At 45.6% G+C, this 72,089-nt stretch overlaps 1 protein-coding gene across 1 annotated transcript; it reads right to left on the bottom strand.

Annotated features, from left to right (window-relative positions):
• Positions 1–21,472: 21,472 nt before the first annotated feature.
• Positions 21,473–60,923, bottom strand: nlk1 (nemo-like kinase, type 1). Its single transcript, XM_084326415.1, has 11 exons — positions 59,947–60,923; positions 56,028–56,157; positions 54,032–54,087; positions 45,721–45,827; positions 39,869–39,954; positions 31,177–31,386; positions 30,080–30,181; positions 27,880–27,966; positions 23,922–24,120; positions 22,533–22,626; positions 21,473–21,600 (listed from the first exon to the last, which is right to left on the bottom strand). The coding sequence occupies exons 1-11, from the start codon at positions 60,255–60,257 to the stop codon at positions 21,552–21,554; spliced, it is 1,431 nt and encodes a 476-aa protein (XP_084182541.1). The 5' UTR covers positions 60,258–60,923; the 3' UTR covers positions 21,473–21,551.
• Between the last annotated feature and the right edge of the window lie 11,166 nt (positions 60,924–72,089).

The following is a 72,089-nucleotide window of genomic DNA, read 5'->3' as shown; positions in this document are numbered from 1 at the left end:
CTTATTGTCGCTGTTTTTATGTCATCTGTATGCACGATTTAAATGTGATCCGATTCTACCTTGGACTAACTGCTGATATGCCTTAATTTTGTTTTGAATTTTCTTTGATCCATTTATGCTATAACGTTGCGACATTAATAAGCAGACTCCAAGGTAGATGGTTACAGGGTTGATGTTGAGTAATTATATAATAATGGCAAATTTTTCCATTATAGCTGTCATGTTAGGGCCAAGGCTCACGTTGGCTCTCGACCGAATATACATAAAATATGTGATAACAGGCTGGGTCAGGTTTAGCTTTGCTTGCACTTGAGCCATAACCCTCTTTTCCTTTTCCTATTATTGTCGCTGTTTTAATGGCATTTGAATGAGCAATTTAACTGTGATTCGATCCTACCTTAGACTAACTGCTGATATGCTTTGATTTTGTTTTGAATTTTCCTTTATCCATTTATACTATAACGTTGCGACATTAATATGCAGACTACGAGGTAGATGGTTACAGGGTTGATGTTGAGTAATTATATAATAATGGCTAATTTTTCCATTATAGTTGTCATGTTAGGGCCAAGGTTCACGTTGGCTCTCGACCGAATATACATAAAATATGTGATAACAGGCTGGGTCAGGTTTAGCTTTGCTTGCACTTTAGCCATAACCCTCTTTTTCCTTTTCCTATTATTGTCGCTGTTTTAATGGCATTTGAATGAGCAATTTAACTGTGATTCGATCCTACCTTAGACTAACTGCTGATATGCTTTGATTTTGTTTTGAATTTTCCTTTATCCATTTTTATGCTATAACGTTGCGACATTGATACAGACTCGGAAGAGGATGGTTACAGGGTTGATGTTGAGTTGTTATATAATAATGGCTATTTCTTCCATTATAGTTGCCTCATGTTAGGGCCAAGGCTCACGGTGGTTTTCGACCGATATCTTTATCTTTATTGAATTTAATTTTAATTTGTGTTTATTGGACTAGTGGGGGTTTAATTAGGGGTTTATCTAGAGGGGGGTCGGAGTGGAGAACGTCTTATTGGATCCATGACTCCAGTGGGTAATGAGAGGAAGATGACCATCCTTAATGGATGGGGCATAGGGAGGGGATTGGAGAGTGGGTATAGGGGTATTAATAATAGGACGGGTGGGTTAGTGTTTAGAGTAGAAGGAGGGGGGGTTGTAACTGGGGTGGTATTGTTCTGTGTTTTATGTACTGTTGTCTTATATGTGTGTGATTGTTCCTCCTCTGAACTCCTGAGATTGACAGTCTGGGCCCGCCTGGATCAGCGCCTCGAGCAGTCTAGCTACACTGGTATGTTCTCTACGCATTTAGACAAGCTCGACCATGGCTAAATTGAATATTTTAATTTGGAACGCAGGAGGGCTTAACGCCCCACACAAGCGTGCCAGTGTCCTTTGGTTGTTGAAGAGAAATATTGACCTTGCTCTCCTTAGTGAGACGCATTTATTGGTAGGTGATGTGTCAAGACTGGCAAATCGGCAATATCACGTTATCTCCTCATCCTCAGCCGATGATAAGACGAAAGGAGTCGTCATAGTTACAACACGTAACCTTGATATCAAAGTCCTGGACGTATGGTCGGACACGGAGGGAAGGATTACTATAGCAAAAGTTTAGTTCTCGCATAGGAAGATGGCTATAATAGCATTGTATGCTCCTAACACATTTGATTCAGCGTTCTATAATACAATCACGAAGAATATGTTGGAACTTAATGGATACGCTCTCATTGTGGGTGGCGATTTTAATGCGTGCTGGGATGCGGAGATGGATAGGTCCGGGCCCTCTGAAACGAGCGACCAAAAACGGGCCTCTAAGGCCCTCAGGATGTGGGCCCAGGACACGGGGCTCACAGACCTTTGGCGCTTATCCAATCCCACCCTCAAGGATTACTCTCACCTGTCAGCCAGACACAAAAGCTTCTCTCGAATTGACTATGCATTCGCGTCCCCTAATATGTTTGATCGTTTCGATGTCTCATTGGTTCCCTTGGCTCTCTCAGACCACAAGGGGATTTTCCTTACGGCAACCTTTGGCAGGCTCTCCGCAAGAGCTCCCAGATGGCGTTTTAATTCAACCTTGCTAAAGAACGATGACTTCTGTTCTGAGTTCAGGAGTAAACTAGCTGAATTTTTGCAGATCAACGTTGGCACAGTAGAAGACCCTAGGGTCCTGTGGAACGCATTGAAATGATTTATCAGGGGTCATGTCACACTATTTGCCTCCAATTTGCGAAAATCCCGGTCAAAAAAGCTAGAAGGACTGGAAACATTATATGCGGACCTATACGCATCCTTGCAAACTAACTATAGTGAACGACTAAACACACAACGTAAGATAGTCAAAAAAGAAATAAACTCCATACTTAAACAACAGTCTGAGTTCTTGATACATAGGACAAGACAAAATTACTACTTTCACGGCTCCAGACCTAGCCATCTATTGGCAATGAAAATACGCTCAAATGATCATTTCTCGGATATCCCCTCGATCAGGACGAGCCAGGGTGCAGTCACTACTGATTCGAAAAAGATCAATGACACTTTTAAAGAGTTTTACTCACAGTTATATAGTTCAGAGGGTAATCTTGATGACTCTAAATTTGAATCGTTCATTGGCGGGCTTGAGATACCCCACATTTCTGAGGAAGAGGCCAAGGAACTGGGGAGACCGATTACTCTCGTGGAATTGAGGGAGACGATTGTTGAAATGCAGAGGGGTAAGGCACCAGGCTGGGATGGTATTCCACCCGAAGTGTATTTAGCTTTCTGGGACCAACTGGGTCCATTGATGCTCGATATGATCAATTACGCTATCGAACAAGGGGAGTTCTCAAGAGATGTCAATATGGCGTTGATTTCTTTACTTCTCAAGAAGGACAAAGATCCCAATGATTGTGGTAGCTATAGACCCTTGAGTCTTCTCGGGGCCGATTTAAAAGTGTTTGCCAAGGTGCTGGCCCGTCGCCTGCAGAGATTTATGTCTGTATTGGTACACTGCGATCAAACTGGTTTTATCCCGGGGCGTCTGGCTGCAGATAATCTTAGGAGGCTGTTGCATGTAATCAATAACAGTAAAGACAATACAACTCCATCCACAGTTCTGTCTTTGGATGCCATGAAGGCATTTGACAGACTTGAGTGGTCATACCTGTGGAAGGTACTTGAGGTCATGGGTCTTGGGAAGAGTTTTATTCATATGATTAAAGTCCTGTATGCCTCGCCGTCTGCGATGATACTGACAGGCAAAAACTGTTCCACACTCTTTCCAGTCTCCAGATCTTCTAGACAGGGTTGTCCTCTGAGCCCAGGACTGTTCGCACTTTCCCTCGAACCTTTGGCCCAATTTATTAGGCAATCGGAGGACATCGTTCCCATAATGGTCAATAATACTCCACACAAAATTGCTCTCTATGCGGATGACCTGCTGATTTTCATGGACGACCCCTCCCGGTCGGCCACAAAATTATTGAGGATAATCGACGACTTTGGTAAATTGTCAGGTTTTAAGATTAACTGGAACAAATCAGCCTGCCTACCTCTTAATGAGCTGGCCAAGGCGGTACGACTACCAGCTGATATCCCCATAGTAGAACATTTTAAATACTTGGGCATAGAGATATTCCCCACGCTGAACCAAACTACTAAGTACAACTTCACGGGTACTTATGATAAAATACGCCAGGATCTAGACAGGTGGTCGTCCCTTCCTAACTCTTTACAAGCCCGGGCTTCCATAATCAAAATGAACGTCCTGCCTAGGATAAATTTTGTTAGCTCAATGCTCCCCCTGCCCCCTCCAATAGACCACTGGCGCAAGGTACAATCGATGGTATCTAAGTTTATCTGGAATAACAAACGCCTGAGAATCAAAAGAGCTACTACTCAACGTAGGAAACAAGATGGGGGCCTCGCAATCCCTGATTTTAAGCTTTATTTCTGGTCCTTTTCACTGAGACATCTGATGTGCTGGCTAGACCCTGTAGATGCTGTATCTTGGCGCTCCTTAGAAGCGGCGGCGGTCTCACCGCTAAGATTGCAGGATGTGGTGTACTCCACTGTCCCTATTTCGAAATGCCGACTGAGGTATGGACCGATCATATCTCACGTGATCCAGACGTGGCATAATGTACAGAAGTCGTGTGGGGTTAAATGCCCATGGCACCTGGACTCTCCAATTTTTAATAACCAGCAATTACTTATTGGGCACAAGCCGGTTAATATTCCTCAATGGCAAAGGAGGGGAGTTCACACTCTCGAGGATATTTATGATAAGAACGGCCTCCGTGCGTTTCAGGACTTAGGAGAATTTTATGATCTACCCGGCGAGTCCTTCTTTCTTTACCTTCAACTAAGGTCAGCGCTGAGGGCGCATGGCGTGCCGTGGGCTCAAGCTCTGCAACCACACCCCTTTCTCAGGCTCATAGTGGACAGGATGACCTCCAGATGGTTTGTCTCAGACTTTTATACGCTCTTAATTCAATCCACGTATAAAAACTTATCATTGGATACAATCTGGCGTGTGGATATCCCGGAGTTGGACCCCGAGTTTGATTGGGATGATGTTTGGGCAAATGTGGCATTGTCTTCCCGCAACCCCAATCACCAGCAGATTAATTTTTATTATATTCATAGGACCTATCTTACACCTAGGAAGTTATTTGCTATGGGACTGATAGCCGACTCTCTGTGCACTTTGTGCTCTCAAAAGGCCACTGGCACTTATATGCATATGTATTGGGATTGCCCACCAGTGGCCCGTTTCTGGAGGTCAATAACGGACAAACTTTCAGATCTGTGTGGCTTAACTATCCCATTCACAGCTGTTACGCTACTCCTGAACGATATAACGACACTACCCGCGTCCGTACAACTGAAAAGGGTTGTCCTAGCGGGCGTCACAGCAGCGAAGAAGCTAATAGCAATGAGATGGAAGGAGCCTGAGAAGCTTACAGTGATTAACTGGTCCCTAACTCTATTGGATGTGATTTATCTTGAGATATCCACGGCGTGGGTGATTGGGGTAGGACAGGCTGGCATTGACCTGTGGTTCGCAGCAGCTGAGAAGGTAAGGACCGCCGTGTGCGGCTGAGCGGGGTTGGGGTGCTTGATCGGGGGGGTCCGGCGGTCTCATGGGAGGAAATGTCTTGTCTGTCTTGTTTTTTGTCTTGTCCTTCTTAACTTTGACTGGGGGGATTTTAGGGGGGGGTTGATATTTAGCTATTCTGCGCCATTTGTCAATTCACATGCCATCTCCCCAAGGGACTAATATTGGCAGACTGATTGACCTGTCAACCAACTTGGAGGAAGATCCTCTTTCTTCTTACACTTTACCTTCTGCGAGTTTAAATCTGCGGCAATACTCTCGTAAACAATCTTTTCAGTCACTCCACTTTGTAAAGGTGGGGAAAGGTTGGCATGTTTGAAGACATTTTTGTTATTGAAATTGCCATCTGTATTTGATAGGTTGAACGCTGTTTCTTTTTCTTTTTTGTCTTTATAATTTGTTATTCTGTATTATTATTGTTTGTTATTTTCCTGTGGAGTTATGTTTTTTGTTACTGTGGTTATTGTGATGTCTTGTTTCATGTAATTAATAATAAAAAAATTTGATCAAAAAAAAAGAAAACACACTCTCAGGGGAAAGCATGTCGAAAAAGGTAATAGTCAAGGTTAACAACAGAATAAAATTCCCTGCTAGAAATTCTAAATACCTGGTCAGGAAAGCTCTTAGAGCACTTGCAGGGGCGCTGGTTCAGTGTCATTTTGACTATGCTTGTTGTCCTGGTATGACAGTGCCCCCAGCAACTTGAGAACTAGACTTCAAACTGCCCGGAACAAGCTAGTTAGGATAGTACTGCAGCTCCCCACTCATACTCACCTAGACCAGCCCCACTTCAACAGCCTGGGGTGGCTCAGGGTGGAAACAAGAGTATCAATGATAAAATGATGCCTAGTCTATAGGATTTATAAAGGGGAGGTGCCAAGTGACCTATACAATTACTTCAAATATGTCAAAAGATTATCACAGCCATGAAACCAGAGGTAGAGACACAAACATAGTCCCTTTTAGATTAAAATGTATTTCGTACGGCCAGCAGACCTCCCTTTATTCAGCTGTGGAACAGCCTGCCCAGCAGCATTAACTCTTTCCCTGCCAACGATTATATACGTTATTGCGCGCCATCCTTTGAACGCCAACCACGTATATATGTTATTTGATCGTTATTTTTTTTATTCGCTATTTCCATTCATTATCCATCCAGGGAGCCTGGTGTTATCATAGGGAATGAGTCTGAGATCGCAATAGTCCAATACCGCCGCCTGGTGGGATGTGGTCAGTATTACACTTCCTTTGAAACTCTCTGTATTGGGCTGTGCGTCGATTATATTGGTCCGGGCGCCTATTGCTTATTAACAGCGAAGGAGTGCTGCCGAATGCTTCCGCGTTTTCCCTGATTGGCTGCGACACGCCCCGCGGCAGGCGCGGCAACCGGAGCGGAGCGGCAGAGCTTGCGGCATTATTTAGCCGTAAACCGCCATGATTCTTATTTGAAGCTTAGCTCACCTGGCAGCGCGGCGGTCCTGCGGTCTGTTGGTTTCAAGTTCAAATCCCATCAATTTATTTTTTTTATTTTTTTTTAACGTGTATTCTTTCGCCGGTTAAGGTTAGGCATGGTTAAGGTTAAGGTTAAGGTTAGGCATTGTTTCGGAGTTGGTTAAGGTTAGAAAGGTTAAGTTTAGGCGCTGTTAAGGAGCTGGTTAAGGTTAGCGTTTGTCTTAGAGAATGGCAATAGACAGCCTATTTCCGCACTGCCGCTCTCTCGCGCTGCCGCGGTCACATGGTCACATTGTCACATTCTTGCACTCCTCCGCTGTTAAAAAGCAACACGCGGTCCGGGCGGACTTTTCTAATAATGTGAACCTAGGGCTTCACCCGATCGCATTGAATCGTTTTCGGGGCCCCCGATTCATTATGCTGTGGTCGGTTATGTCGTGGGCCAAATGGACATACAATCTACCAGATGGCAATCAAATAATTGGAATATTCTTTTTGGAATCCCACCGGCCGCAGGTAAGAGTAATTTAACGTCAATTTCAGCTTGATTGTGCATTGTTTTCATAGCCATTGTCCTGATCAGCATATGTTGTTGTACTAACGAATGCCATTATTGACAATCAATTAATCAGAAACGACCCCCCCCCCCCTTTCATGCATTCATGATGGAACACAATACCGATCATATGCATTAGAATTTTTAAGTGTAGCGTGTGTAGGGACGAAATGCCAATGGATTTAATAGGAATTACCCTAAACCGCTCTAAAACCATACTTATATTCACCACTGTATAAAAAGGGAATGTATGGATGGAAACAATTTTTCTTTCTCACATCTTGAACGATAGACACTGGATGTCAAATGGGCCATAGTATTGCATCCATAGCTATAATATAGAATATTATAAAACAAACAAACATCTCAAAACAAACTGGTCAGACTACTGCTTGACCTTACTCCTAGAACCCACCTCACCCCTGCCCACTTTGACAACCTAGGATGGCTTAGAGTAGACGACAGAGTACAGCAACTTGCAATGGGCCTGGTCTACAAGATACACTACACGACCAAGGTACCCATGTACATGTCAAAATACTTCCCAAAGGTCAGTGAATACCACGACCACAACACCAGAGGGAGCTCCACAAATCATGTTAAACCCAGATTCGGCTCAAATAAGGGACTAAACACGTTTCACAATTATGCCACATCAATGTGGAACGCCCTACCCAAAGCTGTAAAGGAATGTGAATCACTACTCACTTTCAAAACCACTCTCAAAGAACACCTACGGGAGACTGCAATTCTAAACTGGCCCCTGTAAATGTCCTAACCCAACCCCCTCCAATGTATGTACAGTAAATTACCAAGTATGGTTGTCAATATTCCAATGTACAGTTTTGCTTGTACAGTTGTAGTGTCCCCCCCCCCCCTCCTACCCCCCCCCCCCCCCCCCCCAACAACCTCCAATGTACAGCCCACCCCCCACCCTCCTCCAATGTACAGTTTGTATATACATTTGTATAAATGTATATACGCTCTTTTCTGGATTATTTTTGTATCACAAACAGTACTGTATTTGCAAATCTGGTATGTCATAAATCATATAGATGTAGCAGTACTGTCTATCTGTATGTCATGCATGTTATGATGAATTGAAAATGGGGGACCCTGATGTGAACAAGACGAAAGTCTTTCTCTGGTCTGCATCCCCTTAACAATTGTGTGTATTGAGCCGTACTGTATTGTACCCATTCTGCAATCTGTTAATAAAGTTTTCAATCAATCAATTCAATCAATCTAGTTATAGCCCTGCAGACAAGGTGACCGCCCCCATTGGTTTAATGCGTGGCACACCATATTGGTTTAATGCGTGGCACACCATATTGGTTTAATGCGTGGCACACCATATTGCGTTCCCAGCGTGGCAGAGAAAGAGTTAAACAGACCCCTAGGTTAACTGTACGAACATGGCTATCGGTATAGGAAGGAGAGGGCAGCATATTTATTATTCTTTTATCTTCTATACTGTGTGTGATGTTTTATGTTGATGTATGTCCCGTCTCTTAACACCAGGGGCCATGATGGAAATAAGTGCTTGCATTTTATCATGTTTTTATCCCTCGGATCTCTGATCCACAATCAAATCAATCAATCAATCAACGAGGACCACCAGGTTGTTGTTTGGGGCCTAGAGGACGGCAGGACCTCATGAGGGGCCACAAGGGGGGGGGGACAGGGTCCATGCAGGGTGGAGGGGAGGGGGGGGGGGCAGGGTCCATGCAGGGTGGAGGGGAGGGGGGGACAGGGTCCATGCAGGGTGGAGAGGAGGGGGGGGGACAGGGTCCATGCAGGGTGGAGGGGAGGGGGGGGGGGCAGGGTCCATGCAGGGTGGAGGGGAGGGGGGGGACAGGGTCCATGCAGGGTGGAGGGGAGGGGGGGGGGCAGGGTCCATGCAGGGTGGAGGGGAGGGGGGGGGACAGGGTCCATGCAGGGTGGAGGGGAGGGGGGGACAGGGTCCATGCAGGGTGGAGAGGAGGGGGGGGACAGGGTCCATGCAGGGTGGAGGGGAGGGGGGGACAGGGTCCATGCAGGGTGGAGGGGAGGGGGGGGACAGGGTCCATGCAGGGTGGAGAGGAGGGGGGGGGGGGGCAGGGTCCATGCAGGGTGGAGGGGAGGGGGGGGACAGGGTCCATGCAGGGTGGAGAGGAGGGGGGGGACAGGGTCCATGCAGGGTGGAGGGGAGGGGGGGGGGACAGGGTCCATGCAGGGTGGAGGGGAGGGGGGGGACAGGGTCCATGCAGGGTGGAGGGGAGGGGGGGGACAGGGTCCATGCAGGGTGGAGAGGAGGGGGGGGGGGGGACAGGGTCCATGCAGGGTGGAGGGGAGGGGGGGGGCAGGGTCCATGCAGGGTGGAGGGGAGGGGGGGACAGGGTCCATGCAGGGTGGAGAGGAGGGGGGGGACAGGGTCCATGCAGGGTGGAGGGGAGGGGGGGGGACAGGGTCCATGCAGGGTGGAGGGGAGGGGGGGGACAGGGTCCATGCAGGGTGGAGGGGAGGGGGGGACAGGGTCCATGCAGGGTGGAGAGGAGGGGGGGGGGACAGGGTCCATGCAGGGTGGAGAGGAGGGGGGGGGGGGACAGGGTCCATGCAGGGTGGAGAGGAGGGGGGGGACAGGGTCCATGCAGGGTGGAGAGGAGGGGGGGGGGGGGACAGGGTCCATGCAGGGTGGAGAGGAGGGGGGGGGACAGGGTCCATGCAGGGTGGAGGGGAGGGGGGGGGCAGGGTCCATGCAGGGTGGAGGGGAGGGGGGGGACAGGGTCCATGCAGGGTGGAGGGGAGGGGGGGGACAGGGTCCATGCAGGGTGGAGGGGAGGGGGGGGGACAGGGTCCATGCAGGGTGGAGAGGAGGGGGGGGGACAGGGTCCATGCAGGGTGGAGAGGAGGGGGGGGACAGGGTCCATGCAGGGTGGAGGGGAGGGGGGGGACAGGGTCCATGCAGGGTGGAGAGGAGGGGGGGGGGGACAGGGTCCATGCAGGGTGGAGAGGAGGGGGGGGACAGGGTCCATGCAGGGTGGAGGGGAGGGGGGGGGGACAGGGTCCATGCAGGGTGGAGAGGAGGGGGGGGACAGGGTCCATGCAGGGTGGAGGGGAGGGGGGGGGGGACAGGGTCCATGCAGGGTGGAGAGGAGGGGGGGGACAGGGTCCATGCAGGGTGGAGGGGAGGGGGGGGGGACAGGGTCCATGCAGGGTGGAGGGGGGGGGGGACAGGGTCCATGCAGGGTGGAGAGGAGGGGGGGACAGGGTCCATGCAGGGTGGAGGGGAGGAGGGGGGGCAGGGTCCATGCAGGGTGGAGAGGAGGGGGGGGGGGCAGGGTCCATGCAGGGTGGAGGGAGGGGGGGGGGGACAGGGTCCATGCAGGGTGGAGAGGAGGGGGGGGGGACAGGGTCCATGCAGGGTGGAGGGGAGGGGGGGGGCAGGGTCCATGCAGGGTGGAGGGGAGGGGGGGGGGACAGGGTCCATGCAGGGTGGAGGGGAGGGGGGGGGCAGGGTCCATGCAGGGTGGAGAGGAGGGGGGGGACAGGGTCCATGCAGGGTGGAGAGGAGGGGGGGGGGCAGGGTCCATGCAGGGTGGAGAGGAGGGGGGGGGGGGCAGGATCCATGCAGGGTGGAGGGGAGGGGGGGACAGGGTCCATGCAGGGTGGAGAGGAGGGGGGGGGGGGACAGGGTCCATGCAGGGTGGAGGGGAGGGGGGGGGGACAGGGTCCATGCAGGGTGGAGAGGAGGAGGGGGGGGGCAGGGTCCATGCAGGGTGGAGAGGAGGGGGGGGGGGCAGGATCCATGCAGGGTGGAGGGGAGGGGGGGGACAGGGTCCATGCAGGGTGGAGAGGAGGGGGGGGGGGGGACAGGGTCCATGCAGGGTGGAGGGGAGGGGGGGGGGGGGACAGGGTCCATGCAGGGTGGAGAGGAGGGGGGGCAGGGTCCATGCAGGGTGGAGGGGAGGGGGGGGACAGGGTCCATGCAGGGTGGAGAGGAGGGGGGGGACAGGGTCCATGCAGGGTGGAGGGGAGGGGGGGGGGACAGGGTCCATGCAGGGTGGAGGGGAGGGGGGGGGGGACAGGGTCCATGCAGGGTGGAGGGGAGGGGGGGGGGGACAGGGTCCATGCAGGGTGGAGAGGAGGGGGGGGACAGGGTCCATGCAGGGTGGAGGGGAGGGGGGGGGGACAGGGTCCATGCAGGGTGGAGAGGAGGGGGGGGGGACAGGGTCCATGCAGGGTGGAGGGGAGGGGGGGGGCAGGGTCCATGCAGGGTGGAGGGGAGGGGGGGGGGGACAGGGTCCATGCAGGGTGGAGAGGAGGGGGGGGGACAGGGTCCATGCAGGGTGGAGGGGAGGGGGGGGGACAGGGTCCATGCAGGGTGGAGGGGAGGGGGGGGGGGGACAGGGTCCATGCAGGGTGGAGAGGAGGGGGGGGGGACAGGGTCCATGCAGGGTGGAGGGGAGGGGGGGGGGGCAGGGTCCATGCAGGGTGGAGGGGAGGGGGGGACAGGGTCCATGCAGGGTGGAGGGGAGGGGGGGGGCAGGGTCCATGCAGGGTGGAGGGGAGGGGGGGGCAGGGTCCATGCAGGGTGGAGGGGGGGGGGGGACAGGGTCCATGCAGGGTGGAGGGGAGGGGGGGGGGGACAGGGTCCATGCAGGGTGGAGAGGAGGGGGGGGGGACAGGGTCCATGCAGGGTGGAGGGGAGGGGGGGGGGGACAGGGTCCATGCAGGGTGGAGAGGAGGGGGGGGGGGACAGGGTCCATGCAGGGTGGAGAGGAGGGGGGGGGACAGGGTCCATGCAGGGTGGAGAGGAGGAGCTTGGTGTCGTCTTGAAGACCAACCTGGATTAGGATCAGCTTGGTGTCGTCTTGAAGACCAACCTGGATTAGGATCAGCTTGGTGTCGCCTTGAAGACCAACCTGGATTAGGATCAGCTTGGTGTCGTCTTGAAGACCAACCTGGATTAGGATCAGTTTGGTGTCGTCTTGAAGACCAACCTGGATTAGGATCAGCTTGGTGTCGTCTTGAAGACCAACCTGGATTAGGATCACCTTGGTGTCGTCTTGAAGACCAACCTGGATTAGGATCAGCTTGGTGTCGCCTTGAAGACCAACCTGGATTAGGATCAGCTTGGTGTCGTCTTGAAGACCAACCTGGATTAGGATCAGCTTGGTGTCGCCTTGAAGACCAACCTGGATTAGGATCAGCTTGGTGTCGCCTTGAAGACCAACCTGGATTAGGATCAGCTTGGTGTCGTCTTGAAGACCAACCTGGATTAGGATCAGTTTGGTGTCGTCTTGAAGACCAACCTGGATTAGGATCAGTTTGGTGTCGTCTTGCAGTTAAAAGTAAATGAGTCACATGTTAAAGATTATGTTTGAATCGTTTCTTCATTTCACGGCTGATTCTGTCATCGAATGCTTCCCGCTCATTAATATGAAAAATAAATGACAGCTGGCACCAAATCCATCCACATATCAAGCAGGTACAGGTAAGCCTGCATCATTAGTAGTGAAAGCTTATTATCTTATTGAGGGGTTGGAAAATCAAGATTAGCCACCTGCAGACGGCAGGGAGAGGCGGGGTGTGACGTATTATTTTAGTTGATGAAATATTAAACTTTTTTTATTTCAGTTCTCAGTATCACCTCGATCGCGGAAATAAAAAATGTAAATAGCCGTTATTTATTTCCATATTATTATTTTTCAAACTATACATGGAGCCACTGCAGAGTGGCTAAAGAGTCGCGGGTTGCTGACCCCTGGCTTAATTCAACCCAGATTCGGTCCATCCTCATGCGCACTAGTGCATGGTAAGCTGTATGCCCAACAAGCTGCAGGTCCCTCAAGCCCCGCCCAACAAGCTGCAGGTCCCTCAAGCCCCGCCCAACAAGCTGTAGGTCCATCAAGCCCCCCCCAACAAGATGTAGGTCCCTCAAGCCCCGCCCAACAATCTGTAGGTCCCTCAAGCCCCAACCAACACAATAGGGGGTATCTGCAGAGCCGCAGAGCCAGGCTGGACGGGTTGGAGGCGGGGCTTCGTGGTCTGGACAAGTATTTGCACTACTGCGCACCATTTTCAACTTCACTTTCGTCTCAAAGTGTTGAGTGCTACAGTGTAGGTTAGTTTATTAGGACAAGTGCATGACAGTAAGGTTAGTTAGGGTTAGATTTATTTTTATTTATTTTTTATTCAGATAATGGTTGAAGAAGTGAGTCTTTAAGTGCATGACAGTAAGGTTAGTTAGGGTTAGATTTTTTTAATTTAGATAATGGTTGAAGTAGTGAGTCTTTAGTCGACGCCGAAAGATTGGACGTGATTCGGCTGTCCTAACTGGGGTGGGTAGTTCATTCCACCATTGTGGGGCAAGGACTGAGAATAGGCGACTTCTCTTTGATGACCCGACTTCTCTTTGATGAATGAATGAATGAATGAAAACTTTATTTAACAGATTGCAGAATGGGTACAATACAGTATGGCTCAATACAATTGTTAAGGGGATGCAGACCTGAGAAAGACGTTTGTCTTGTTTCCATCAGGGTCCCCCATTTTCAATTCATATAGACATTTATGACATACACCCCATACATGACATTTATGGCATAGGGACATATAGGTATTTAGTACTGATACATTTGTGACATAAACGGTATTCAAATATACAGTACTGTTACCCATATATCCTGACAGAGTATATACATATGATGGGGAGGGGACTGTACATTAGGAGGGGGTGGGTGGGTGGGAGAGAAATATACATATGGCGGGGAGGGAATATATACATGCGGTGGGGAGGAGACTGTACATTAGGAGGGGGTGGGTGGGTGGGAGAGAAATATACATACGGCGGGGAGGGAATATATACATGCGGTGGGGAGGAGACTGTCTATTAGGAGGTGGTGGGGGTTTTGGGCATTTACGGTGGCCAGTTTCGAATTGCAGCCTCCCGTAGGTGCTCTTTAAGAGCGGTTTTGAATGTGGGCAGGGATTCACATTCCTTTACAGCTTTGGGTAGGGCGTTCCACATTGTTGTGGCATAATTGCGAAACGTGTTTAGTCCCTTGTTCGAGCCGAATCTGGGTTTAACATGATTTGTGGAGCTTCCTCTGGTGTAGTGGTTGTGGTATTCACTGACCTTTGGGAAGTATTTTGACATGTACATGGGCACCCCGGTCGTATAGTGTATCTTGTAGACCAGGCCCATTGAAAGTTGCTGTACTCTTGCAGTTGCAGACTCTGATGACCCTCCCGGAGCTTGGATAGGAGTAGGAATAAACTGTACATATACAGCACTGTTTGAACCTGGCACACAACATACTTCACATGTCATTTTTCTTTTTGTGGAGACGAAGATGATGAGTACCGGTCTTCTCCTCAGACATATAAAATCAGTTTTTCAATACAAGTACGACTCAAGACACAGAACATTAGTATGCAAAATAAAAAATTAACACCGATTTTGAGGGTCAGTTTCGCTTTTCAGAACGCAACGTAATGGCAGGCAAGTTAGGCCCAGTCCACACGAGCGCTGGATTTAATATAACCATGATTGTATGTGCGCAGTTTGAAAACCGGAGTCCAGAGTGACGTTTTACGGTTGTGTGTGGGCATAGCAACCAAGGTTATTCCCAGTGTTTACAGCAGAGCTGTCGCAATTATTTCCCATGTTCACGGCAGACAATAGCAAGTTAGCAACCGAGCGTGGGGTAAAGAGATTAGTGTCTCGTTTACATCAGGGTCATATCGACCCTGTACCTGTTGCTCTTGAAGGGTTCATCTATTAGACAAGTACAGTACAATGAGAGAGGCCTCTGGCTGGCCTCTTCGTATCGTTATGTGGTCCTGGAAAAAAGAGAATATAATTACTTTCAAAATATGAATAAAAGGTTGTGCCTCTAATCACCACATCACTTGCCCACTTGGAGATGGCTTACTACTACACCATGTACTTGCAAGTTTATATTTAGTAAAGATAGCAGAGAGAGCAGAGAGAGAAATAGAGAGCCAGTTAGCTAATTAAATTCGATTGCACAGCTGGTCTGGTTTTTACTGAAAGACATCTTGTTCTGCCGGCGCAGTGCGCGCACACACACCACTGTGAAAGAGTTCTTCTTCTTCTTCTTGTGATGTGAGAAAGAGTTAGGAAAAAATTGACTCTTTATACTCTCACGTGCTCCAGTCCACACGCATGCGCATACACATTGCGCACTCCAACACATAGCGAGAGCCCCCCCCCTCATCCGCAATACTTGTCCAGACCACTAATACTTGTCCAGACCACGAAGCCCCGCCTCCAACCCGTCCAGCCTGGCTCTGCGGCTCTGCAGATACCCCCTACTCAACCAACAAGCTGTAAGGAATTTAAAAGGTGATATTATAGATAACATTCAGCCACTAGATGTCACAATAGAGCACCAGTCACAAAACCCATGTATGCAGATTATAAAAACAAGAACAAAACAATATTATCCAGTGTCTGTTTATTCATCATTCACTACCTTAACTCTAAACATTTTATAAGAAATTCAAGTATTTGTTGGGAACAAGTCAAAAAACCTTTTAGCTAAAACGATGACAAAAACATAATTTTTTTCCTTCTTCAAAACAGCAGTGTTCAACATTGGTTTCATATTCATAATAAACACAAATATCAAGTTCTCTTTTCATATGAAAAATGTCTAAACATACTAGATGTCCGTCCAAACCGCCCTGCTCTATACAGCCTCCGTCAACACCTACCGTCAAAAACGCAACAAAGAGGGAGAATGAAATAAAGAAAAGATACTAAATACACTTAACTAATGTCTTGAATCGGTGCAAAGGAGTCATGTCGACGAGTCTAGAAACGTCCGGGCCCAACAGGCTCTCTACCAACACAACAGCACAAAAAGTAAAATGTTTGTTTTTAATGAAGGGAAAATCTAAAATGGGATCACATAAAACATAAAAAAACCTCAAGAATAAGATAATTTCCTTAAGATGAATTGAATAAGAATTACCACAAAACTGTTCACGTTTTTTTTGTCAATGTCGACTATTCAAAACCATTGCACAGCATTCAAAGCCAAATGCTCTCCCCTTCAAATAATAAATACTCTCATGCAGATATACAAAGTGTTCCGGCAGCGACCATGACGCCAGCAGAGGTGCAACCAAACACGAGAGAGAAGCGGCCTTTTCACCCATACCAGTCTTTACATCACCTCTAGTATTGATACCAGTCTTTACATCACCTCTAGTATTGATACCAGTCTTTACATCACCTCTAGTATTGATACCAGTCTTTACATCATCACCTCTAGTATTGATACCAGTCTTTACATCATCACCTCTAGTATTGATACCAGTCTTTTCATCACCTCTAGTATTGATACCAGTCTTTTAATCACCTCTAGTATTGATACCAGTCTTTACATCACCTCTAGTATTGATACCAGTCTTTACATCACTTCTAGTATTGATACCAGTCTTTACATCACCTCTAGTATTGATACCAGTCTTTACATCACCTCTAGTATTGATACCAGTCTTTTCATCATCACCTCTAGTATTGATACCATTCTTTTCATCACCTCTAGTATTGATACCAGTCTTTACATCACCTCTAGTATTGATACCAGTCTTTTCATCACCTCTAGTATTGATACCAGTCTTTACATCACTTCTAGTATTGATACCAGTCTTTACATCACTTCTAGTATTGATACCAGTCTTTACATCACCTCTAGTATTGATACCAGTCTTTTCATCATCACCTCTAGTATTGATACCAGTCTTTACATCACTTCTAGTATTGATACCATTCTTTTCATCACCTCTAGTATTGATACCAGTCTTTACATCACCTCTAGTATTGATACCAGTCTTTACATCACCTCTAGTATTGATACCAGTCTTTACATCACTTCTAGTATTGATACCATTCTTTTCATCACCTCTAGTATTGATACCAGTCTTTACATCACCTCTAGTATTGATACCAGTCTTTACATCACCTCTAGTATTGATACCAGTCTTTACATCACTTCTAGTATTGATACCAGTCTTTACATCACTTCTAGTATTGATACCAGTCTTTACATCACTTCTAGTATTGATACCAGTCTTTACATCACCTCTAGTATCGATACCAGTGTTTACATCACCTCTAGTATCGATACCAGTGTTTACATCACCTCTAGTATTGATACCAGTCTTTACATCACTTCTAGTATTGATACCAGTCTTTACATCACTTCTAGTATTGATACCAGTCTTTACATCACTTCTAGTATTGATACCAGTCTTTACATCACTTCTAGTATTGATACCAGTCTTTACATCACTTCTAGTATTGATACCAGTCTTTACATCACTTCTAGTATTGATACCAGTCTTTACATCACCTCTAGTATCGATACCAGTGTTTACATCACCTCTAGTATTGATACCAGTGTTTACATCACTTCTAGTATTGATACCAGTCTTTACATCACTTCTAGTATTGATACCAGTCTTTACATCACCTCTAGTATCGATACCAGTGTTTACATCACCTCTAGTATCGATACCAGTGTTTACATCATTTCTAGGATTTTGAAAACGAAACCTTGGGAGGCGTTTACTTGGCTGATGATACCAAATACTGACCTCAGACCAGTGGTTTTGCTGAACAACATGGGCTATTAGTTTGGACCTCACTGGACAGAAATTATTCACTCAATTATAATAATAATGTCTCTACTTAACAAGTCTTAACATCGTTCTGTGTTTTGAGAGCAAGACAGACAAATAAATCATGATTTCTGATGCGTTTAACCGACACGTTACTCTCTGTATATGATTTTATGATTTCTCCCATGCCGATATATAACTAATCTTGACCGATAATAGTCCCTGATACCTAAATATACATGTAACTGTAAATGATACCAGAATATACATGTAACTGTAAATGATACCAGAATATACATGTAACTGTAAATGATACCTCCCCTGCAGTCAGCGCTGGTATCTGTGCATTCCAACCTTGGGAAATGAACAATAAAAGAAATAAAAATAATAAAATGAACTCCACACGCCGCTCCGTCTGCAGCAGGAGGTCAGGGAGGTGCAGGAGGAGAGGCCATGCGGAGTCCAAACAGAGGAATGACAGAGACGTTTGCAGTACATAGTAGATACTGATTCAGTCTGTGTGTATATATATTAGTGCCGTCAATAGATTAATTTTTTTTTTACTAATTAATCTCACAATTTTCTGTAATTAATCTAGATAAAAAAAACGCATTTTTCTACTTAAGACCGAAGCTTGTAACAGATATTTACTTGAGTAAAATCACGGAATTAATGTAAAATCAACACAAAGAAAGTATATTTAGATTCAAAGACTATTTTAATAGCTTTCTTTGAATACAGTTTCTCTCCTGTGAAATACAAATGTTCAACAAAACAATCAACATTGCCTCAGCTAGACCTCTTTCTTATATCCGCAGCGCTAAAATTTAAGATTTTTCACTCCATAGATTAATCTAGATTTTTTTTTTTTAATGCTTTAAATAATTTTAAATAATCTCCAGAGTTAAAGCATTCATTTTGACAGCCCTAATATATAAATACACACACACACTCAGACCCCCTCCCTCCTCACTCCATCCCTTAATGTTTTTTTTAGGTAATGACAAAATGATAAATCACACCAGCAGGGGGCTGCATTATTCTACTTCTAAAACACACTCAATAAATTAGGAAAAGCATGATCAACACAACACTGCTTCTAGAATCTCCATGGCGACCACACCCCCCATAAATGTAGTTGTTGATTTGTGGGGTTTGGTAGAGGGCTCAGGTAAAGGTAAAGGGTTTGTCAGGTAAAGGGTTACGGTAAGGGCTTATATAAGGTGGGTTATGGTTAACTCATTGATTGCCAAAAACAAGTATATTCGTTTGATGTTTTTTATTATGATAATAGACAGTCCCCTGGTCCTTCTGTACGGATTTTGTAACACTGATGACGATCGAATCCCGAGAGGCGACGGTCTCGCTTACCTTTTGAGTACATTATTGAGCTGGGATGGCGGCGCTTGATCAAGCAGCGGCATTTTGTCTCACCAGGAACGGCAAATCAACTGTTTGCATACTCATGTTCAGTCTATTCGCCCAGTATATTCACGCTGACCCTTTGTACACAGGACAAGAGCTACTGGACATTGGTTCACATGTCGGATTACTGGATATTTACATCTCTTCCCACGGGCAGAGCGCCATCGTCAGGGCGGCGCAGGGATGGAAAGCAGCAGAGCTCTGGCTCCTCATAGCGCCGCTCCTCCCAGCCTCCTCCTTGCAAATTCACTGGCGCACAAAATGGACGAGGTACGTTTATGGATTACAAATACATGGGGGGGGGGGGGGGGGGGGGGTCTTGTCCAACTCCAAATCTCACCGCTGGGCCAAATGAGCCATAGTATGTCTCCATAGCTATAATATAGAATATACGATGGGTCTACAAACATCGTTAAGACGGTCTGAAACACTGGCGCCAGGGATTAGAGATGGGAAAACAGCGTGGCAGTCAATGAGTTAAGGTGGGTGGGGCAGTGAAAGGGTTAAGGTAGGGGCTTATAAGGTGGGTTAAGGTAGGGGCCCCCTGGCCTGGGTGGGTGTCAGCCACTAGAGGGCTGAAGGTGGCCCCGCAAACCTGACCAGGGACGTAGAGGGGTCACCGCTGGAGAACAAACAAACACACAGAGGAACCAGGTCCAGGTCACATCCTTCAAACCACTGGAGAGAGACCGTGTCCGACAGGCAAGCTGTCTGAGCCAGACACAGAAAAAAGAAAATGTTGGCAAACGCAGTCCCAAGCTGCACACGGTGAGTGGTGTGGTGGGACGAGCGGAGCCGCAGACACCATGGTCCAAGCTGCACACGGTGAGTGGTGTGGTGGGACGAGCGGAGCCGCAGACACCATGGTCCAAGCTGCTCACGGTGAGTGGTGTGGTGGGACGAGCGGAGCCGCAGATACCGTGGTCCAAGCTGCACATGGTGAGTGGTGTGGTGGGACGAGCGGAGCCGCAGACACCATGGTCCAAGCTGCACACGGCGAGTGGTGTGGTGGGACGAGCGGAGCTGCAGACACCATGGTCCAAGCTGCACACGGTGAGCGGTGTGGTGGGACGAGCGGAGCCGCAGACATCATGGTCCAAGCTGCACACGGTGAGTGGTGTGGTGGGACGAGCGGAGCCGCAGACACCATGGTCCAAGCTGCTCACGGTGAGTGGTGTGGTGGGACGAGCGGAGCCGCAGACATCATGGTCCAAGCTGCACACGGTGAGTGGTGTGGTGGGACGAGCGGAGCCGCAGACATCATGGTCCAAGCTGCACACGGTGAGTGGTGTGGTGGGACGAGCGGAGCCGCAGATACCGTGGTCCAAGCTGCTCACGGTGAGTGGTGTGGTGGGACGAGCGGAGCCGCAGACATCATGGTCCAAGCTGCACCACACGGTGAGTGGTGTGGTGGGACGAGCGGAGCCGCAGACACCATGGTCCAAGCTGCACACGGTGAGCGGTGTGGTGGGACGAGCGGAGCCGCAGACACCATGGTCCAAGCTGCACACGGTGAGTGGTGTGGTGGGACGAGCGGAGCCGCAGACACCATGGTCCAAGCTGCACACGGTGAGTGGTGTGGTGGGACGAGCGGAGCCGCAGACATCATGGTCCAAGCTGTGAGGTTAATATGAGGTGGTTTTGTCGTGCGACGCCGATCGTCTGAAAACCGCTTCTGCAAGGAGCTTCAAAGCCTTCAAAGCCTATGGAAACACTCTAGTGTGTGTATCGCTTGTTACATTGATATAGATATATATATATATATATATATATATATATATATATATATATATATATACCATATTGCACAAGGCTGGAATGACTTTTAAAAAAAAAGATCTGCACTATAATTCTTAAAACAATTAAAATCACTACTCCTTATTAATATCTCTAATATCCATGTCGGCCAAAAAAACAACAAATATATATATATAAAAAGAAAAGCACCATGTTCAATATTCTTCCAACACAATAGTTTTTTTTCTCCTTTTCTTTCTCCTTCTAAACCAACGTGTTCCTCAGCACCAGAAACGCCCCTCGGTGGTTTACGTCTCGTTAAGTCGAAGCAGTCGTCTCTTCATACTCTGTGGGCGGGGCGGGCGGGCGGGGATTGGAGTATTTTCAAACGGGTGGGGTGCGAGTCGGGGGTACAGCGGGGGCCGCTTTCATTCTCTCCCCTCCCTCCTCCCATCGGCTGGGTACCGTTTTTAAAAGTCCACACCTCTCCTCCCGTTTCCAAAAACACCAGAGCCCCCCCCCCCCCCCCTGTACTGTCAATCAAGATGCCACGGCCACTGAGAGGAGTCCTTTAAACCGCCGTGGCTTCAGTCCTCTGCAGAGCGTCCGTCCTTCACCGCTCCTCCTTCCGGGACACCTTGGACGAGTGCCAGGCGGTGGACCTGAGGAGGAGAAGGATTCCCGCTCAACAAGAGGAACAAAACAACTCTTAAACTAGCACAGCACTAGCCTAGCTTAAAACTCTTAACCTGTTAAGCGCCAGCCCTATTTTCTGAAAATCCGCCTAAAAATATATACCAAAGTAAATCCATTTGCATGTTCTTGGTATCTAGGGACATCTATGGAACTCAGTGAATGAATTCCCAGTGTCAGAACGACTGTGTCTGTTACTAGGCTTGAGTAAATTGTGATGAAACAAATGAGAATACATTATGATTTTTCTTTGCATCTTTGACAGTGAATAACACCATGTTAAACATGACCAGACATGAAAAACTGCCACTGAGCTCGTTCAGCACCATCACTTGTACAAAGAATCTAAGGAAATTAATAAAGGGCAGTGGGAATACATTCCCTGAGAACGGACCTTGTAGAAGTGGAGCAATCTTCCATTTACTTAGGTATGTATTTTTAGGTGAATTTTCTGAAAATATGGCTCAAGAGGTTAAAGGAACACACTCCAGGAACTGGTCCATTGATTTCATTTGCCTTTAATGTCCTTCACACACACAAAAAAAAACCACACTATGTAACAACTACTCCTGTTAAGGCCCGCCCACCCGAGTGCTCCTCTCTTAAGCACCGCCCACCTGAGCCCTCCTCTGTTAAGCCCCACCCACCGAGCCCTCCTCTGTTAAGCACCGCCCACCTGAGCCCTCCTCTGTTAAGCACCGCCCACCTGAGCCCTCCTCTGTTAAGCCCCGCCCACCGAGCCCTCCTCTGTTAAGCCCCACCCACCGAGCCCTCCTCTGTTAAGCACCGCCCACCTGAGCCCTCCTCTGTTAAGCCCCACCCACCGAGCCCTCCTCTGTTAAGCCCCACCCACCGATCCCTCCTCTGTTAAGCCCCGCCCACGCGGCCCTCCTCCTCTCACCTGATGAAGGTCTTGAAGGCAGCACTCTGTGGGTTGATGCACAGCGGGACCCTCTTGCCCTGCTGATGCTCTGTGATGAAGCGGTGGATGAGCTCTGACACAGGGACGCAAAGAACAAGGGGCCGTTACTTCCTGTTACACTTACAACCAGAGGAGCAGGATGCCCTCAACCCTAACCCCTCCACCTTAACCCCTCAACCCTAACCCCTCCACCTCAACCCTCCACCCTAACCCCTCCACCTTAACCCCTCAACCTCAACCCTCCACCTCCAGCCTCCACCTCCAGCCTCCACCTCCACCCTCCACCTCCACCCTCCACCTCCAGCCTCCACCTCAACCCTCCACCTCCAGCCTCCACCTCAACCCTCCACCTCAACCCTCCACCTCAACCCTCCACCTCAACCCTCCACCTCAACCCTCCACCTCAACCCTCCACCTCAACCCTCCACCTCAACCCTCCACCTCAACCCTCCACCTCCAGCCTCCACCTCAACCCTCCACCTCAACACTCCACCTCAACCCTCCACCTCCAGCCTCCACCTCAACCCTCCACCTCCAGCCTCCACCTCAACCCTCCACCTCCAGCCTCCACCTCCAGCCTCCACCTCAACCCTCCACCTCCAGCCTCCACCTCAACCCTCCACCTCCAGCCTCCACCTCAACCCTCCACCCTCCACCTCCAGCCTCCACCTCAACCCTCCACCTCAACACTCTACCTCCAGCCTCCACCTCCAGCCTCCACCTCCAGCCTCCACCTCCAGCCTCCACCTCCAGCCTCCACCTCCAGCCTCCACCTCCAGCCTCCACCTCCAGCCTCCACCTCCAGCCTCCACCTCAACCCTCCACCTCAACCCTCCACCTCCAGCCTCCACCTCAACCCTCCACCTCCAGCCTCCACCCTCCACCTCAACCCTCCACCTCCAGCCTCCACCTCAACCCCTCTACATTTGCCCTGCCACACTCCCCCTCCCCCTCCTACCTTTGCCCTGCCACACTCCCCCTCCCCCTCCTACCTTTGCCCTGCCACACTCCCCCTCCCCCTCCTACCTTTGCCCTGCCACACTCCCCCTCCTACCTTTGCCCTGCCACACTCCCCCTCCCACCTTTGCCCTGCCACCCTCCCCCTCCTACCTTTGCCCTGCCACACTCCCCCTCCCCCTCCTACCTTTGCCCTGCCACCCTCCCCCTCCTACCTTTGCCCTGCCACCCTTCCCCTCCTACCTTTGCCCTGCCACCCTCCCCCTCCTACCTTTGCCCTGCCACCCTCCCCCTCCTACCTTTGCCCTGCCACCCTCCCCCTCCTACCTTTGCCCTGCCACCCTCCCCCTCCTACCTTTGCCCTGCCACCCTCACCCTCCTACCTTTGCCCTGCCACCCTCACCCTCCTACCTTTGCCCTGCCACACAGACAGCAGGCTGTGCTCGTAGCTGTGACTGAAGGGGCGGTCGGCGGGCGGCTCGAAGTCGCGGGTGTAGACGCGCCCGCTGGGCACCGAGTAGCAGCACTGACACATGCAGGTGTGGTAGCGCAGGCGCCCTTCATCCAGGTAGGGGTGGGAGAGGGCATCGCTGCCGGAGATCCGCTTAGCCTGGTCCAAGAAGAAGAAACACCTGCTCACACGTTTCATTCTAAAACTCGACACTTTACTGAGATCTACAATTATTCACACTAAGAATATTTGTTTTATACCGTGTTAAAAGTATATTTCTAACCATATACCCACATCAATGTAACTCACTGCTCTAATCTCATCAAGGTAACTCATGGATACTTCCAGTCAGAGAAATGTAATAATGTGGTTCTGTAACTCATGGATACTGTGGTTAATAATGTGTTTATGTAACTCATGGATACTGTGGTTAATAATGTGTTTATGTAACTCACGGATACTGTGGTTAATAATGTGTTTATGTAACTCATGGATACTGTGGTTAATAATGTGGTTCTGTAACTCATGGATACTGTGGTTAATAATGTGTTTATGTAACTCACGGATACTGTGGTTAATAATGTGTTTATGTAACTCATGGATACTGTGGTTAATAATGTGGTTCTGTAACTCAGGATACTGTGGTTAATAATGTGGTTCTGTAACTCATGGATACTGTGGTTAATAATGTTGTTATGTAACTCAGGATACTGTGGTTAATAATGTGTTTATGTAACTCATGGATACTGTGGTTAATAATGTGTTTATGTAACTCATGGATACTGTGGTTAATAATGTGGTTCTGTAACTCATGGATACTGTGGTTAATAATGTGGTTCTGTAACTCATGGATACTGTGGTTAATAATGTTGTTATGTAACTCATGGATACTGTGGTTAATAATGTGGTTCTGTAACTCATGGATACTGTGGTTAATAATGTGGTTATGTAACTCAGGATACTGTGGTTAATAATGTGGTTATGTAACTCATGGATACTGTGGTTAATAATGTGGTTATGTAACTCAGGATACTGTGGTTAATAATGTGGTTCTGTAACTCATGGATACTGTAGTTAATAATGTGGGTATGTAACTTATGGATACTGTAGTTAATAATGTGGGTATGTAACTTATGGATACTGTGGTTAATAATTAGGGATGTCCCGATCCGATCACGTGATCGGGGCAGATCGCGTTATTTTCAGAAAATCGGGATTGGAAAAATATATATATATTCGGATATTTTATTTTATTTTTTAAACTTTTTTTTTTATTCAACAAACATGACCATGTTCACGTCTTAAACTCATACTGAGGCCTTAGTTTTGGTTTTAAATTGCATATCATCATTCAGTTTTTAGATTACTCCGGTTGCAATGCCTCTCTTGAATGACGTGATGCAAAGCTTGGTCCTCACTGCAGCCGACCAGTGGGAGGCATAGTCTAGCAAGATTCAAGACAGGGGAGGGGAGAATTGAAGGAAGAATTGGTGAGGCGAAATTGGGATGACATTTTTTATTTATTTTTTTATCGGATCGAGAAAGATCGGTATCGGTAGATACCCAAAATCACATGATCGGGAGCAAAAAAATTTGATCAGGACATCCAGGGAACAAAATAACTGGGCGCCTATCGCCAAATGCGTGTAGATTTACCGTCTGGCGTCTAAAAATAATAGTCTGCCCGCCAGCTGGCGTGTAATTCATATCGATACTCTTATTTTGAAAATCCTGTGCGGGTCTCATTGCCGCCCCAAGCGCAGATCCAGTCATAATATCTGGGCTCCGGCAGCTAGAAACGTTCAGGTTAATATGATACTCTTATTTTGAAAACCCTCTAGCAACTCCGCGAGTCATATGATATCCGCCCAGTCCGTGTTGTTTCTTGAAAACAGAGCAGCGTTGTAAACAGAGCAGCGTTAACACAGCAGTTTTTTTCTTCTCACAATGAGTCCAATGCAGCTACATGCTTTGCACCGTCGCCATTCCTTTATGCCCACATCGCCCGAAATTAACGTTTATGTACCAATCACTACAACGTTAACGTCAGCTAACAAGCTAATCCTGATGATCAGACGAGGCAGAGCCACAGTAAACAGCACTGAGGAAAGGGAAATGGGGGGGGGGGGGGCACTCTCCCCTTCCCTCTGTGTGTGTGTGCGTGCGTTTGGAAAGACGACGGAGTCACTAGTCAGGACTCAGGACAGGAGTATATTATAGTAAACTGAGGATTACTGAGGATGCACAGATAATGTTGATATTCAAATATAAAAATGTTTGAGAGGAGTGGAAGTTTGAAGACAGACTACAATATGATGCGGGGGTGGTGAGTTGAAACAGTGTGTGTGTCCCCGACCCCACTTCTATGTTTCAATAAATTATTTGCATTTAAAACTATTAACGCTGACTCATTCCTTCAGTCCACTCAAAATTATGCTAATATTCCTTATGTTTATGATATTAATTGAAAATAGCATATGAGAGTATTATATGTAATAATAACACATGGCGATATACTAAAAAGCTATTTATAATTTTTGGCTAGTAAAAAATCTGCCCGGCTGGTAGTTTAAAAAATCTACCAGCCAAATGGCTGGTAAGTCAAAAAGTTAAGTTTGTTCCCTGGGGACATCCCTATTAATAATGTGGTTATGTAACTCATGGATACTGTGGTTAATAATGTGTTTAGGTAACTCATGGATACTGTGGTTAATAATGTGTTTAGGTAACTCATGGATACTGTAGTTAATAATGTGTTTAGGTAACTCATGGATACTGTGGTTAATAATGTGTTTAGGTAACTCATGGATACTGTGGTTAATAATGTGTTTAGGTAACTCATGGATACTGTGGTTAATAATGTGTTTAGGTAACTCATGGATACTGTGGTTAATAATGTGTTTAGGTAACTCATGGATACTGTGGTTAATAATGTGTTTAGGTAACTCATGGATACTTCCAGTAAAACATGAATAATGTGTTTAGGTAACTCATGGATACTTCCAGTAAAACATGAATAATGTGTTTAGGTAACTCGTGGATACTTCCAGTAAAACATGAATAATGTGTTTATGTAACTCATGGATACTTCCAGTAAAACATGAATAATGTGTTTCTGTAACTCATGGATACTTCCAGTAAAACATGAATAATGTGTTTCTGTCACTCATGGATACTTCCAGTAAAACATGAATAATGTGTTTCTGTAACTCATGGATACTTCCAGTAAAACATGAATAATGTGTTTCTGTAACTCATGGATACTTCCAGTAAAACATGAATAATGTGTTTATGTAACTCATGGATACTTCCAGTAACTCATGAATAATGTGTTTGTGTAACTCATGGATACTTCCAGTAAAACATGAATAATGTGTTTAGGTAACTCATGGATACTTCCAGTAAAACATGAATAATGTGTTTAGGTAACTCATGGATACTTCCAGTAAAACATGAATAATGTGTTTATGTAACTCATGGATACTTCCAGTAAAACATGAATAATGTGTTTCTGTAACTCATGGATACTTCCAGTAAAACATGAATAATGTGTTTGTGTAACTCATGGATACTTCCAGTAAAACATGAATAATGTGTTTGTGTCACTCATGGATACTTCCAGTAAAACATGAATAATGTGTTTGTGTCACTCATGGATACTTCCAGTAAAACATGAATAATGTGTTTGTGTCACTCATGGATACTTCCAGTAAAACATGAATAATGTGTTTGTGTCACTCATGGATACTTCCAGTAAAACATGAATAATGTGTTTGTGTCACTCATGGATACTTCCAGTAAAACATGAATAATGTGTTTGTGTCACTCATGGATACTTCCAGTAAAACATGAATAATGTGTTTGTGTCACTCATGGATACTTCCAGTAAAACATGAATAATGTGTTTGTGTCACTCACGGGGTCGAAGACCAGCATGCGGCAGAGCAGGTGTATGGCCTCGTGCGTGGCCCCGTCAGACAGCATGTACAGCACGGACAGCGACGGCTGGGAGGACGAGAGGCCAGGAGTCACTCACAGCTTCACAGTTGAAAAGGGACTGCGTTGGCATTTTTAACTCTGTGATGATTATTCAGTCATTCAAATTGTACCCCCTTTACCGGTGATCGAGCATGACATGGTGTGGCATCTACTGACATATGATATACTTATAGCACATGCATGAGCCCGGTCTCTTTTGAAAGATAACACTCTGAAGTTTCTGATACAATAAAGACTTCACTTTTAGTGCTAATGAAATAAGAGTAACATAGGTCTGAATTTGAGTTGTAGAAAAACTTGTTACTCACATTTTTCTGCAGTAGTTGCAATATCCAAAACTATATTTCCAAACTAATTGGTATGGCTGAAAAAATACCCTGGGTCCAATCCTGAAGTCTTGTGTAGTGCATGTCCACATTTTATAAAAATCCATTCAGAGTAGGGCGGCCGGGTAGCGCAGCGGACTAAGCGTCCGTCTACCACCACAGAGACAGTGGGATCGAATCCGGCTGTGGTGCTTCCGGGTTGGCCGACCGGCCATACTGACACAATTGGCAGTGTTAGCGGGTGGGAAACCCGGCGAGGGTGGGTCCTGGTCGTTGTAAACAGCGACTCCTACAGTTCGGTCGGGGCGCCTGCACAGCGAGGGAAGGATCTAAGAGAGGTAGTGTGACTAGGGATGGGTACTTTTCACATTTGAACCGATACGGTACCGGTACCTGTGATCGATACCGGTACCCAACGGTACCTTTTTTTGGTACTTTAGTCTAAAAAAAAATGTATTTACCTACCTCAGTCGTGAAAAAAATAATCCAAACTTCAAATAACTACAATTTCGACCGTTTTCGGCTTGCCATTGCTCCGGCTGCTTTGTTGTTGAATCAAGTCAAATCCTAGGTAAGCATATATTGTGCGTGTGAACGTTGACATGAAAATAAAAAAGCTAAAAAATAAATAAAAAAATAAAACAAATATTCCGGTATCTCACTTGAATCGATACTCTGTAGTACCGACGTGTTTCGGTAAAAAAAAGTACCGAATTCGGTACCCATCCCTAAGTGTGACCTTCCACGTTACACTCTCAGTGAGAGTCCGCGCTGCCAGGTGAAAAGAAGCGGTGGGCTGGCTACACATGTGTCGGAGGAAGCATGTGATAGTCTCCGCCCTCCCAGACCGACGGTAGGGGGCAGAGTGCGCAACGACCAGGAAGGGGATTGGGAATTGGCATAACGATTAACATTGGGAGGGGAGAAAAACGGAAAAAGAAGGGGAGAAAAAGATAAAAAAGTGGTTAGGAGCGATTCTGGTAAAAAGTGAGGGGGTAAAAAGCAATGCAGAAAATTTTTCCCGATTTCTTTTCTTGTTTGCGCTCGTGACTTTACCTATTCGCTCATCCCCACGTGGGGTAGCATTGGAAAGCCACACCCATTTGTTACAACCCTGTCCAATAATTTTCGAGATCGCCAAATGATTGACGGAACTAGAGCGTCGGGAGTGGTATTCGAAAAAATGTAAAGTCTGGGTGTGGGCTCTGGCCCTTAGTGCTCTGATATGGAGACATGGTCAGGAGGAGCTACCGGTTTGTGAGGTCATCAGGATGTGTGCTCTGATATGGAGACATGGTCAGGAGGAGCTACCGGTTTGTGAGGTCATCAGGATGTGTGCTCTGATATGGAGACATGGTCAGCAGGACCTACCGGTTTGTGAGGTCATCAGGATGTGTGCTCTGATATGGAGACATGGTCAGCAGGAGCTACCGGTTTGTGAGGTCATCAGGATGTGTGCTCTGATATGGAGACATGGTCAGCAGGACCTACCGGTTTGTGAGGTCATCAGGATGTGTGCTCTGATATGGAGACATGGTCAGCAGGACCTACCGGTTTGTGAGGTCCCCTCAGGATGTGTGCTCTGATATGGAGACATGGTCAGCAGGACCTACCGGTTTGTGAGGTCATCAGGATGTGTGCTCTGATATGGAGACATGGTCAGCAGGACCTACCGGTTTGTGAGGTCATCAGGATGTGTGCTCTGATATGGAGACATGGTCAGCAGGACCTACCGGTTTGTGAGGTCATCAGGATGTGTGCTCTGATATGGAGACATGGTCAGCAGGACCTACCGGTTTGTGAGGTCCCCTCAGGATGTGGGCTCTGGCCCCCTCGCAGGCCGACGCCATGGCAGAGAGAGGAGGGGTCCCCAGCAGGTCTGTTATCAGGTCCAACTGGAACACATGACGGAGACAGAGGGAGGGAGTGAACACAGATCTTTCATAATCAATGTCCATGTGGCCTGTGGCACAACTTCCATCACCAAGCATTTATTGTAGCAGTAGTGTAGTAGTGTTTGACCAGGTAGTCACTCGAGATCAACAATCTCTTTTTCGAGCAAAGACCTGGAACACAGTGTACCTGCTGGATGGGGCTCTGGGCCTGGAGCACAGTGTACCTGCTGGATGGGGCTCTGGGCCTGGAACACAGTGTACCTGCTGGATGGGGCTCTGGGCCTGGAACACAGTGTACCTGCTGGATGGGGCTCTGGGCCTGGAACACAGTGTACCTGCTGGATGGGGCTCTGGGCCTGGAACACAGTGTACCTGCTGGATGGGGCTCTGGGCCTGGAACACAGTGTACCTGCTGGATGGGGCTCTGGGCCTGGAACACAGTGTACCTGCTGGATGGGGCTCTGGGCCTGGAACACAGTGTACCTGCTGGATGGGGCTCTGGGCCTGGAACACAGTGTACCTGCTGGATGGGGCTCTGGGCCTGGAACACAGTGTACCTGCTGGATGGGGCTCTGGGCCTGGAACACAGTGTACCTGCTGGATGGGGCTCTGGACCTGGAGCACAGTGTACCTGCTGGATGGGGCTCTGGGCCTGGAACACAGTGTACCTGCTGGATGGGGCTCTGGGCCTGGAACACAGTGTACCTGCTGGATGGGGCTCTGGGCCTGGAACACAGTGTACCTGCTGGATGGGGCTCTGGGCCTGGAACACAGTGTACCTGCTGGATGGGGCTCTGGGCCTGGAACACAGTGTACCTGCTGGATGGGGCTCTGGAACACAGTGTACCTGCTGGATGGGGCTCTGGGCCTGGAGCACAGTGTACCTGCTGGATGGGGCTCTGGGCCTGGAACACAGTGTACCTGCTGGATGGGGCTCTGGGCCTGGAACACAGTGTACCTGCTGGATGGGGCTCTGGGCCTGGAACACAGTGTACCTGCTGGATGGGGCTCTGGGCCTGGAACAGGATGCGGCGTCCCAGCAGCTCGGCGAAGATGCAGCCCACGGACCAGACGTCGATGGCGGAGCCATAGTGGCGGCTGCCCATCAGCACCTCGGGGGCCCGGTAGTACTGGGTCACCACCTCCTGGGTCATGTGGCGCGACGGGTCCGGCTCCTCCACGCGGGCCAGTCCAAAGTCACAGATCTGACCGCACAGGGGGGAGAGAGGGGGGGGGGGGGTAAGGTTAAGGGGGTTAAGGTCATTTGAAATTGAAAGAGACAGCGTTGTTTACAAATCTGAACCAACTGATGCAGTGGTTCCTCTGGGATGGAGTTCAATCAGCAGAGCAGAAAGGGAAATCAATACAGCAATATATTTTGCATGCAGATAATATGTCAATACAGATGAGTATTCTCTCATCCAAGTAGAGCTTTTACTTTGAAATCCACGTATGTAGTCGAGCCCAGCTCTCCACATTGCTATCAGCTTGGCTGGTCGTTCATACTAATACAATTGGCAGTATTAGGGGGTGGGAAGCTGATGGGTGGGGATCGGACGTTGTGGACAGCGACTCCTACAGGTCGGTTGGTGCGCCTGCGCAGCAGAATCAGGAAGCGACGGGGGCGGCGTGTCCCTCCCACGCAGACCCCCGCCACTGAGAGATCGCGCTGTGCAGGTGAAAAGATGAGACGGCTGCTTCCTCGAGTACCGGAGGGGACACGTGATGCAAGGCTTCGTCCACATTGCAGCCGGCTTGTGGGAGGCATGGCCAAACAGCGTTCGAGACAGGGGAGGGTAGAATTGGACGATACAAAATTGGGATGGGAGAAAGAAATATATAGAAAATAGGAGAAAAAGTAGATAAAAAAAAGAAATCCACGTATGTAGGACACAAATACAGATGAGTATTCTCTCATCCAAGTAGAGCTTTTACTTTGAAACACGTATGTAGGACGCAACATCAACAGGAAGAGTTGGATGAATGAAAGCTTGGATGAAGGCATCAGCCGAGGGACGGTCTTTAAGAAATTGTAATTCTCAGCGATCTAACCCATGTTGTTGGACTACTTTACCCATAAACCCCAGCAGGGTGATGACATGACTTAACCACGACTGTTTGTGTGTAAACTGTGTGTTTGTTGTTGTTGTAAGGAGTGAGTGAGCAATAAATACCAGCTACTTGTTCATCGCTGTCCTTTGGTTCCCAGAGACTCACAATAGTTTTCATGGTCATTTTCACGATTGTCACTGTCATAGCATCTTGTTCAGTGGCGCTGTTAGCCCTGGGCTTCCGGGGCTTTAGCCCTGGGCTTCCGGGGCTTTAGCCCCGGATGTTTTCTCCTAGCCCCGGAGCTTTAAAAAAAAAAAAAGAAAAAAAAAATTGTCTGTGCTGAATGTTTGTTAGTGTTTGGTATTTTTTGTTGGTTTTTAGTACTTTTAAACATCCATTTTTAGTACGTAGTTTTCATTTGATCCTATAATTTTTTCATTCACCGATTTGTGGACTTTTCTTTTTTGTGTCCTGAAAGGCGCCTTATAAATAAAATGCATTATTATTATTATCATCATCATCCAGGATGGAAAAGAAACTTTGGATAGTAGGGACTGCATCTCTGCCTGTCCTGGCCAGGAAACACTTTGCAACTGTGATCTCCTCTGGCAGTATAGTTGGATATTGTAATGTGTGGCGAGGGGTTGCAGCAATTCCACTGAGAGAAACTGGTCTGAGGCTGGATAACATGCCTGTATGCCTCTCATACGTTGTTCTCCAACTCATGAGAACCTGCTCTCAAGCTCTTGCAGCATTCTGTCGAGGACTGGATAGAACAGGCTCTGTCTCAGCTGATCTCCTGAGCTGAGGTCTGAGCTTGTGCCACAAGATGACTCAACTACATACTCGTCCATCCTTTTCTGCTTCCTCCTTTGGCTGGTAGTATGTTCCTGAATCCCAAGGCTATTACATATGGCCTTTGTCCTGTCATACATGTCCACTGCCATCTCTGAGGTGCGATAACCTTTGAGTGTGTCCTGCACTGTGCTTTTAAATAGTACAGATAGGTATTGAAGATGTGCACTTTAACGCAGCAGCACCTGGAGCCATACATACCCATGTCCAGTGTCCACTGACAAAGACATGCTCATGATTCTGTGATAAACTATAATAAGCTTTAATCGAACCCTATTTCCTCGGATAGTCCGGTTGGTTTGGGGTGGTGTGAAAGCTCATTCACTCTTGCAAGTGAACCCTGCTGCGGTTCATTTGAGATGTGAATGCAAAGCGGACCAAAGGCAGGAAAATACCCAAAAATCGAATATTTTTTTTATGAGAAGACTGAAACATATGTACCGGTATATAATGAAACACACAATACTGTTTTTTTAGATTGCTTAACACATTCCCTGCCACTGGTTATATCCATCAATATAGCCAGTCTGCCACCACTCTAAGCCTATGGAGATGTTCACCTTCTTTGCAGGGCTATAACTTTTTAAATTGTATTGCTAAATTGACATTACTATGGCCCATTCAACATCGATTATCTATCGTTCAGGATGTAGGAACGTTATACTTTTTCATTCATAGATTCATACAAAAATACCTTCTAAAATTTAAGTATGTTTTTATCGTTTTCTGCAGTAAGTCATAGAACGTGAGTTATAGGCATAAACGCATATATAGATTATCAATTGCCGTTTATTCCCGATACACGCTATATTAAAAAATTCAACTGTATATGATCCTATACGTTATGCGTCATCATGCACGGATGAAAGGGGGGGGGGGCGTTTATAATTCCGTGATCGTCAGTAAATGCTTTATGTAGTATGGGTGATTATTGATCAGATAGGTTTGCAGTGAAATTAATGAACAATTGGGCTGAAAATAGCGTCAGCGTCCTCTTACCGTGCGTCAATGAGACTGGCGGTGAAAGATCCCAGGTATAGGACGTCGATCGTCTAGGTCCATTTCCGGTTTGTATGTCACAATAAACGCCGAAATCATATCGATTATTAAGTTTATAAAGCGATCCATATGTACATAGTGTCTGTCGGGAGCCTTGCGACAATATCTGACGGCCGGATGAATTTAATCGATGCACAGCAGCCATATCCTGTTTACCAGTGTAACTCGCCCGACCATCCACCAGGCGGCGGTATTGAGCCGTCGTTGTATTGAGCCGTAGGGTCCAGCTTCAGCGCCGGAGGTGTATATATGAATTATGAATGCCATGGCGAAAAAATTTAATATTGATCTCAATATCGCTGTACAGCGTGGTCTGGCAATAACGTTTTGGTGGATGCGTTAAGCACGATTTTGAAAACAGGGCTGTGTTTCAAAACACTACACACAATTAGCACAGCCACACACAATTATCAGAACACCTCAGATCCTTTGCTAAATTAAACACTTGTCAAAACTATACACTAATTTATAAAAACTACATTTTGTTACCATATGAAACACACGTTTCATGACTTAATTCTGTTTGAACCAGTTACACACTGCTGTGCTTAACCTAAAACACATTTAAGAATTCTACTTCTCAGTGATTAGAGTACTGTAAGTGAAGTACACAGAGAATGTGCAAATATACGATAAATTCACCAAACACTACACAAGACCAACGCTGTAGACTGATGAAAATATAATTTATTTATCTCCATATACCCAAATCAATGATGCAGACTGATGAGGGACTGAGGGAGGGGGTAAGAAATGGAGTTGAAAAAGGGGTAAGAAATAGAAAGGAGAGTAGAACATGTTTGTTCATTTAAAAGTGTTACAAAATTGTATGTACATATGTCATGAGGTGGTGAGTAACTTAACATTACAGTCTGATTATTGCTGTGATGTACTTGTATAATTAAATAAATACATTTTATATACATTTGAAATTCATGGTTTGTTGTGTTCTTTATCAGTAGTTTATAAATGTATGTTATGGCAATTCATGATGTATTTTTGTAAGTTTGGGTCCCGGGGAAACACCAAATTTCTCTTTTGGGTCTCGAGCTGAAAAAGTTTGGGAACCCCTGATCTAGATTAATCTATGGAGTGAAAAATGTTCAACGTTCTGAACTTTCAGCAGTATATTTGCTTGTTCTTTTTTTGCATTGACTCATGCACCTTTTTGAAAATCATCTGACATAAAGATGGAACACATTTTTGTTGTTAATATGATTTATATTACTGGTAGTTCATACAAGACATTATCGTCCTCTAAGCCAATCTGCACTTTAACATAGGCCTGGGTTGGGTCCGGGTCGAGGATGGAGTGGTCGCTCATTGCCACGATGTGACTCCCGTATTTTTATATTTAGTCCTAAAAGCCTCTTTTTATATTTTCAACTCGGTTAAACCTTTTTGTATATACCCCCTTTATGTTTCTACCTATTTATTTTGGCTGCAAAAACCATAATGGCGACGAGACAACTGAGAAATTAATCCAAGAAGGCCGACGCTCCCGCTGATATAACCGCCATTGCTGGGCTAATTGAAGAGCTAAGGCAGGCCCGAACCAACGAAATCAGAGCGTCCGCTGCCTCGCTCGAATCCAAACTCGACAGCCTCTGGACGTCGGTTAACGACCATGCCGAGCGTCTGACCTCCGTGGAAGACGGCTTGAATACTTGGACTGGCAGGCTGGACGAGCTAGAGGCCAGGTGTACGGCGCTAGAAGAGAACAATGACAAGCTAAAGGCTAAGCTAACCAACGTCGAGTCCCGGAGCCGCCGGTCTAATATTCGCATATTAGGATTGGATGAGTCCGTTCATAGCGACCGGCCCAGCGACTTTTTTGCGGAGGTACTGGTTTAAATTCTGGGGAAGGAGGTCCTCCCTACGCCACCCGAACTGGACCGGTGTCACAGGGCCAAGCCAGCACCCGGTTCCAGGCCTAGAGCGGTTATTGCTCGCCTACATCATTATCGAATAAAAGAGAAGATTATCTGGGAGGCACGGAAGAGGAGGGGAACGCTGAAATACAGAGGGAAACCAGTCCTAATCTTTGAAGACTACTGCCCCGAAGTCGTGGAGCAGCGTTCCCGCTACAAAGACGTCACGGCCCCCCTCTACAAGCTAGGACTCAAGCCGTCTCTTCAATTCCCTGCGAGACTTATCATCACAACCGAGGACGGGGCGAGAAAACATCTTTCATCGCCTGAGGACGCCGTGGACTTCTTGAGGACCCGGCTTGGAGGGGCCTCAACACCGGCCTCACCAGTACCAAACGCGGTAGTAGCTTGATTTTGGGCCGTTAGCACCTCGCTATGGCTAAACGCGCCAAGCGTCATATCACTCTATATTTCTTCGTTCTTATAAATATGGTTGACTGTGTGACGTTAAGTGTCGCCTGGTTGCTTTATTTTTCTCGGCATCCGACTTAAGGGGGGGTTGGCTTGGTCTGTTTTGTATAACTATTACATAATGCGACTTTATTTTATTTGCGTTTGTTTTTTACATCCACTATAATATAGTGGATGTAAAAAACAAACACACAAAAGATTATGCCGGGGAGCTAAGCGCTAGCTTTGTTTAAATGACCTAGGACTTCTATGCGTGTCACTTACACCTCGTCACGACTTGACTTAATGCCTCCGTGATGCATTTTTTTTTTTTACATATTTTTTCGGACTGGGGTCTCATGGATCCATCAGCCACGCTCTTCCAGCTACGTTCTGCTAGCCACACACATGGCAAATGGTCGCGTCTGCGGCCAGAGGCGTCATCATCTGCTGTTGACCTGCTAGGCCGCTAAAATGTCAGACGAACTTTTGCACAGCGCCCTCTCCTGACACGGCGGCCTAATTGCGCTATGACAAGGCGGCAAGCTACTCTGTGTGAACCATAGGAAACAACGGACCTGTCAGCAGAGTATCGCCCTCTTCCGGCCTGGTGGACGTACTGCACACGTTTGTCAGGCAGTGCACAGGTTATTTACCCCCCCCCCCCTTTTTCTCTTGCTATGGTTCCTGTTCTAGGCTTGTTTAAACCTAGCCATGTTTTAAAAAAATGTTTACTTTTCCATTTACTCTACGTTTTGAGGCTTTTTTTTTTTTTAACATTGACGGGAGCGGAGCAATAACCAAACGCGTCGCTACATACTGCTGTCAAACCGCGATTTTTTATCTAGATTAATTACAAAAAATTGTGAGATTAGTAAAAAAATAATTAATCTATTTTAACCAGTTCGAAACAAGGCGGACAATACAATTTTCAATCAATCAATTCAATAACCCACGCTCACTTACAACAGCGCACCTCCGCGTGAGCGTGTGTTATTGGTTTGATTGATTGAACATTTTATTAACAGTGAAACGCATGTCCTTTTGACGAATGACATCCAACAACAGACTTCCCGCGATTTTTTTTTTGTTCCACAATTACTCATGACCCACCAATTACATAATCCAACATTGTGTAAGAAACTAACACATTCGGCGTGACAATCGTTTTTGAATGAGTCGTTATGACACATCCCGCCACAGTCTAATTAGTCCCGCCACAGTTGTATAATGAACCAAAAAATTATAATTTTTAATTAAAATAAAAATAAAATAAAAACCATTTAAATATAAAGTTTGCCAATAGGGATGTATCAGTAGTATTGGCAGTGGTCGTAATAGTAATCCACTATATTTTTTTATTTTCTAAAAAATAAACCAGTTCGATGGCTCAAATGTACGCTCTAGTCCAGTGGTTCCCAAACCTCTCCTCGAGACACCCCAGCCATTCCATGTATTTGTTAAATTCCACCACCAGCACACCTTGATTCAACTAATAAAGGGCTAGTTAAGTTGAATCAGGTGTGTTGGTGGTGGAATTTGGCTGGGGTGCTTCGAGGAGAGGATTGGGAAGCACTAGTCTAGTCGATTTTGTGTTTTGAGCACAAAGTTCATCATAGATCTAGCCTCTTTATTTTGCTCTCAAAGTGCACCAGATTGATGCATTTAACTTTCAAATTTACAAAAAATAATAATGCGGGGGGCATACCCCCGGACCTCCCTAGAGGGTCAGAGGTTCACCCCCCATAGTCTCTGAAAATCCTGTGGGGAAACACTGGACGGCATTGATTGTAGTGCACAGCACGCGCCAGCAGAGGGCAGGGCAGTCCGTCTTTCCCTCTCTCAGTCAGAGCTCAGCAGAGCCACGCACGTGTTCCTGTGGGTCTTTCATCTCGCGTGTGTGTTAATCTGCACAACAAATAAAGACTTATTCTTCTATAGAATGCAGTTATGGACCGATGGCAATCCATTTATTAAGGTCGAATGGATGGACCATGGGTCCACTAACTTCCAGACATTGGATGATTGAGGAATCAGGAAACGGAGCGTTTTTTCTAACGTTTTGAAATGGATTCGTGCATGAGTGGACTCGGGACACGTTGTTTGGGTACCGGTAAGTAAGTTATGTTATATGGTTAAGCGATTGGAAGATGAACGTACGAGATATAAATGCTGGGAGTGTATGTTTGTGTGTGCGTATTGGCTTCGCGATTCACTACATGGGTTTAACGGCTTAAGCTGGGTTTTGATTATCACTTAATCAATGCAGAATCAATTTTGTGCATCTGTCGTGAGTTTGTGAGTCACATTGCTCTAATTTCAGCCTCTGTTATACGTTATTTGTTCCGTATGACTCGTTACATATCTGTGTGTCTCGAATGTGCGCGCTGATTTGTTTACTTGGTAACACGGGTCGCTAAGGAATTTAGGTTTGAGGTTGAAGAAAGTGCACTTTTAGGTTGAAAGAACGGCCCTAATGTCATCGTGTTTCAATATAAGCGTTATGTATGTGATAAATATTGTTAAATTTGCTCCCCCCCCCCCCCCCCCCCCCTCCGCTGATGAAAATGAAAGTCATACCGCCATAAAACCCATACCGGGGTATTATGTCAGCAAGGTATGACGGTATGAAAAAAATTATACCGCCCAAGCCTACTCTCCAGCCAAGCTGCTGCGGTGTTTAAATGCAAAATATTGATAAATACTCTGCCATTGTTGTGTAACATGTCATCTCTTCTCTAGTCTTCTTTCTCTGCTTCACGTGAAGTTAAATCTACTCTAGAAGTGAAACTGAAACTTAAAGCTCACACTGGTGGGGGTGGATGCCTGAACACAGAATGACACCGGTATCACCGACTACCGGAGCAAGCCTAGGTGGAACTAAGTATAAAATAAAAAATAATAATTATGAATATTTGTACCGAACCGTGACCCCAAAACCAAGGTACATACTGAACCATGGCGTCTGTGTACCGGTACACCCCTAATATACAGTATATATATATATATATAGTCAGACAATATAATATCTTGTCTGTTTATTTATATATATATAATTTGGTTTGCTTTGTGTCATGTTTATATATACTGTTTTGTGTCAGTCAACTTTTTATATAAAACATTTTAAATAAATAAACACAAAAGAACAAGGTTTTACCTCGAGAAGACAGTATAAATACACAAAAGAACAAGGTTTTACATCGAGAAGACAGTATAAATACACAAAAGAACAAGGTTTTACCTCGAGAAGACAGTATAAATACACAAAAGAACAAGGTTTTACCTCGAGAAGACAGTATAAATACACAAAACAAGGTTTTACCTCAAGAACACAGTATAAATACACAAAACAAGGTTTTACCTCGAGAACACAGTATAAACACACAAAACAAGGTTTTACCTTGAGAAGACAGTTGCTGTTGACCAGCAGGTTTCCAGGTTTGATATCCCGGTGCAGAATACCAGCAGAATGGAGATACTTCAACCCTGCACAACAAACGGTAAACGTTCACGTAAAAAAGATTATATATATATTTTTTTGTAAATAAAATTAAAATGTTGTTTTAACCTCTTAGCATGCCAAACATATTTTTCGCCGAACATATAATACGGGGTGGGGGGGGAAATCGATACGTAGTAGTGTGGCGATACTGTATCGATACAGGGACGCCAAGTATCGATATTTAATTATTCATAAAAAATTTAAAAAATTTATAATTTGTTTTTGTATAAGGAAGTTGCATTGTTAATTTCAATACCTGTAATAGTACAGTAGTCTACACACACACACACGTGCATTCAGTTAAGTTGGAATATGACTGTAATACAAACAGTTCAGTTTGTCAGGTACATGCAACACAGATTACAATGTTTACATCTGTCTGCTTGAGAAAATACCATGTTCTGTAATAAAAATTATTGAAGTGAGATGAACAGACTGAACTTTATTTTATTAGATAAAACATGTTGACAAAGTTTTACTTTGCAGTTGAAAAAAGGTAATAAATTAAATTTGATCAAAATTATATATTTTTTTCGCAATACTCAGCGTATCGCGATATATTTAGTATCACGATACTATCGTATCGTGACGCAAGTATCGCGATAGTATCGTAGGCGATTCCCACCCCTATACCGTTCCAAATATTGAATTTGCTGCCTTTCGAAACGCCACCTCACTCGACCAATTCTGTGCCTCGGTTCTCGAGTTACATAACAATATGTCAGGCGAGCGTCTGGTTCTCGAGTTACATAGCGATATGTCAGGCGAGCGTCTTTTTACAGGTTGTGTGTCAAATGACCACATCTGTATACGCTCGAGAACTGACCAATCACCGCTGGTATTGGTTAGCGTTGTAGCCAACGAGTGTCTGCTTCAAACGATACCTGACGTGGGGGGGTGCCAGTAGGGGAAGTAGGTGAAAGTTGACGAGTGAAAATTTGTTGTGACTGAATCTTCAGAAAGCACAGAGGTGGATAGCCATTTTGTGGCATATTTTTTTAGTGGTCAGGCGATTAAAAAATGTATCTAATTAATTACAGGATTTGTAATGAATTAATCTAATTAATCGCATTTTAATCGCATAACCATTTTATGCCTGATATTCTATATTCTATAATCATATTTCAAATTGCATGTGTCCGGATGGCAGAATTCAGTACTGTATCTACAAAACCTTCTGTTTAATCATCTTCCATCTATTAATTTGCTTAGATTTTTCAGGTCTGGTCAATTTGAGCACGGTGTTATTCACAGTCAAAGATAAAAAAATATTATTGATATTCTCATTTGGTTACTCAAAATAAAATTTTCATTCAATCAATCACTGCGCAGATTGATAATAATAATAATAATAATAATAATAATAATAATAATAATAATAATAATAATAATAATAATAATAATAATAATAATAATAATAATAATAATAATAATAATAATAATAATAATAACCTCCTCCAGAGGTGTCACAGGATGTTGAGAGGACGCTGGCGTGTTTATCGCCGCTTCTCACTCTGGAAAAGTTTGTTCTTTTTGTATGTAATCATTGCTTATTATTACCGCAAGTAGCAACGATTCGTTGTCTAATTATCATATAAACCACAACAATAACCCTTGAATTCTACAAACAGTCGGAATATCGCAATACTCTGGAGTACTCACCCAAACTCATAGCTGCCCGGTCAGCTGTTAGCCCCATAACGCTAGCTCTGCTACTGTAGCTTTCCAACCAACTCCGGTGCTCGCGGTCTACTGAGGACATCCAAAACTCCTCAACCCGCCTGATCGGATGCCACACCATCGGGACTTTCCACAACTCCTCTCACTGGGATACCTTTCACTCCTGGCTATACTGCTAGCTGGAGCTGCGACCCGAGGATGGACGCCTCCTCCCCGGCTTTCGGCTCTGCAAGCTAGCCAACACCGGCACTTCTCCGATACCGTCATGGTAACTTTCCAATACTCCACGCTGCAACTTTGCAACCTCTTCCGTCATTCCACACCAAACTGCATCGATGCTATTAAGTCTCTGGGGCTCCTTCGTCGCCCTCGCTACATGCACAGAGCCTCCCGTTGCAAGTTTGTTTACTATTCAGACCATGGAATTCCTTCAGTGCTACCGGGCTGGCGCTCCAACAACGTGCAGCAACGACGTCATCACAACAAACCCCACGTGCGCACTCTGACCAATCTGCGGCCACTAGTCTGTGTTGACATCCCTCCACCACTGTCTGCCCCAGCATCCATCAAAAATGCAACATTCATGCTCCAGAATGTTCGCTCTCTTAACAATAAATCTCTCCTCATCCATGACATAATTACTGACAGAGATATAGATTTTCTATGTCTTACTGAGACATGGCAATACCAACAGGACTTCATCTCACTCAACCAAGCCACACCCCCAGGCTATGTTTACATCCAAAAGCCACGTACCCAGGGTCGTGGTGGTGGGCTGGCTGTAATACATCGGGCTGACTTTCTAGTCAAAGAGCTCCCAGTACCCACTGTCACCTCCTTCGAGTGCGTGGCTTTCTCACTACCTGGGCCTACACCACTCCAGGTAGTCCTCATCTACCGCCCCCCCAAAGCCTCCACCTACTTTATGTCTGACCTGTCTGAACTCCTCACCACTGTCTGCACCATGTGCTCATCCACACTCCTGCTTGGGGACTTCAATATTCATGTGGACAACACCAGCTGCTCCACAGCCATTGATTTCCTCTCACTACTGGACTGCTTCAATATCACACAGCACACAAATGGTCCCACCCACACCAAAGGTCATACACTTGACCTGGTCTGTTCCACTGGCATAATACCATCTGAGGTACAGTGTCTCGACCTGGCGGTGTCCGACCATCATGCTGTCCTTTTCACCCTCCCTACTTCCCTACCCAAGCTTCGAAATGCACGCACCATCACCTACAGGAACATCAAAACAGTCAGTGCACCAGCTCTGACCAACCTGCTAACCATCCACCTGGCCTCAGCTCCCCCCAGCACCCAGGTGGATGGTCTGGCTGCCCACTACAACTCCGCCCTATCCCGCAGCCTGGACTCTCTCGCCCCCATCAAAACCCGGACTGTCACCTACACCCGTCCTGCCCCCTGGTACACCCCTGAACTCCGCTCCCTGAAGGCTGTCGGTCGCCAATTGGAGAGACTCCATAGAAGATCTGGCCTCACTGTCCACCTCGAGGCCTACAAGGACCACGTGCAGACCTACAAGCTAGCTCTCATCAAGGCCAAAACAAATTATTATTCCACCCTCATCGGCAACCAGCAAAACCACCCCAGGACACTCTTCTCCACCATCAACCGGCTACTCCGCCCCCTCGACCCCCCCCGCCCATCTGGTGCCCACGACCTCTGCTCCAGGTTCCATGTCTTTTTCCAGGACAAGGTCAATACCATCTACCAGCAGCTAGCAGTGCCCCCCTCCTCCCCCTCACCTGCTCCTCCCCCTGGGTGCCCCCCCCCCCCAATGCAGCCTCTCCTCCTTCTCCCCGGTAAATGGTCCCCAAGTTGTCAAGCTCATAGCCTCAGCCAAAGCCTCCACCTGCTCACTTGACCCCATGCCTACCACCCTGGTCAAGATCTGCCTCCCTGCTCTCTGCCCCACCATGGTCAACATCATCAACTCCTCATTTGAATCTGGTCTCGTCCCCCCCTGCTTCAAAACAGCCTCCGTCACCCCCATCATTAAGAAACCCGGCCTCGACCCAGACGAGCTAAACAACTTCCGTCCGATCTCCAACCTTCCTTTCCTTAGCAAAATCTTGGAAAGAGCAGTGGCCGCCCAACTCCAACAATACATGTCCAACCATGAGCTCTATGAGCCTTTTCAATCCGGCTTCAGAACTCAACACAGCACAGAGACCGCCCTCATCAAAATTACCAACGACCTCCTCCTTGCAGCTGACTCTGGCCACATAAGCATCCTCATCCTCCTTGACCTTTCTGCAGCATTCGACAGTCTCCCACTCCATCCTCCTCAACCGCCTATCCAACAACCTCGGCATCACTGGCTCAGCACTCTCCTGGTTTCAATCCTACCTCACCACCCGGACACAGTTCATCACCATCGGCGACTCCAGTTCTACCCCGGCCCCAGTCAACCAAGGCGTCCCACAAGGCTCCGTACTTGGCCCAATCCTATTCACCATCTACATGCTCCCCCTTGGTCAGATCATCCGCCGCCATGGCCTCAACTTCCACTCCTATGCCGACGACACTCAACTCTACCTCTCCACCAAACCATCCACCCATCTCCCCGCACACTCCCTTATCAACTGCCTGCACGAAATAAAAACCTGGATGTCATCTAATTTCCTCAAGCTCAACAACAATAAAACCGAGCTCATGGTTGTGGCACCCAAGGCCCTGCTCCGGAAGGTTGGGGATCTCACCCTCAACATTGACGGCTGCTCCATCTCCCCATCCCCTAAGGTCCGCAACCTGGGCGTTATCCTGGACTCCACCCTTTCCTATCAATCCCATGTAAATTCCCTCACCAAATCCGCCTTCTTTCACCTCCGAAACATTTCCAGACTCCGACCATCACTTTCCGACACCACAGCTGAGACCCTCATCCACGCCTTCGTCACCTCCCGCCTGGACTACTGCAACGGGGTCCTGTCCGGGGTCCCAAGCAAAACCCTGGACAGGCTCCAGTATGTTCAAAATTCAGCTGCCAGGGTTCTAACCCGCACCAAACCCTGGCAGCACATCACCCCCATCCTCATCCAGCTCCACTGGCTCCCCATCAAATCCCGCATCACCTACAAAACCCTCCTGCTCACCTACAAATCCCTTCACGCCCTGGCACCTCAGTACCTCACTGACCTCCTCCACCCCTACACTCAGTCACGGTCCCTGCGATCCACGGACACTGGTCAGCTCTCCATCCCCCGAACCAGACTGCGGACGTTCGGGGACAGAGCTTTCAGTGTGGCAGCTCCCACCCTCTGGAACTCCCTCCCCGCAGAACTCCGCACCACCCCAACTCTGGACTCATTTAAAAAACTGCTCAAAACCCACCTCTTCAACCTGGCCTTCAACCCCTAACTTTCTCACTTCATATGTATGTGTTGTGTCTGTCCACTATGTTTGTTGACTTGTTATCTCCCCCCCCCCCCCCTTATGTAAAGCGACCTTGGGTCCTCTGAAAGGCGCTATATAAAACGAAGTATTATTATTATAGATTGATTGAATGAAAATGTTATTAACAGATTGCAGAATGGGTACAATACAGTACAGCTCAATACACACAATTGTTAAGGGGATGCAGACCAGAGAAAGACTTTCGTCTTGTTTACATCAGGGTCCCCCATTTTCAATTCATAATGAATTGTAAGTGAGGGTGCAACTTGCACCGTGCAATCCATTCTTTGTGGATCTAGCCCACAGTATTTCTGACACTGGGAATACATTCCCTGAGATTCATAGATGTCCCTAGAATCAGATACCAAGAACATGCAAATGGACCATATTAAAAAAAAAAAAGTCTGTAAATGTGTATTCTACATTCTTATGGTATGAATGAGATACAAAAAGAATATATGGTATATAAAAAAAAAAAAAGTAATTAATTTAGAGTTAATTTTCATAACGCGATAATTTGCTGTGTAATTAATTAATCTAATTAACGCGATAAACTGACAGCCCTAGTTTTTTTACACCGTTTACTAAAACCTTTCTCAATCACTAATTTCCGAATGGATTTTTATCAAATTTGGACCTCTCACCTCTGAGGATCTGGTAGAGGAAGACTTTGATGTGGTCGGTGGTCAGCGGCTGTGGAGACACGATCACCTTGTGGAGGTCGCTCTGCATGAGCTCTGTTATCACATATCTGGGGAGGGTCACAAGGTCAAGGGAACACCGGCTGGCTCTGGGGTCACAGAAATAAGCCTGTATTCTATTCCTTTCAATGTGGCGGTGGATGGGAGTCGCCATTTCAACTACTGAACTCATTTATTTTATTATTTGGTTACCACCAAGTACATCCACCAAAAGAGTTTGGTTGCTACAGAAACCTCGCTCTGAAATCCAGCAAGGCGTGAGTTGTTGCAGGAAGCTGTGGAGCACAAGGAGGATTCTAAGGATAGTACCCTTAATTATACCACAAAGAGTTTGTTGTGTTGAGACTACAGCTAGCTTAGTTATCTAAAAAGATATACAAATAAATAAACTGTTTGTGCATTTCAAAATTGTGCCAACAACATGCACCCACTTTGCGTAGCATTCGTAGACTATTTATACGGACGCGCTATTCAAGAGAAATATGTTGTTCCATGAGCAGAGAGACCTGCTGCAGACAGTGGAGGTAATGCAATTATTACAAATGGTAACAGACTGTTTTTTGACTGACGATGAGTGTTGTGCTAGTTACTGAAAAATAGTAACTCTGTTACTTTACTAGTTACTTCATTTCAAAAAGTAACTCAGTCCCGACGCAATAAGAAATGCACCGTGCCTAATCAGACGGTTAGATTATATCGCCGGTTAGGTTGAAGAAACAGCCTTGATGTCGGAGTGTTTCATTATAACCGTCTTGCAACGTTGGTTAAGATATCAATCGTGCATTGCAATGTTAGAATAGTTAGGATATCAATTGTGCATGAAAGGACTATATTGTTTGATTAGTATTGATGAGATTCCCTTGCAGATTGTTAGTCAAAATCTGTTGATCAACATGACAGTTTCTATTCATTTGCATTCACATCACTGAACTCACCAAAGTCTGCGGTGGTCGAGATGTAGTCCAGCCCCTCCTTTAGCTCATTTCAATTTTGTATATTCTCTCTCCAAGCAGTTGGAAAAAGTGTTCCATTTGACCATTTGTACCTTGGGCAAACCCACTCAATTGTATTCTATGCTTTTATCCACCAATGATAGACATGACCATAATACCAGACATGCTTCAAGTAGTCGCTTCACCCTACCTCTGCCTAGAACCAACGCTCTAGAGAAAACTGCAATGTATAGAGCCATAACATACTGGAATAGGATCCCATTACATATTATACGGACGGAAAACAAGGACAGTTTAAAAAAGAAACTCAAGGAGCCATAATCCGGAAGGAAATTAATATATGTCATGCATGAGTGTAGCTGCAGCCATGTTATCCAAAACTTCTTCTGATTACTTTGTGTGTTTTTTCTTTTCTTTTTAAAAGGTATGGTGAAATTGATGTTTTAGTAACATTGATGAGCATTCTAAAAGCAATTCTTAAAAATATTCAATTTTAAAAACAATCTTAAATTGTATTTAACACTGTATTTTGTTTTGTTTTGTTTTTTTGTTTTCCGTTTCTTTGCTTGCATGTAATTTTAGCCATCTTAATTGTTAGTTTCATTGTGTATTGTATGTTGAGTACTGGCTTTTAATAATTCTGTTTTGCAATAATTGTTTTTGTATGTTTTTTTGTGTGGACCCCAGGAAGACTAGCTGGTTGCCATGGCACCAGCTAATGGGGATCCGTAATAAAATAAAATAAAATTTGCTGTGTGTCGCCTGGTGGTATGCTAACTAGATCCCTGAAAGCAGGTGGCGAGTGGCTTCGGATGAGTCCTGGTGGTTAACGTTAGACTCAGCTACTAGCTTCGTTGAAGCATGGGCAGTAGATAGGATCGTTGAGCCAAGACTAGGGGTGGGGGGGGAAATCGATACTCTATCGATACAGGGACGCCAAGTATCGATATTTAATTATTCGTAAAAACAAATTACATTTGTATAAGGAAGTTGCATTGTTCATTTCAATACCTGTAATAGTACAGTAGTCCACACACACACATGTGCATTCAGTTAAGTTGGAATATGACTGTAATACAAACAGTTCAGTTTGTCAGGTACATGCAACACAGATTACAATGTTTACATCTGTCTGCTTGAGAAAATACCATGTTCTGCAATAAAAATGATTGAAGTGAGATGAACAGACTGAACTTTATTTTATTAGATAAAACATGTCGACAGTTTTACTTTGCAGTTAAAAAAATAAACATTTGATAAAAAAAAATATATATATATTGCAATATTCACGATATCGCGATACTATCGTATCGCGGCTCAAGTATCGCAATAGTATCGTATCGCGAGGTCTCTGGCGATTCCCATCCCTAGTGCTCGACAAAAGAGAAATAGTGAGAATATCCATGTGTAAAAATGTGAGTAGTGGGAGCCGCCATGACAGTCAAGACTAGAGTAAACAAAACACGCCCACAGCATGTCTCCGCAGGTGAGGTGACAGACGTCAGGAGGACTGCGCTGAGATCGCTAACAATCTACATAAAAATAACACAGTAACGAACCATTCAGTAGCGGTAACTGCGTTAATGAATTTCAAAAGTAATGCGTTTGAGTACTAGTTACTGCCAAAAGTAACAGCGTTAGTCCCAACACTGCTGCCGATATGCATTAAGCATCGGGTATATTGCTGTGCATCGTTATTGCTGCTGCCGTGCTCTTTAAGATGCGTTCTAACAATAGATTTCACTAAACAAGTACTTGAGCACTACTCAGGGGGGATTCCAGATGGTTTCTCTTCAATGAGACAATTAAAACTGCACAAAAAAGTGACAATAGTTGAACCTGTGAGTCTGTCAGTGTGTCTGTCAGTGTGTGTGTGTGTGTGTGTGTCTGTGTGTCTGTCAGTGTGTGAGTCTGTCTGTTAGGGGTGCACCGATGTATCGGTCGGGTATCGGTATCGGCCGATAAGTGCCTTGTTGACTGCAATCGGCCTATCGGCCGATAAGCTCGAATGTGCCGATGGCAGTAGCCGATAAATATCCATCAATTTGTGTAGCGTCAAAAGGCAAAAAAAAGTTCAGTCGCGTCGCGACCTGCACAACGCCGCCCCCGGCCCACACACACACAAGCTACTGCATCAAAGTTACTACTTATGATTAACAAATGCATTCATTTTGTGGCATTAACGTTATATAGTTAGTGTTACACGTTCAATAACATCAGCATATTATTTACCCGAACATAGCAAGTAGCAAGCATTACTCGTTCATACTAGCTCAGTTCCTTTCGTTGCTCATAGAGCCCTGAGTTGTACCCATTCTGCAATCTGTTAATAACGTTTTCAATCAGACACATGTATAGAAAGGCTTTGTTTTATTATAACATTCGTTGCAGTGAAATCATTATGCCTCGTTTAGTCATCCTGCGGAACTAAAAGCTAAACGTCGGCCGCGGGGATCTAACATTGTTGTTGTTGTAGAGCTGAGGAAAACAAAAATAAACCACGTGAACTTTGGAAATTACTCAATAATCAACTAGGCTGCAGTAAAAAACTTAAAACCAGGTTCTCAAACATAAACATAAAGACGGACAACACGCTCATCACAGACAAACTGGATGTAGCCAATTACTTAAACACTTTCTTCACAAACATAGCCACAACACTGGTAAACAAACTACCCTCCCACTCAGGGCAGTATGGGGTAGAACACATAGTAGCATACTACAAGAACCTAGGCGTCCACAAAGACGATTTCAAACTGGAAATGGTAACTACAGATGAGGTACTCAATAAACTGAGCGCCCTCCAACCGAACAAGGCCACTGGCCATGACAACATCCCCTCCAAATTCCTCAGAGACTCAGCAGCAGCCATCACCCCAGTCATCACACACATAATAAACCTCTCCATAAAACAGGGACACGTCCCCAAGGACTTCAAAATAGCGAGAGTAACACCCCTGCACAAAAAGGGCAGCAAATTAGACCCAGGCAACTACCGCCCTGTTTCTATCCTTACATCCATCTCGAAAGTCATGGAAAAAATAGTATACAAACAGGTCGAAAAGTACCTTACGGATAAAAATCTAATCTACGAATTCCAATCTGGCTTCAGAACATCCCACTCAACTGACACATGCCTTCTCTATTTGAACGACCACATCAAGCAAGAGGTGGACGCGGGCAAATACTGCGGCATGGTCATGCTAGACCTACAAAAGGCCTTCGACACTGTCAATCACACCATTCTGATTGACAAGCTAAAAGCAATTTGGTTTATCAGTGAGCTGGATACAATCCTACCTGGAGGGGAGAGAACAGATGGTGGAGGTAAACGGTACCCTATCCCCCCCCCCTCACAGTGAACTGTGGTTAGGCCTGCCACGATAACACATTTTGCTGGGCGATTAATTGCCCCCGAAAATATCGCGATAAGCGATATTATTGCGACCGGTTAGAGAATTTTTTTTGATAAATTTATTTCCCAAAACTTTTATTTTGAAGCCCGCCCGTCTTTTCCGGTTTTAGACTTTTATTTTGAAGCCCACCGACCGGACCGGAAGTATTGTTGCGATTATCCTAAGCAGAACATATGAGCCGACAACATGTCTCGTCCGGTTGTTTTTGAGCTAATAACAAATGTTGAGATTGTTGGTGAACAACTAACTTTAGGTTAGTTTTAACGTTAGCTACTAACGTTAGATGCAGCTACTACAGGCAATCAACGATGAGGAGGAAGCGTCAAAGCAGTATATAATAGAATAGCTGTGGTGCGTAGGCACTGCAGCACGACTCGAAACTACCGGAGTGTTATAATAAATTAATTCGTGTTTAACTTGTCCCCGTGTCCAGTCCTTTGACCAGCCCCACCCGTTCATTGTAAACAATGATGCATGTAATTGTATTAACGTTATTCTGTGTTGTACTTGTAGCTATGCTATACGTTGTATTTCGTTTGTTAGCTAATGTTGTTAGCATGGAATGAGAATCAAAGCTCTATCTTTCATCTTTATTTAGCAGTCCAGTTTCTCCGGGCAGTAGCGAGTAACTACTTGGGTCTAAAAATAGCTAACGTTACACTACAAATAATGCTACTTGGTTAAAAGGAGCCACACTATTGAGAAATGTAGTTAAGCTGTGGCGTTGCCCCACGGGGCTCCCGTGCTGTACTCTAGTAACGTCAGCGACCCGCCTCCCAACACGGACAGTGACTGACAAGCGGCACTGGTTCCGCCTCATTAAAACAAACGCGCAAATAGCAATTAATCGCGCCCGTCAAAATCATTGCATTCATTTTAATTATCGCAGCAATTAATCGATTTATTGCTTATCGCGGCAGGCCTAACTGTGGTGTTCCACAAGGAAGCATACTAGGACCACTACTGTTCCTAATTTATGCAAATGACATGTCGTCAGCTTGTGACTGCAACTTGTTCCTGTTTGCGGACGACTCAGCCCTGCTGGTCTCTGACAAGAACAAATTACAGGTTGAAAAAACCCTCAGCTCGGAACTAGGCAAAATCTGCATATGGCTCGCCGACAACAAACTATCATTACACATGGGCAAAACAGAGTCCATTCTCTTCGGTTCAAATAACAAACTCAGCAAAACAGACGGCTTCTCAGTTACAGTGGGTGACAATATTGTCACAAGGAAAGATGAAATTACCTACCTGGGTTCCATCCTAGAGGCTAATCTTTCCTGTGACAAAATGGCATCCAATGTAATAAAAAAAAGTCAATCAACGAACTCGATTCTTGTACCGGATCTCCTCCCTGGTAAACAAGAATACCCTGAAGACTCTGGCAGGAGCACTCATTCAAGGGTACTACGACTATGCTTGCACCTCATGGTACCAAAGCACCTCAAAGGCACTAAAAACCAAATTACAAACATCTCAAAACAAACTAGTCAGACTACTGCTTGACCTGACTCCTAGAACCCACCTCACCCCTGCACACTTTGCCAACCTAGGATGGCTTAGAGTAGACGACAGAGTACAGCAACTTGCAATGGGCCTGGTCTACAAGATACACTACACGACCAAGGTACCCATGTACATGTCAAAATACTTCCCAAAGGTCAGTGAATACCACGATCACAACACCAGAGGGAGCTCCACAAATCATGTAAAACCCAGATTCGGCACAAACAAGGGACTAAACACGTTTCGCAATTATGCCACAACAATGTGGAACGCCCTACCCAAAGCTGTAAAGGAATGTAAATCACTACCCACCTTCAAAAACACTCTCAAAGAACACCTACGGGAGACTGCAATTCAAAACTGGCCCCTACAAATGTCCTAACCCAGTTGTACAATAAAGACCAAGCATGGCTTTGTCAGTATTCCAATGTACAGCCCCACCCAACCCAACACCTACCCAACCTCCTCCAATGTACAGTTTCCATGTCAAATGTATGTCAGTATTCCAATGTACAGTGTCCCCCCCCCCCCCCCCTACCCAACCCCCACCCCCCCCCCCCCCCCCCACCTCCAATGTACAGCCCCACCCAACCTACCCAACCTCCCCCAATGCACAGTTTCTATGTCAAATGTATATACTCTTCTTCTGGATTTTTTTAGTATCACAAACAGTACTGTATTTGAAAATCTGGTATGTCATAAATGTATAGATGTAGCAGTACTGTCTATCTGTATGTCATGTGTGTCATATGATGAATTGAAAATGGGGGACCCTGATGGAAACAAGACGAAAGTCTTTCTCAGGTCTGCATCCTCTTAACAATTGTATGTATTGAGCTGTACTGTACTGTACCCATTCTGCAATCTGTTAATAAACTTTTCAATCAATCAATCAATCTCTCGTCAAAATCAATGGCGGACAAAAGCGGAAGTAAAAAATGTATACGCGCTTGCCGATTGGTGGTAACAGCAGAGGCGGGTGCAAGCGGTGTGACGTAAATGGCAGAATCGACTGTCAATCAAAATTTCATTGGTTGAGAGCTCTGGTTGAGACAATAGTATCCAGCTGCAGCACGGGCGACCATACTGGGAGAAATAGTATCCAGCTGCAGCCCGGCAGACCATACTGGTAGAGCCATATGGAATCCGCGATCACGGAATCGCGGACGGAATCGCGGAATTGAGCAATAAAAATGGAATCCACTAAAAAAAAAAAAAAAAAAAAAAAAAATCGTTAAATTTTTTTTTATTTTTTACTTTTTTTTTATGTTGTGGGACTTGTACAGCACTTTGTTCAACTTTGTCAGTGCTGTAAAGTTTAAACCTTTTAAAATCTTAGACAAACAAAACACTTTGCTTTCATGAAATATTGTAAGCCGTCATTTGAGGCTTTATAAAAGCAGCACAATGAACACAAATCTGTCAGTGCCGAGTCCGACCTCATCTTAAATAACAAACAGCATTGCTTGTTGTAGTTAACAAAGAGAGGCAGAGTTGATTTTGCAAAAATATATATATTTTTTTTATTTTTTTTTAATAATCAAATTTTATTTTCATATTCGAATCCCATGCCCATCGAACGAAGCTTCGAAGCTTCAAAGTATTTAAGACAGCCCTATTAAATGGACTGTTATATCTTATTAAATTGTGGACATTTATTCATTCCCACTTATTAGACACTATTTCTGATGGTAAAATGAGCGTACAAAGCAAAATACAGAATTCTGAAATATTAAAACGGAAAAAACGGAATTTGGAAAAAAATAAAATGGAATTTGGAAAAAAATAAAACGGATTTCATATGGCTCTACATACTGGGAGAGATAGTGCTATTTCTTGATGTTTCCTTTTTTTAAGTAAGTAAAGAGGCCTATGTTCATATCGGTGAGCACAATTTGTAACACAAAAAGAGAGACGTGTAGCCTATTTATTAAATATTTTATTTATTCATTTTATTATTATTATTTTATTTGTTGCCATGGCTAAAATAATAGTCAAGCATAGGGCTAAAACATTTTCATAAATATAATTTTTTGTTATTTGGTTATAAATTTGGTTGTAAATTTGATTGAAAGCTTTATTGACAGATTGCAGAGTGGGTACAATACAGTACAGCTCAGTGGACCAGAAAAAGACTTTCGGCTTTTTTACATAAGGGTCCTCCATACAAATATACAGTAGTTTCATAAAAAAAAAAGAAATTAAAATATATATTACAAAAAAAATATATTAAAATTTTTTTTGCCACAAATATCGGTATCGGCCGATTGTGTTAGTTGAACAATCGGTATCTGTGGCAAATTTTCATATCGGTGCATCCCTACTGTCTGTGTGTCTGTCAGTGTGTGTGTGTGTCTGTGTGCTCGTAAAGGATACATCTCCTCGAAGCAGTCGATCTGCGGCGGCTGCAGTATATCCAGGGCCGATAACACCTGGAGAGACATCAACAAACACACATGGATGGCTTATTCGCATCCTAACTATTCCCAGGAGTTTAGCTCAAATCCAGACATAAACCCAACATAGAGCTGCATGATGGCATCAGACGTGCATCAGGCATCAGACGTGCTGCTTCCACCTCTATACCATTGATCAGTGTCAAACTGTTAGCTGGAATATAACGTTATGCTAGCCGCTCTATGTGCTGGCTTCCACCTCTATACTATTGGTCACTGGTCAGTGTCAAGCTGTTAGCTGGAAGATAACGTTATGCTAGCCGCTCTATGTGCTGGCTTCCACCTCTATACTATTGGTCACTGGTCAGTGTCAAGCTGTTAGCTGGAAGATAACGTTATGCTAGCCGCTCTATGTGCTGGCTTCCACCTCTATACTATTGGTCACTGGTCAGTGTCAAGCTGTTAGCTGGAAGATAACGTTATGCTAGCCGCTCTATGTGCTGGCTTCCACCTCTATACTATTGGTCACTGGTCAGTGTCAAGCTGTTAGCTGGAAGATAACGTTATGCTAGCCAGCCTTATTGTCTCTGGTCTTTTCTGTTGTTGGAAATCAGTGAATGACAATTTGACTAAATGTTTGTTAAAATAGCTAACCAACCACTTCATTGGCTCAACAGATTTACGTTACGGGTGCTAGCATAACGTTAGCTCCATCATCAGTGCTATGGACAGGGTCCACTGACTGACAGTCTCCTGTAAAAACGCAAGGAGTATGAAGCTTTTTATTTTTTTGTGCCTGTTCCTTGTAAAACAGGCACCAATACAAACATTAGAAATGAAAGTCCCTATTATTAGCCTACTGAAATATCGGCGTTCATCAAAAATGTGGGAGTGTTTTCATATTGTGAACGACTGATGACCCATTTCGTACCGTCGTAGGTCTAGATATAACGTAGATACCAGGGCAACAGCGATAACGTTAGCTCTGTGGTCAGCCAAGGCTTGAATAGCGTAGTTACAGGACAACAACACTAACGTTAGCTCTGTGGTCAGCCAAGGCTTGAATAGCGTAGTTACAGGACAACAACGCTAACGTTAGCTCTGTGGTCAGCCAGGGCTTGAATAGCGTAGTTACAGGACAACAACGCTAACGTTAGCTCTGTGGTCAGCCAGGGCTTGAATAGCGTAGTTACAGGACAACAACGCTAACGTTAGCTCTATGGTCAGCCAGAACAACAACGCTAACGTTAGCTCTGTGGTCAGCAAGGGCTTGAATAGCGTAGTTACAGGACAACACCGCTAACGTTAGCTGTGTGGTCAGCCAGAACAACAAGGCTAACGTTAGCTCTATGGTCAGCCAGAACAACGCTAACGTTAGCTCTGTGGTCAGCAAGGGCTTGAATAGCGTAGTTACAGGACAACACCGCTAACGTTAGCTGTGTGGTCAGCCAGAACAACAAGGCTAACGTTAGCTCTATGGTCAGCCAGAACAACAACGCTAACGTTAGCTCTGTGGTCAGCCAGGGCTTGAATAGCGTAGTTACAGGACAACAACGCTAACGTTAGCTCTGTGGTCAGCCAGGGCTTGAATAACGTAATTACAGGACAACACCGCTAACGTTAGCTCTGTGGTCAGCCAGGGCTTGAATAACGTAATTACAGGACAACACCGCTAACGTTAGCTCTGTGGTCAGCCAGGGCTTGAATAATGTAGTTACAGGACAACAACGCTAACGTTAGCTCTGTGGTCAGCCAGGGCTCGACAACCAGTAAAAGCACCAAAACCCATCCACAGTCGCCACTGTGAGGTCAGGCGTCACGACATGTAAGCCCATGAAAGCGATGGGAGGCGGGGTTTGGAGCTAAACTGACTTGGGAACAGTTAGGACACGGCTTGTCCACCTAGCTACTCCCATCCTCCCCCCGTCTGCCCCCCCCAAACAATATCCCCCTTTATCCGCTTCTCTGCGTCTTACGTTGTCGTGCTTGAAGAAACACAGCATCCTCAGCTCCCTGAACACCCTCTTGCAGGAGACCAGGTTCTGGAAGACGTTGGGCATCTTCTTCAGAGCCACCTTACGGCCGTCTCGGGGGTCCGTCACTGACCTGGGGGGACAGGAGGGTTCAGTTAGACAAGCCTTTCTCTCCTTTAGGAGATATTTCAACATCGTTTGTACAGCTTACTGGGCATGTTCACAGCTCTGTTTAAATACAGATTTCTCCGTACAAAGCTTTTAGTTTAACCAGTCAAGAGTCAAGACACTAGGCGACTGACGGTGTTCTAAAAAAAACGTAAGGGTCAGGACAGCTCCTTTCTTGTCATATAGAATAATAGAATAATAATATATTAAAATATTGTATAATACTGTACCAATATGGTGTAGAATAAATAGTATGATTTAGTTATATTATAATAAAATAGAAATTAGATAGTATATAGAAGTATAATACATTATATAAGTGTGTGTGTGTGTGTGTGTGTGTGGGGGTGTGTGTGCAGGGCTGTACGCTGCAATGATCTCATCGCAAATTGCCCCTTTAATTGGCCGTTGCGATTGGTAAATAATATTTGGGGGCGGGCTTGCGAGTAGGGATTTCAAGCCTTGCATTCGCATTTCACTCCTAAATGATCCAAGGCGTGTGATGACGCTGAGCACTCAGGTATGATCAGCGGGGGAAATCAACTGAGCACTCACTCTGATAGACTGGCTGTCTGATTTAGCTATGAAGAAAAGTAAAGTTAGTAGTAGGGATGGGAATCGATGGTTCCTAACTGGGTTTTGGCCATATGCTCCCGAAATTCTCCCGCTGTTTGGCTGCTTCTATGTGCAGTGAAAACTACTCGAAATGATGTCATTGATTTAGTTCAGGGTTAGCCGTGGAGCTAACGCTAGCTAACGTGAGCTAATCAAGCTCACAGAGAGAGATAAACAGCTGACAGCAGGTAGTACAGGTACAAATACAATAAAACAAGGGGTGGGGGCTGTTGTGTAAACCTTGTGTCGCGTCAATCTGGTCCACACGTTACTCGTTCATATCTCAGCCTGTGCTGAGATATGCCCATTCCGCGGTCTGTTAATAAAGTTTTCAATCAGACAGATGTATGGAAAGGCTTTTATTATAACATTCGTTGAGGTAAAATCATTATGCCTCATTTAGTCATCCTGCAGAGCACTGGTCTCCTACTCGTGGGCCGCGGGGAGCTAATGTAAGTAGCTTTGTTGATGTCAGCACACGGGGCATTCAGGAAGTCAAAAACGAATGCGCTTGCCGATTGGTGCTAAGAACAGCAGGGCGGGTGCAAGCGTTGTGACGTAATTGGCAGACTCTACTGTCAATCAATTATTCTGTTTTCCGTCAGAATGAATGAATGAGAACTTTATTAACAGATTGCATAATGGGTACAATACAGTACAGGAGGATGAAGACCAGAGAAAGACTTTCGGCTTTTTTACATAAGGGTCCTCCATTTTCAATTCATCAAAACATTTAGAGACATACAAATATACAGTAGTTGTATAAAAATGCTAAAATGCTATTTATTTATTTATTTATTGATTGGTTTAAAACTTTATTAACATATTGCAGAATGGGTACAGTACAGCTCAATACATACAATTGTTAAGGGGATGCAGACCAGAGAAAGACTTTTGTCTTGTTTACATCAGGGTCCCCCATTTTCAATTCATCATATTTCATATCTAAATCATATAATATCTCATTGCTAAATATATGCAATATATAATCTAATAATCCAATAATCTAAATCTAATATATAATATAAAAATGCTAAATGCATGGGTATTTTATTGTCTTTAATGTTAGCTTGCAAACTCATACTGTCTTGGTAAGCCTCATAATGAATTGTTTGGGGTAAAAAAGAAAAACATTGTGATGTGTATCGTGTATCGCCGAAAGGTCAGAAAATATCGTGATATCATATTTAGGCCATATCGCCCAGCCCTAGTTGGTTCATTATAAAAGATACAAACCTGACAACAAAAGCACTTAAATGTTAAATAAAAGGACCACAGTAATGAGGCAGGAGGAACATATTTCTTTGCACTATAATGGTAAAATTGTTATTTAAAAATTTGCCCCTAAAACATATTTTTTGCCCCTAAATTTCTAATTTAGGGGCAAGTGTGCCCCTAGTGAAAAAGCTTAGCGTACAGCCCTGGTGTGTAAATTAATGAACCTAAATATGTAGTTTGACTGATGGGTTTATTTATGTTGATTTAATTTGGTTGTGTTGATGTTAATTTTTTTTGCAAAATGGGTATATTCTGTTTGGTTTTACACAATATGTCTATCGGTGTGTTGTGTGTGTAGGGGCAGGTATATATAAGATTTTTTCTTCTTCCTGTTCCTTTCGGCCATGGTATTTTTGGTGAATTATATGAATATGTACTGTTGGACTGTGGTAATTCCATGTACGAATAAATAAATGATGATGATGATGATATGAGATATTAATGTCATCTTTTGTCGTCATGTCAAACTGTGTATTTATTGTAAGTCTGACCAGAGCTCGCTCTCACTTTTCTGACCAGACGCTCGTGTTACCCTCGTCGCCGATTGTAAACTGAGGATACTTTTCTGTGGCCACAGAAAATAAACTACTATCTGAATTTCTACAGTGCACCGTCTTGGCTCCGTTAAAAAATATTCCACAACAGTACTAAATCAAAAGACATGGCTAGATCCACAAAGAATGGATTGCACGGAGCAAGTTGCACCCTTACTTAAAATTCATTATGAATTGAAAATGGGGGACCCTGATGTAAACAAGACGAAAGTCTTTCTCTGGTCTGCATCCCCTTAACACTTTGTGCGCCATTCACGTCGTACAACGGGTTTCAAGTTCATGCGAATTCTGCCAGATCACAGCGTACGACGTTATTGTGATCATATTTCATATTTTCTCCATGGTATTCATATTTCACTCACGGAACCTTGTCTGATGCTGTGGGACTCAGCACAACTCTGCAACGCTTCAACACTGCCACCTGGTGGATGATCGGCGAGTTGCCAAACCGGATATGCCGGTTGCATATCGGTGCGTCTCCTAAATCCGTCCGGCCACTCGCATATCATCCCAGGACTCTAGCCACACACCGTGGATATGGATCGCTGCCATAACCCAATAATCCACATGATTTTGGCGTGTATTAGTATTATACAAACCGGAAATGGATCGCCTCGATCCCCATCAAATAACTGGGATCTGTTTGCTCCAGTATCATCGCCCAACAGTAAGAGGAGGCTGCCGTGAGTTTCAGCGTTTTTGTTTATCATTATCGATGCAAACTGCTCTGATCTATATATCACCCATACTACATGAAGCATTTAACGACGATCACGGAATTATAAACACCCCCCCCCCCCCCCCCCCCTTCACCAGTGCATGATCAGTCATAACGTTTAGGACCATGCACAGCTGAAATTTGTAATAGCTTGGATCGGTATCAAACGGTATTTGATCATCTATATAATGCATTTATGCCTATATCTCACGTTCTAGGAATTACTGCAGAAAACGATAAAAACATATTTATATTCTAGACAGTATTTTTGTATGAATGTGTGAATGAAAAAGTAAAACGTTCCTACATCCTGAACGATAGATAATCGATGTTGAATGGGCCATAGTAATGTCAATTTAGCAATACAATTTAAAAAGTTATAGCCCTGCAAAGAAGGTGAACATCTCCATAGACTTAGACTGGTGGCAGTGATCAAACATTGATGGATATAAGCGTGGCAGTTAATGTGTTAACAATTGTGTGTATTGAGCCGTACTGTACACATTCTGCAATCTCTTAATTAAAGTTTTCAATCAATCATGACGGGTGTGATTGTGGTGGTGCTGAACTAGGAAGTGGCTTCACTCACCAGACAACACCAAATGCGCCATAACCGATGGGGCGGTCCGGTTCCATCTCAGCGGGGCTGGGCACCTCACTGGCCGGGTTGCTGTGAGGCTGAGGCACCGCGGCTCCACCGCCGGCGCTGCCCCCCAGAGACGCCGGGTGTCGAGGCGTGCCCGCCGGGGCGGTGGGTCCGGGCAGACACGGGGTCGCGCTGAGGCCCGTGGAGGGGGTCCCGGAGGAGGTGTTGACGCAGAAATACTTGTGGCCCAACTCGGTGCTGCTGGGGAACATGTTGCCACAGACCGCCTGCCGGCCTGTACCGTGGAAGTCCATTCTAGATTTCAACAAACCCTCACAGCTGGGGTTCAGCTCATGACGAGTTCATACGTGCAGCATGGGGTTTGTTTAGAGACACACGACGTGGACTCATGCACAAACAAAGCGACGTGGACGGCTAGATGTCAGCTCTGTGCGAAGGGGTTGCAACTAAGCACCAGTCTGTAGCCAAACTAATCCGACCAGAGAGAGAGAGCCAGTGGCGTTCATTAAAGAGCATTAGCTAAACATTATGGTCGTTAAAAAAATGCATCAAGCTCAGTCTTATTCCGCCACATAACGTCACCAGCACCTAGCAGTTAGTCCACGTTACGATACATTTGGGTTGCATTTAATGTTAGCAGGTTTAGTTGCACTTAGCTCTTCTACAGCTACAGCCTGGAGCCAGCAGTCCTGGCTGCAACTATTTACCGTTATGTGTGAGTTTAATCAAGTTAACCAACTACCTTCTGCCTAAGCCTGCTAACAGCTAACTACCTGCTAACTACCTGCTAGCCTAAGCCTGCTAACAGCTAACTACCTGCTAGCCTAAGCCTGCTAACAGCTAACTACCTGCTAACTACCTGCTAGCCTAAGCCTGCTAACAGCTAACTACCTGCTATCTAACAGCTAACTACCTGCTAACAGCTAACTAGCAGCTAGCCTAAGCCTGCTAACAGCTAACTAACAGCTAACTAGCAGCTAGCCTAAGCCTGCTAACAGCTAACTAGCAGCTAGCCTAAGCCTGCTAACAGCTAACTAGCAGCTAGCCTAAGCCTGCTAACAGCTAACTAACAGCTAACTAGCAGCTAGCCTAAGCCTGCTAACAGCTAACTAGCAGCTAGCCTAAGCCTGCTAACAGCTAACTAACAGCTAACTAGCAGCTAGCCTAAGCCTGCTAACAGCTGTTCCAGCTAGCAAAGCATCAATGGCTGTGACCCATATAACTAAGCTACCCGGCCACTGTGACCCAACTTATATTAATTCAAAGAAAACAATTCAAATCACACGAGCAGCAGCGAGGCACCGAACAGGTCCTCGGGAGAGGGACGAGGTGGAGTCGGTCTCCGTGTAACAGTCCCCCGGCCGGGAGGACGCTGTGCGGCTGTTAGCTCCACTGTTAGCTCCACTGTTAGCTCGATACAAGCAGCTAGCCGGCTGTAGGGTCGCTGCTCGGTCGCTAGCTGGTCATCGTGTGGTAATCATAATAATAATAATATCCAATGCAGACGCGTCCGTCCCCTGGGAAAACAGGTGCCTTTATCTCCTGAGAGAAGTCTCATCAAGCAGCGTCTTTGGCTGATTGTTGCTCGTCAGGTCGGGTCTTCTTCAGCGACACGGCGAGCAGCAGCAGCAGCTAACCGTTAGCTAGTTAGTTAGCCTGGAGGAGGAGGAGCCGGGAGAGGGTCCAGCTGCAGCGCCGGAGAATCCTCTCAAGCCTGTGGCAGCCACGAACCTACGGGAGGCGTAGTGGTTTGATTGATTGATTGAAAAGTTTATTAACAGATTGCAGAATGGGTACAGTACAGTACATCTCAATACATACAATTGTTAAGGGGATGCAGACCAGAGAAAGACTTTCGTCTTGTTTCCACCAGGGTCCCCCATTTTCAATTCATCATAACATATATGACATACATGACATACAGATAGACAGTACTGCTACATCTATACATTTATGACATATCAGATTTGCAAATACAGTACTGTTTGTGATACAAAAGTGTCCAGAAAAGGAGTGTATATACATTTGGCGTAGAAACTGTACATTGGAGGAGGTTGGTGGGGTGGGGTTGGGTGGGTTGGGTGAGGGCTGTACATTGGAGGTGGGGGGGGGGGGGGGGGGGGGGTTGGGTAGGGGACACATACACATTTTACACTGTACATTGGAATGTTGACAAAGCCTTACTTGGCCATTTACTGTACAACTAGGTTAGGACATTTGTAGGGGCCAGTTTCGAATTGCAGTCTCACGTAGGTGTTTTTTGAGAGTGTTTTTGAAGGTGGGTAGTGATTCACATTCCTTTACAGCTTTAGGCAGGGCGTTCCACATTGATGTGGCATAATTGCGAAACGTGTTTAGTCCCTTGTTTGAGCCGAATCTGGGTTTTACATGATTTGTGGAGCTCCCTCTGGTGTTGTGATCGTGGTATTCACTGACCTTTGGGAAGTATTTTGACATGTACATGGGTACCTTGGTCGCGTAGTGTATCTTGTAGACCAGGCCCATTGCAAGTTGCTGTACTCTGTCGTCTACTCTAAGCCATCCTAGGTTGTCAAAGTGGGCAGGGGTGAGGTGGGTTCTAGGAGTCAGGTCAAGTAGTAGTCTGACTAGCTTGTTTTGAGATGTTTGTAATTTGTTTTTTAGTGCCTTTGAGGTGCTTTGGTACCATGAGGTGCAAGCATAGTCGTAGTACCCTTGAATGAGTGCTCCTGCTAGAGTCTTCAGGGTATTCTTGTTTACCAGAGAGGAGATCCGGTACAAGAATCGCGTTCGTTGGTTGACTTTTTTTATTACATTGGATGCCATTTTGTCACAGGAAAGATTAGCCTCTAGGATGGAACCCAGGTAGGTAATTTCATCTTTCCTTGTGACAATATTGTCACCCACTGTAACCGAGAAGCCGTCAGTCTTGCTGAGTTTGTTATTTGAACCGAAGAGAATGGACTCTGTTTTGCCCATGTGTAATGATAGTTTGTTGTCGGCGAGCCATATGCAGATTTTGCCTAGTTCCGAGCTGAGGGCTTTTTCAACCTGTAACTTGTTCTTGTCAGAGACCAGCAGGGCTGAGTCGTCCGCAAACAGGAACAAGTTGCAGTCACAAGCTGACGACATGTCATTTGCATAAATTAGGAATAGTAGCGGTCCTAGTATGCTTCCTTGTGGAACACCACAGCTCACTGTGAGGGGGGGGGATAGGGTACCGTTTACTTCCACCATCTGTTCCCTCCCCTCCAGGTAGGATTGTATCCAGCTCACTGATAAACTATCAAAACCAATTGCTTTTAGCTTGTCAATCAGAATGGTGTGATTGACAGTGTCGAAGGCCTTTTGTAGGTCCAGCATGACCATGCCGCAGTATTTGCCCGCGTCCACCTCTTGTTTGATGTGGTCGTTCAAGTAGAGAAGGCATGTGTCAGTGGAGTGGGATGTTCTGAAGCCAGATTGGAATTCGTAGATTAGATTTTTTTCCGCGAGGTATTTTTCGATCTGTTCGTATACTATTTTTTCTATGACTTTCGAGATGGATGTAAGGATAGAAACAGGGCGGTAGTTACCCGGGTCTAATTTGCTGCCCTTTTTGTGCAGGGGTGTTACTCTCGCAATTTTGAAGTCCTTGGGGACGTGTCCCTGTTTTATGGAGAGGTTTATTATGTGTGTGATGACTGGGGTGATGGCTGCTGCTGAGTCTCTGAGGAATTTGGAGGGGATGTTGTCATGGCCAGTGGCCTTGTTTGGTTGGAGGGCGCTCAGTTTTTTGAGTACCTCATCTGTAGTTACTATTTCCAGTTTGAAGTCGTCTTTGTGGACGCCTAGGTTCATGTAGTATGCTACTATGTGTTCTACCCCATACTGCCCTGAGTGGGAGGGTAGTTTGTTTACCAGTGTTGTGGCTATGTTTGTGAAGAAAGTGTTTAAGTAATTGGCTACATCCAGCTTGTCTGTGATGAGCGTGTTGTCCGTCTTTATGTTTATGTTTGAGAACCTGGTTTTGAGTTTTTTACTGCAGCCTAGTTGATTGTTGAGTAATTTCCAAAGTTCACGTGGTTTATTTTTGTTTTCCTCGGTTTTGTCATTGATGAAATTTTTTTTTGCAGTTTTGATCATGGAGTTTACGTCATTTCTTAGTCTGTTTCTTTCTAGTTTGAGTTCAGTCACGTGGTCTTGGAGTTCACTGCTCGTGCTTTTGGTAAGCTTTGACTGACTTTTACGAAACTCAGAGCATTTTTTGTCTCTGGCTTTCATAGCGGTCAGTATTTCAGTGTGCATCCATGGCTCAGCGCGATTTTTTACCCTGGTGGTTCTTAGGGGGGCCATTTTGTTTAGTATTGATGAAAATTTGGTTTTGAAGCCAAGCCAAGTTTCTTCAACCAGTGTACCATTGAGTTCATCTGACCAGTCCAGACTCTCCAGTTCAAGGTTAAAGGCCTCGCTAGAGTAGGTTTTGAGGTCTCTAGATGTGACTGTTTTGTGACAGCCAGCCTTTAGTTTTAGCTTTTTGCGGGTACAGAATATCATGTAATGATCACTTAACCCGCATGCTATAACCCCTTTACTGGAGATCTTGGACTTGTCAGAGGTCAGTATGAGGTCAATGGTAGTCTGAGTTGATTCACATATCCTTGTGGGTTGGGTGATTAGTTGGCTGAGGCCGTGCAGATCACAAAACCTATTGAAGGATTTGAAGACGGGTGCATTTTTTTGTTGCATATCCGTGTTCCAATCCCCAATAAGAATTTTTTCCGCATCCTCAGCTCCAGCTAAGCACACATCCAGAGTATCATAAAAACCAGTCTGTTCTGGTGGTCTATAGATTGTGCCTATTAGTACTGATTTTGCCCTTTCAAATAAGATTTCAATCCATACAGTTTCAATCTCGTCATGGTTAAGGTCAGTACGGTTGCTGAATTTGGTATCTTTGTGTATATACACACAGACACCACCTCCATACTGGTTCCTATCCCTCCTGATGATTGAATAGTTGATTGATTGATTGATTGATTGATTGATTGATTGATTGATTGATTGCAGAATGGGTACAGTACAGTACAGCTCAATACATACAATTGTTAAGGGGATGCAGACCAGAGAAAGACTTTCGTCTTGTTTACATCAGGGTCCCCCATTTTCAATTCATCAGGACATGCATGACATACAGATAGACAGTACTGCTACATCTATACATTTATGACATACCAGATTTGCAAATACAGTACTGTTTGTGATACAAAAAGAGTCCAGAAAAAAGAGTATATACATTTGACGTAGAAACTGTACATTGGAGGAGGTTGGGTAGGTGGGGTGGGGTTGGGTGGGTGGGGTGGACTGTACATTGGAGGTGGGGGCAGTAGCGGCTCGTGGATGCTTCGCCACTAGGGGCGCTATACCAAACATTTTGCAAACATGTACAGTACCACGCAACCGACTCATGGCAAGACGTGAGCGATTCGACTCACGCTCACGGCAATGAATCGGCTCTTATGAACGAGTCGCTCAGCTGTTACTACAACAACACACAACCAGTCAAATAAAGTATAGTCTAATTCACAACTTGAAACACAATATATAAATAGAAAAGTTAGAAACAAAACTCGCTCCGTCTCCAAACACACGCAGATCTCTCCCTCTCTCCTTCTCTCTCTCACACAGCGCGACGTGGAATCGATTCGTTACACAATCAGACCTATTATATACCAAGAATAACTTCAGTATGAGTACAGGGCTGTACACATATTTTGCATATTGTTAAACGAGCCAAGGCTAGCTATTAAACTATCGATATGAATCGAAAATCTGGGACCCTGATGTAAACAAGACAAACGTCTTTCTCTGGTCTGCATCCCCTTAACAATTGTGTGTATTGAGCCGTACTGTATTGTACCCATTCTGCAATCTGTTAATAAAGTTCTCATTCATTCATTCATTCAAACATAGACGATATTGAACAAGCCATAATCCACGTATTTTCAATCCAAACGCGCGAGAGAGAGAGAGAGAGAGAGAGAGACTCACTGTTTAGTTGACACGTCCAGGGCAGGAGGGCTTGCCTTGATAAAGTAGTGTATAATCCACTGTTGATGTATTCCGAATCCAGACCACTGTCCACTGTGTCCAGACTGCATCTGCCATATAGCTTGTTAGCCAAGTGTTAGCTTGTTAGCAGTTAGCAGCACCACACAAGTACTTCATTCCTTTGTCCATTTCCGCTCGAACAGACTGCAAACTACCTGGCGTTCTATCGCCATGCTCTAAGACAAACTCTAACCTTAACCAACTTTGAAAGAGTGCCTAAGCTTAACAGTCTAAAGAACTTGCAGTCACGGCACGCTCTAAGACAAACAGCTGCCTGCATCATTCTCACAACAACACAACTATCTCCACCAACGGACCAACCTAGGAATAAGCTAGAATTGGAACATTAGAAATTGGATTCGGCCAATCAGAGATCGTCTCTGTGAAATTCTGCTACGGAAAAAAATACTGGCGTCGGCCAATCAGAGAGCGTCTCCGCGAAATGCGGCTACAGAAATTCTTGACGCTACTGGCTAGACCGCTTCAAATCGCGCCCGGATTCCAACATAATAGTCATATTTCAACGCACAACGCGTTATGCACTGATTGGCTGTGACGGATACAGCGATCAAACTGTGCACTCAGAGCGCTATCGCGTCATTTTAAACATGTTTATATTATTTATAGGGCTATAAAACAAAAAACTAAAAAGTTTTATTTTCTTCTTCTCTGATTTAACAGCAGGTGGGGCGGCGCCCGTGCGCCCCTAGTGGCAGAGCCGCCACTGGGTGGGGGGGGACTGTACATTGGAGGTGGTTGGGTGGGGGGGGGGGTGGGGTTGGGTGGGTGGGGGGGACTGTACATTGGAGGAGGTTGGGTAGCTGTTTTACCCAGGTGTAATGATAGTTTGTTATCAGCGAGCCAGGTGCAGATTCTGCCGAGTTCTGAGCTGAGGGTTTTTTCAACCTGTAACTTGTTCTTGTCAGAGACCAGCAGGGCTGAGTCGTCCGCGAACAAGAACAAGTTGCAGTCACAAGCTGATGACATGTCATTTGCATAAATTAGGAACAGTTGCTGTCCTAGTATGCTTCCTTGTGGAACACCACAGCTCACTGTGAGGGGGGGGGGGGGGGGGGGGTAGAGTACCGTTTACCTCCACCATCTGTTCTCTCCCCTCAGGGTAGGATTGCATCCAGCTCACTGATAAACTATCAAAACCAATAGCTTTTAGCTTGTCAATCAGAATCAAATCAAATTTATTTGTAAGGCCCGACAACACACGTTAATGTCCCCATGGGCCGAACACGTCTTCTTTAAACAAGTCAAGAAGAAACATAACAATAAGTCAAGAACAAAACAAGAACAACATAAGGTCCAACCAATTTAAAATAAATGCAAATGAATGAATGCAAACACTCCCAGACATACCCCACGCGAAGGTAAGGAAAAACTCACTAAAACCTAACAATAGGGAAAAATGCACCACAGGCAGTGTGGAGGAGTGTTACATCCCAATGTATATATTCCCCAGTGTGTGTCTCCATGTGTGTGTGTTCTCCATTCTTCTTTCCTCCCTCCAGCCATTGTTCCCTCCACAATTGGTCCCTGCCAGGCCTGCCCTTCCATTACCCAGCACAGCACCGATTGGTGGATGGTTTTCCAGACTCCAACACTCAATCAACACCACCCAATCATGGATCACCACACACCTGTTAAAACATGGCTTCTCACTTCAGTCACTCTCTCTCTCTGGCATGAGGCTAGGCCTAGTGTGATTTTGTAACCTTGACTTTGACAATATTGCATTTCGTTTATTGGCCTTTGTGCTTAGTGGAAATTGCCTTGTGTGTGTATGGCCACAGAGAGAGCATTGCTAGTTATAGTTTGTTTTTGTATATATTCTGCCTTTGTTTTATGTATCATTAATGTGTTTTTCTCTCTTTCTCAGGAAGCACAGATGGGGTGAGCTGCCATTTCCTTTGGATATTGTTTTCTCCTGTTTTGGTTAGGTAAGAGTAGTTTAGGTAATGTAATTTCTTTTACCATAGATTAGATTGGGTTTATTTGGAGTATAGTGGTGTTTGTTTGTTGTTTTGGCCTGGGCTCACCCTTGAGCTACATGTGCTTCCTTTGCATCTATCAATAAATATCATTGTTGTTTACAAACGTGGTCCATCTTTTCTGTCAACCAACTGTTATGTTACAGCCCTTTACCCTTAGACTCACAGGGGTCGTAACAAGGAGAGAAACCTTAGAAGGGCCATTCAAGGGGGCTTCCGGTATGAGAGCGGAAGAGTAGCACGCATGTGGTGAGGCTCCTGGTCAAAAGAGCGAAAAACTGAGAAATAAGGACCCGAAAAGTGACGGAAAGTGATCAAAAATGAAGATGCAAACGAGAAGGAAGGAGGAGAAAACAAATATGAAGGAAAGAGAAATGGAGAACTCACAGGAAGAGGAGAGTTCGACGGAGCAGAACCCCCGAAGCGAGACCGAGAAGGAGCAGGCGGAAGAAGGGGGTGTCTCGGCTGAGACAGACAAGGAAATGCCAGGATGGGCCGTGCGCATGCAGGCCGGGATATTGGCGACCATAAAATTGAACTCGGACACGATGCAGGCGAACATGAAACTGAACTCGGACACGATAAGAAATGATATTGGGAAGTTACGGGAGGAATTGAGGAAGGAACAAGAGGACTTCAGAGGTGAAATGAATACAGAAATCAAAAGGGTGGAGGAGAAGATGGCGGAACAGGATAGTAACATAACAGAGGTACAGACTAGAGCGGCGCAGATGGAGGAATGGAGCACAGAGATGGAATGGAGCACAGATGGAAACAAAGTTATCGGACATGGAGGGGAGGTCACGGAGAAATAACATCAGAATATGGGGATTGAAAGAAGGAGTCGAAGGGGAATCGGTGATCCAATATGTGGAAGAGCTTATCAAGGAACAACTGAGGGAGACGGGACTGGAAAAAATGGAGATACAGAGGGCCCACAGGGCGTTGGCTCCGAGACCGAAACCGGACAGACCTCCGAGGGCGGTGATTATTAACTTTCTGAGGTTTGAGATTAAGGAGTTGATACTCAGAACCGCGTGGACCAAAAAGATAGAAATCGAGGGGAAAAGACTGTCGTTTGATCAAGATTACTCGACAGCGGTGGCAATAACACGCAGGTCCTACGCGGGACTGAAGAGAATTTTGAAAGAAAACGGAATGAAATTCCAGTCACCCATGACCTCGCTAAGGATACACTGGAAGGAAGGGACGGTGACATACGCGACGGCGCGGGAGGCGGCGGAGGAAATGAGGCGACGGGGGATGCAGATGGCGGAGGACGGAGAGGGAAGGAGACAGGAGGGCCAGACGCGGAGCCTGCAGCAGAGATTGGAGGGGGCACGCAGATGGACCAGAGCGGGAGATCGAGGCCCGGGAGAGGAGGGAGGAGAGAGGAGAAGGCCGAAGTGAGACGTGACAGACCGAAGGCGGAGACGAACGAGGAGGCCAGAGACGGAGAAGGAGGGGAGAGGAGGCGGGAGGATACGAACGGATGAGTACACGCACAAGAGATTGAAAAACTATCCAAATAGAGACAAAATATAGAAACTGAAATAACATATACATAAACACACATTCCCAGGTAGAGGCAGGATATAGGAACGAACATAATGTATACATGAACACATAATACACAGGCCGACGGAGGAAATAAACGGAAATATAACTAGGTATGATAGACGGAACACAGAACATATTGAAACAAGTACATAGACACACGCTGAGAGTAACACAGTTGGAAGGGATTAAGGGGATAAATAGACATCACATAGAAAATAGAGAGGAGGAAAATAAAATAAAAAGGGGTACACAGAAGACACCACACACGGGTTTGGGAGGAAAGAGGGACATTGGAACATGCAAGCCGCATTGAGGGGGACCTAGGAAATGGGGGTCTTTCAGAATGAAGGAGAGCGCTTTTGACCAGGAGCACCACAGCAGTAAAAACAGTAAGAATGCTGGACAAATATGACGAGCGGTTGGGGGCAAAGGTTTCAAACCCCCAAGCCGTCAGGAGGAGGCCTCTCACTAGGAGAGCAATTACTCCTCACCCACCAGCAGGGGACAGGGGGGGACACAGGGACCCCCCGAATGCCTTGGGAGCACTTTATGTAAAGTTTATGTTTTTTATTTATGTTAATCATTATATGTATTTGGTGAAGAGAGCGGAGGCTACAACCAGAGGGGGGAATGAATGTGACATGGGGGGGACTGACAGACGAAAGAAGAAGAAAGATGACAATGGTTAAAGGTATAAAAATGATGTCGTTAAACGTTAATGGAATGAATAATGCGATAAAGAGGGGCAAAGTGATGTTGAAATGTAAAAAAAGTGAGATGGAAGTGATTTTTCTGCAGGAGACACATTTGGTAGCACAGGATCATGAGAAACTGAAGAGATTTGGATATGAAAATGCATACTATAGTTCCTTTAAACGGAACCCAAGGAGAGGAGTAATCACGTTAATCAAAAACAGTCAAATTTGAATTGATCAAGGAAGTAAGAGACAAGGAGGGAAGGTTTGTTCTGGTGAAGGGGAAAATGGAGGACCAAATGGTTACGTTAGTGAATGTTTATGCACCCCCAGAGAGTGAGAGGGATTTATATGAGACCATTTTTTATATGATAGTGATGGAACTAGAAGGGATATTGATATGCGCGGGAGATTTTAATGTAGTACTGAATCACGACCTAGACACCACGAGTACTAGAAAAGGATCAGTAGATATATGAATATTCAGATGACGGAAATGGGAATTACAGATGTTTGGAGGGGGATGCACGCCATGGACAGGGAATACACACATTACTCACACCCGCACGTGACATATGCGAGAATAGACAACTTTTTGATGACGACGGGGGACAGTTACAGGGCACGGGAGAGCAGAATAGGAGTAGCGGACATATCAGATCACAGTGCCATATATCTGACAGTAGATCTAGAAGGGAGACGGAGGAACACGATCTGGAGACTAAATGTAGGAATATTAAATAACAAGGGGGTGGTGAGTCAGATCAAGGAGGAGATAGCCAGACATAAGGAAGAAAATGACAACGGGGCGGTAGATCCGAACATTCTATGGGACACACTGAAGGTGGTGATAAGGGGGAAATTGATGGAGAAGACAGCAATGCTGAAGAAGGCCAGAACGGAGACATATCACAATCTGATAGGGAAGCTGAAGAAGCTAGAGGGGAGACACCAGATATCAAAAGAACAGGAAACGCTCGGAGAAATCAAAGAAGTAAAGGCCAGGATAAATAGGGAATTATTGACGGAAATAGAAAAGAAAGCGAGGTTCATGAAACAAACGTACTATGAAGGGGGACCAAAAGCGACCAGACTGTTGGCTAGGAGAATTAGGACGCAACAGAAGTTGAACACGATACACACAATAAGGGATACAAAGACTAATGAAATATTGAGGGACCCAGCTGAAATAGAGAGGACATTTAGAGAATACTATGTGAAACTATACACACAGCCAAAAGCAGCGGGAGAATAGGAAATAGAAGCATATCTGGAGAAGCTAGAGTTACCATCGATAGGGAAAGAACAGAATGAAGAATTAAATAAAATAATTACGGAACGAGAACTGGAAGAGGCAATTAGTAGAGCTAAAAACAACAAGTCTCCGGGGAGCGACGGATTCCCATCGGAATTCTACAAGACATTTAGAACTGAATTAGCACCCATGTTAGGGGCGGCGTTCAGACACACGATGGAAGAGGGAAAAATGCCCCCCTCGTGGAAGGAAGCCATAATCACCACGATACCGAAGGAAGGGAAGGATAGGGAATTATGTAGTAGTTTCAGACCTGTGTCCATACTCAACGTGGATTACAAGATGTGTACATCGATAATATCAAAGAGATTTGAGACGTTTATGCCAGACATTATAGATGAAGATCAAACTGGATTTATTAAAGGGAGACAGACACAGGACAACGTGAGAAAGACATTACACATAGTAGAGGAGATACAAAAACAAGGTGGTAGCGCGGTACTGATTAGCCTAGATGCAGAAAAAGCATTCGACAGTGTGAGCTGG

Source organism: Notolepis coatsorum (assembly GCF_963971535.1).
Source record: "Notolepis coatsorum genome assembly, chromosome: 12".
In the NCBI taxonomy this organism is placed as follows: Eukaryota; Metazoa; Chordata; class Actinopteri; order Aulopiformes; family Paralepididae; genus Notolepis; species Notolepis coatsorum.
Note: the sequence above shows the minus strand (reverse complement) of the source record. Positions and strands in the feature narration are given on the sequence as shown.

Coding starts and splice junctions, on each gene's coding strand:
- nlk1 (XM_084326415.1), bottom strand. CDS start 60,257: ATGGACTTCCACGGTACAGGCCGGCAGGCGGTCTGTGGCAACATGTTC. Junction 45,828..54,031: donor ATCGACTGCTTCGAGGAGAT/GTATCCTTTACG, acceptor GACCCTCCCCAG/ATATGTGATAACAGAGCTCA. Junction 39,955..45,720: donor CCTCTACCAGATCCTCAGAG/GTGAGAGGTCCA, acceptor TTTGTTGTGCAG/GGTTGAAGTATCTCCATTCT.